General features: G+C 37.8%; 1 long non-coding RNA gene across 4 annotated transcripts; it reads right to left on the reverse strand.

The window, feature by feature from the left end:
* Window positions 1-30,021: 30,021 nt before the first annotated feature.
* LOC138098830 (uncharacterized) lies at window positions 30,022-55,485 on the reverse strand. 4 transcript variants are annotated; one of them, XR_011146650.1, is made up of 7 exons: window positions 55,375-55,485; window positions 53,801-53,896; window positions 50,557-50,626; window positions 42,694-42,798; window positions 41,898-41,979; window positions 35,476-35,731; window positions 30,022-30,728 (listed from the first exon to the last, which is right to left on the reverse strand). It is a non-coding gene; the product is annotated as an uncharacterized lncRNA (long non-coding RNA). The 4 variants fall into 4 exon arrangements; XR_011146651.1 differs by lacking the exon at window positions 35,476-35,731; XR_011146648.1 differs by lacking the exons at window positions 30,022-30,728; window positions 35,476-35,731 and adding an exon at window positions 38,413-40,758.
* Between the last annotated feature and the right edge of the window lie 16,604 nt (window positions 55,486-72,089).

Genomic DNA, 72,089 nt, shown 5'->3' on the forward strand with positions numbered 1-72,089 from the left:
GCTAGAGCACTGTCCCCAGTTTTGGGTCTCCCAGCACAAAACAGACATTGATAAAGAAGTTCAGCACAGAGCCACCATGGTGACTGGAGGCTGTAGTACACACCCTGTGAGGAGACATTGAGGGAAAAAGGCTGGTTCAGCCTGAAGCAGAGGTGACCTCAGGCAGGAAAAGCAGCTGCGCCCTTGCATCTAGAAGGGGACACCAAGGCAGAGTCAAACTCTTCACAAACATGTATTGTGGGAGAACGGCAAGGAATAGACATCAACTGAACCAGGAGAGGTTCTGACTGCTTATAAGAAAAAACCTGTATAAATAAAAGGAACATTTCTAACAGATATAGGAAATTGACAGTAAAGTAATATGTGTGAATGACTTTCTATGACTAATTATTCTTTACATTCTCTCAAGAAAATTAAGTCCGGGGCTCTTAGAAGCAAAATAGACTTATAGAAACCAAAGCTATAAATTTAACTTCAAAGAAAATCTCAAGGGCTAACACTATCATGTAGAGAAACCTCCATTAATAAAGCAGTAAGCAAAGTAATGGAGTAAAATATGTAATTGTCACTTGAAACTATTAGAAGACATGGTGGAGAATAGACTTAGTTACTGTATATAACCTAAGAACACAGCGTTAATATTATCAGCATCACATATATATCAGTGTGATGCAAATATAGTCAATCAGGAGCTGAGTCACATGCTGCATCTATATGAATGGCTGATGGACTTATAGTGTTTTTTTAGGATTGGAATCACCTGTTTCTCTTTCAAAGGACTACCACAGCAAGCTGTTTAAAGCCCCAGCACAAACATTGCTCGTTTTCACACAATAAATTGCTTCAGTGAATCACAAAGAGCAGTGAGAGAGATATTTAATGAGTAGAAGGAAGGAGATTGATAATGGGGAGAGAAATATTCGTTTCCAGCATCTAAGTGGATAGTTAATAACCCATTTTTTAGAAGCATTTTGTATTGTCATACCAAAACTATACAAATGAGACATGCTGATTTCAATTCCTTGCTAAAGTAGTGCCCATTTGTAATTTTTTGTTTGCTTTTGTAGCATGCATACAGTTCCAAAGCATGCAGATGCATTAATTATTTCTGATAACACAGAAGTGTTCAACTTTTCCAGATATTTTCCAAATACCTGACATGGCAGATTCCCAGAAGCTAAGAGCTTCAAATGGGCAAAAGAGATTATATAGGGAAAAAGGATGGAAGATAGTCACTGACAGACCAGGTGGAAAGGCAGGCAGGCATCCTGTTATTTTCAATTATTTCTTCTACCCTGCAGTTTGTTTCATGAATCCAAATTGACTCAATTTATAAAGTAAAAATAATAAAACATTCTCCCTTCCCTATTAAGTTTCCAGCAAATTTGAATTATAACAGGGTAAGATATGCAGAAAAAAATCCCAGATAAACAAAAAAAACCAAAACATAGCTTCCTCATTCAAAGATTTTTGTGAGTATTTTTGTTTGGGTTGATGTGGAGCATGTTCTTCTGTTTTACATATAACTTTCTACAGAGGGGACATGCACAAAGATAAGTTCTGCATTTCTAGAGATGAAAAGAGTTTAAAGAAAAAAGAGAGAAAATATGATTGTTCAGGCTGGTTTTTGATAAAGGAGTAGTGGAGATAATGCAGTCACTAGGGGATGCAGTATAACTAGATACTCATAAAAGTTTTCTGTAGCACATTGCAAGCTGCAACACACTTCATATAATTAGTGAGAGCCATTGTTATGCTGAAAGTGTTCTGAGACCAAAACAACCTGGCCAGGAAGTTACCAGTCAAGAAACAAAAAAAGCTGACTTGGAACAAGGGCTGCTTTACTTGCGAATGATGCAAAGAGACAAAACTGAGGTATTCTCAGTTGAGAATTTTACAGCTGGAAGAAAATAAAAAGTGGGGATCAACTGTTCATGGAAGATACTATAAAGTCCCTACTGGATAGAATAAATGAATTTTGCATAGCAGAGGTGGAACATAGTAGTCTGTATTGAGTAAGGCCAGAGAGTAGGGAGGAACCAACAGAAACAGCCTTGTGGCCCTGGCCAAAGCACACTCTTGTAAGGCAGTGGGGGCCTGTGAAAAAATCACAAGGTTCCAGGCTGCTCCACAGTGAATCTTAGTCTCACAGCACAGCACTAGCTTTGCCCATCTGTAGTAAGTACATGCTGATGTAATTTAATTCATCCTTTAACTGAGAAAATATTATGTTTTTATATTTGTGTTTCGAAGCATCAGTTTAAGCCTAATAATTATTTACTCACACTGGGCTTGCCTTATTTAAAAACCAGCTGGCAAACAGACTGAGCACCTGGGTTGTGGCAGGTTTCACTGATGAGCAGCAGTTTCTCCAGCCAGTCAGCCTCACCTCTGTGCTTGATAAGTTCATGAAGTAGAATTTCCTGGAAGATGTGACAAAATATATGGAAGACATGGAGCTGAACAGAGACAGACACATGGCTTCATCACCTGATTGACTTAGTGGCCTTTTATGGTGAAGCAACTACATCAGTGGACAAGGGAAGATTTATGGATGTCACCTATCTAAACTTCTATAAGGCCTTTGATGCAGACCTTCCCAACACTCTTACCTTTAAATTGCAATGATATGGGTTTTCCGTTAGATGGGTTGGGAACTGGCTGGATGGCATGTCCAAAGAGTTACAGTCAATGGCTCAGATTCAAGTGGAACCCAGTAATGAGTGGTGTCCCTCAAGGGTTCATAATGGGACCAATATTAATTAATGTCTTCATCAATGACAGACATAGTAGGATACATCCTATGACTAAGAGCAGCATTACCCACGTAGAAAATAAAAAGGCCGTAATGTGATTTTGTAGGTCTTCTTGAGCCTTGGGAGTTCAGAGGTTTGACCAGCAGGAACAGTAACCGCCTGGGTACGCAGGTGGTCCTAGGAAAGGGCAGTGAGCTGGCCTTGGCTCGTCCAGCTGTTACTTCACAGTCAAAGTCAGTAACTGCCCATCAGTCTCCCATGCCAGAACACCACCAAAATCAAATGTGATGCCAGCCCATGAAAATGTCACTCCTAGGGGCAATTTTTCAAAGCATGAAATTTAATTGGCTGGAATGGAGAACCCAACCAGAATGCTTCCTCGAAGCAAGATAGCAAAAGACAATTTATGGAAAAGAAATTGTTCCTTCACTAGCTCTATATTAGTCTTCCTAAAGTGAAACAGTAAAAATAGATATTGGGAAGTCTAAAAAGAAAAATAAGATAATCATAACCAATATCATCCCCAGAAGATATGTTTGAAGATTGCCTGAAACCAAGAAATTGTTTCCAGATTTTCTACTTGGTTAGAAAATAGATATTAACTTTCAACCATGATGTAAGATCATGCAGTATAGTTAAGCAAATTAACAGACTTCTGCTTTATTCTAAGCATTGGGAAAATTTGTTGGATTTTTTTTGTTTGGTTGCTTCTGCTTTTCTTTTTCTTTGTTTTAAACTGAAATCCATCTTCCAACTAGAACATGTCTTTGCTATTCAGTTCTTCCTGACTCAGTTGTCCTGAAAAATAGAATTCTGAGAAGTTGTTTTTTGCTTTGGCATTAACTTGTGCTGACTCACCTCAGCAAAGACAGCCTGGCAGGACTGGTAGAAGGACCTGAAAATTACTTGGCAGCTTGAAGAAAGTCCTCTGTAAGTCACACTTGGCTATCAGTTGTATGTCTGACCGGTGGTACAGGTCTAGACAAGGTTATTATGTGCTGACATTCCAATTCTGAGGTCATAACATCTCTGCTCCTTATACTGGATGTATTATTTCTTATTGCTCAATAAGACTAGTCTAAAACTGATTCTTAAGCAAACCTCTGTGTTTATGCCATGAAATCTTGTTTTAGGACTGTGAGAATGACCATATAATGGAAAATACACCTTCACAATGTTATTTGTATTTTTATAAAGTGAGACAGACTAATCATTGCTTTTATAACTGTGAATCATTGTACAGAATTCTAAGACAAACTCAGTGTGCCACGCTGAAAGTGTTGAGTTTGTATTCACTGTGGAGAGGAATGAGCTGAATCTCTCCTGCCTGGGAGAAAATCTGTTTGGGAAAGTTGCATATAATATCCTTTATGTGACATGCCGCAAGACAATAAATCTAAGCTAGCTTCCTTAGCATCATTGATAATCTACCTAAAATCTACACTGTGGTGACCAACATATCTGTGTTGCAGTAGTGGCCAGAAAAATTTCTGACTTTTTTGAAAATGTCCACAGGACTTGAACCATCCTTATCTCTTACAGTAGAATCCAAGACATTACAGCATCTGGTTTTATATTACAATGGAATCTCAGGATGGGTTAACTTCCTAACCCAAAGCACAGCTAACTTTGATTCTCTTTCACTTCAGTACAAAGTAAACTAACTTAAATTGTTAATATCACACCTGTTGGAAGTTGCCAGATTTTTTTCCAGTTCACTGTCATACTACATACACCCTAGAGGCTGTTACATCCTCACAGGGTCCATATTAGAGGGATAATTAGTTAAAAACTTCTAGTTAAAATTCATTCAGTTTGATTTCAAACAGATTAGCTAAAAGTTAGACCAATGTACTTTTATGGTTTTCTGACTTTACATATTACATTTCTCCTAATGACTTGTATATAATTTGATTTGTACTCGGTCAAAAGTGCTTAACAGATATCTCTTTCTCCACATAGCCTTTGCAAACATCAAGTTAATCAAAACTGAAAACATCTTCTGTTCATATAATACTCTCTTTCAAGGCATTGAAACAATCAAGCTGCTACTGTGTTCTAACAAAACCTGGTACATTTTCAAGTAGGTATGTGAGGATTTAAATGTTCTACTGACTTAAGCAGGGCTAATGTAGCTAAATTCATATGTTGTGTTTTAAATATTATCCCTTTTAGCTTAAGGAAACCTATACACTGAATTAACAATGGTGGCAATACGGGTGTAATAACAAACAGCATTAAAACCTCCTAGAATTTTCCAAGGAACTTATGAGTACCCTTCATATTACTTTTTTCATAGTTGAGGGGGGAAGCCTGAAGTAACTATAAGAAAATCAAATTCCTTTTTACAATGAAAAGTAGGGAGGAGTTTATTGTAATTTGAAATGAAACAAATGTTTGTCTAAAGAAAGAAATATATCAACACACATCATGCTGACTTGAGGTAGCAAAGGGTTTTATTACACTTCATTTATCCATTTCCTCAGTGACTCTCTAGTTCTTTTATTTTATTATCTGTCAAACTCTGCTTTTGATGGGGTTTGGAGACTTTAAAATGTGCAAGAATCATTCCTTCACAGGGAAAAATATTCTTGCAAAGGCAGTTGCCGTCACTTATCAAGTTTTGGTAGGCTGCAGCTTAGGTACTGAAACAAATCTGTGAAGAGTACATCTGTAAATTTATATCCACGATGCAAAAGCATTTGGAAAAAGAAGAGAAAAAAAGTTATACACAGCTGGATATCATTGCTGACAGCTGCAAAAAGGGAAAGTGAGAAGACTTTCTGAACATCTGCAAATTACCTTTATCCAGCTACAAAGTGCTCCAGAACACAATCTATCTGAAGAACACAAACACGTGCCTGTCACTTTAGCGTTTCATCTGGCTATGCTTATTCATTTCATATGCAGTGGTGTGCTCAGATGGAAGCATCTTGCATTAAACTCAAGCCCCTGAAGAACTGAGTGTAAGGTTTTGGGAAAAGGTACATTTAAGGTGGCAGGAAAATGGAGCAGACAGCCTTAATTATAAAGTCTAGAGCAGCTGGGCTGTGACGTCTTGTTTCTGGGAAGAAATCATAAACGTGCAACCTGAGGCCAGGAAATTTATTGGACGGGCACAGAACAGGGAGGGAGGGATGGCTCAGAGTACCTGGCTCAGCAGACTTGGAAGCAACACAGCAACCTAGTGGATGGTGTGCAGAGGGAGTGTAAACGGGCTCACAAAGATCCTCTTTCATTTTCCTTCTAGCTTGGCCAAGTTTTATCCCTAGCTCTGTTACCAAAAAAAGATTGGCCTAGTTATTCATCATTAAAACTCAGCTGAGTATTGGTTAGATGACTTTGGAAGCTTCAGAGCTCATTATTTCTGAATACTTGGTGGCCTTTCAACATTAATACATTTCATGTTATTAAGAAAAGGAAAGCTAAATTAGGCATTTGAGTAAGCATGTAAATCCTTAATACTTCTATGAACATAATACAAATGCAAATTTTTTTCTGCTGTTTGGCTTGTGCTACCGAACAATAAAGAATAAATTTATTTTAGCAACCAGAATTATACCCTCCCCTCATCTTCACTTTCTCACTCATTCAAATAAACAAAAAAAAAACCTTCTTTTATTTAGTGTTAAAAAATTTTTCCTACTGATACAGTAGGCAAATATTTCCTTTGTTGGCTGTATGCTTGACAATATATAAAATATATATTAATTGTATATATTACAAGACATATAATAATATATAATGGATTAATAGATATGTAATATGTTCAAAATAGAAACTTGAAAAATTAGCAAAAGGCAAGTAATTTTCAGTCATTATAAGATTAATATTCATTATAAGATTATAAGATTCAGTCATAATAAGATTACTATTTGCATTTTGCATATTGCAGTTTTTAATGCTCTGCTAGCTGGTATTAGAGTACTATTTTGCCACTTCACTGGAGTTAGTGTTTTGTCAATATTCCAGTATAAAACTCATCTTTTCACTGTTTTCTAGCTCTGACATAAAAATTGGCTATGGGATGAAACTTGGTATCCTAGGTCTGTTTATAATAGTGAAAATATATTTTCACTACATTTCATTTGGATGTTATAATTTGAAGATATAGAAATATATAACAAAATGTGTTTGTGGCTTAAAATTTTTACTTCATTGGAAATAAAAAAGTTCAGTACTTAAGGAAAAGATTTCTTAACAGAAAATAATTGTTTCCCCTGGAATCCTAACAGTTGCTGCTAATAATTTACTTGGATTTTAAAAACTCTCCTAAGTATTTAATTGTTAATAGTTCTGACTCTTCAATAGTCCTTTTTTCCACACAAATGTTTTCCTTGCTTGCTTCTTCCCAAAGTGCAAGCATTAAGAACCATGAATTCTACAGTGTAAGTGGACAAAGTATACGATAGAAAAATGTTTCTTTTCTTTAGTTTTGTTTTGTGCTTTCCTGTCTGTGCAATAGTTCCTCCCATTGAAGACAGCCTAAAGTCTTTCCCAATTGCTATTTCCTGAATGGCACTCCATCATCTTTGCTTGTTCACAAACAATCAAAAACCCAAACTATAAACAAATACTGTCTTTTTGGTATGAAGCACTGAAGGAACATACATAATTTATGCTTTTCTTGCCAGCAGTCACAGAAGAATCAGAATCTCTTGCATTGGTATAGCTAGAAGAGCACAGAGAAAATTCAGTTTTAAACTGAATTTAAAAATTAAAATTTGCCTGTGACTTTACCATGAAAACATCGTGTCATCTTCCTAGAGTGCCTATAGCTTTCTGTTACTACATTTCTGTAAATACAGTGTTTCAGTGGAGAACTGAGGCAAAAAAATAGTTGTTTGTTTTTGTTTTTTTTTTACAAAATCTTCATCATTCTAAGGGACATTTGACCACAGGACATTTATTTTAGATAGTGAGGCCAGAGACACAAGCTGGTTCATGCAATATGGGTGTATACACACCTACTCCAGTGAAAGAATGATCTTTGTCTCTAGAAAAAAATATTCTTTATGTGTCAATTACATTTTTGCTGTTCAATCAACATAATTTTACTGCAGGCTGTGCAAGCATGTTCTTAACAGTCATTCAGACACAGTCTTTTTTTTCCTCTGTTTCATGACACTATTGCAAGCTCCAAGATTGTCACAAGACATAAATTACTGGTGAGAAATAGAGTTTGTACCATTAAAGCTCTTAAGTACTTTAAAAGGGAGTTCCTCCATCATAGGCTTGTTGAACTGTTTCTTTGACAGTGTGGCTGGTAGCAGCTGGTGTGGATTACTGCTGGCAAGCCCACAGTCAGGCACGCCTGACTGGGGCACCAACACATGGCAGAAGAGAAATGGCTGTAGACACATCTGCAGATTAGCAGAGAGTAGCAATGGTCCATCAAGAGAGAGGCAGGAGGTGGGAAAGCCCCGGAACTGCCAGGAGTGATTCATTCATGGAGCCTGAAGCTTTTAGCTTTGTTCCTGCCATGTAAGCAAGCCAAATGCACTCATAAGGAGAACAGTAGCATCTAGGCCTTGGTTTTGGAAACCCATAAGCACCACTAATATTGTTTTGTGTGGGCCTTTTGAAGCTATTGTTTTAGCCAGGCCTGTTGCTGTGATGAAGAAATCTATTGAAGGCGCAATAATTTTGATTTTTATTGATTCATCCAGTACATTTATAGATTTTCTTTTCCAGTCTTGCTGTTCTGAGTTGACTCTATAATAGGATTTAGTTCACAAAATCATTCAGCTATCACAAATTGTTTTTAAAAATGCTATTGTACCTTTTTTATTTTTTTTTTCACAGAAAGTTACATACTGAAGGCATAAGAAGATCTCACATGGCACATCATGGTTTCGCAAGCAAAATGGATTGCTCTGTCAGTTCACTCTGAGGCTGAGTTAGGTCTCCTACACCAATTCTCATATTTGAATTTGATTTTTTTTTTTTAAAGCCTTAATGTTGGGCTCTATAAAAAGTTGCCTAATCGACTGATTGTAATAAAGAAAAAACCCTTCACCATTATTGAATACTGGCTGTCCTAAACAAAAACTAGAATCATTAATTTTATTGAATTGGTAGGTTACTGAGATTCTCAAATACAGTGAAGCTTTGCATTTCAAGCAGGTTTTTATTTTTTTAACTCATATCCCTATATCTCTGATTAATACATATTTATTCAAGTCAAAGATATGCCACAAATATTCCTTATATTACACAAAGTTGTCAGGCATTCACATTGCAGCTAATGTTGTTATTTCTATACAAAGTTACAGCTGTACATCATAAAAATTTCCTTCCTCCAGGTCATTAGTTCTCCTCTATTATAAATGCTAATTACCTGAAATATTATAAAGAGAGAACTTCTCCACTCTCAATCCCCATTTTTTCTTGGAATAATATCCAGTTTGTTTTCTAATTCACAACAATTAGGTAAAATCACACCCTACTCATTCAGTGCAAAATTATTGCAACATCAAGGTTTTAACAACCAATTTAGGACACATTAAAATTAATATGGTGGAACTCACTTTGATGATAACCACTGCAATGCAATATCTAATGAACCACGATGTCAATGCAGACTTGAAATTTGAATAGTTGTTTTTACTTGACTTTACCAAAAAAAAAGAAGAGGAAAATAATGACATTTCTAAAACAAATATTCTTTGATTAGTGTCACTGAAAACTCAGAATAATGTGTTACTGCAGAAATGGCTGTATTAAAATGCATAGGCAGTAAGAAAAAACCCCTTCAATTTAAGAAAAAAGCATTAACTCAAACATTTTATTGTGAATTACTTTGATGTTTTGCAATTGCTTCAAATCTGTAATACACTGAAAAAAAGCTTCTCAAGTTTACAGGGAAATTTTCCCTTCTTTCCTTCTTTGTGTTTGTGTATCTGTACAACTTTAAAATATAGCAGAAATGGGAACTAACAAGCCTCTTAAAATGCAATTCTACCATACTTCAGCTTCCCTTAACTACAAATTCCAAAGATTCAGTTAAAATGCTGACAGAACGTCTGTGTTTTTTTCTACCACATGGATGTCACCAGCACAGGAGAATCTGAAAGTAACATCTGGATCCATCTTGCTGGTTAATGGATTTTTTCCTTGAGGAATAATCTGAAAACGATAGAAGTGCAAAGGTTTGCTCTATCCTCCAGAATGTCCATTATCAGGGAAGTAGCATTAGGGAAGAAAAGTAATTGGTAAACTGAGCACATTCAATATGGGATTTATTCAGAATACAGATCTCACCTGCTATTTCACTGTTGCTGTTTAGGGTAAATAGCATAGCATTTGTAAATTCTGAATCTTCTTACATTTGATGTACCGTATCAACTAAGATCTTGGTACTGCATTCTTTCTTTTTGAGTCTACTATGCTTAACAAGGTTTCCTAATGAGATTGCAGTTCTCCAGAATGTCTGTCACTGAGGCTTCTGTACAACATACATGCCCTCATACATTATGCAAACATCAACAGAAGTTTTGCCTATGGTTTTTATAGGCAAAATTTAGGAAAATGAAAATAAATAAACCAAACATACTTTTTTAAAACTGTTTTAGAAACGGGTTATATTTTAAATGGTAAGTTATTCTATAATATATGTGGGGGCCTTGTAGAAGGTCTTTCATTTATCCTTTTGTTCTAAATCCAAGTGTATCTGTGAGCACTCTCCTGGACACAGGTTTCTGTTTGTCACAGTAGAGAACTGGCAGTAGATGTTTGCTGACGTGCTTAGATGATCATTTCCAGACTGATGATTCTGCAGGTGAGTGACAGCAAAAAGGATTTCCTCCTTGGTTGCTTTATTTCATATTGGCGATCCTAATGACTGATTAGAATCCCAATTCTAAAAATTGTGGTGAAGTGAAAATGTCCATAACACTTTGGCTGACCATGTATTTAATATAAAAGTTTCTAAGTCATATTCTTTTTGGAGAACAGAAAAGTCTTTCTTTCCATATTCTATTCATTTCTTGAAAAATTGGGCAGATAATCTTCCCAAAACTTAAATAAATAAAACCAGTCTTACTGTTCTATTCCACAACATCAATTAAATTAAAAAAAAAAAAAAAATCATCTTTCAAAGCATCTGCTAAGCATAATTCTTTGGTTTTAATATATTTTTTGTAGAAGAATTCCAAAGAAATGTGAGGCTTCAAAAAGCTCTCTGGTCTCACATGAGGCTACTGGAAGCAATTTTCCATCCATTACAAGTAACAGGCAGTAAAACACCACAAACAATGGACTCTTTAAATTTAAAATAACACATTATTTTAACAAAGATTTTGCTTGTCCAGGCTGTAAAATGAACACTTAAAGGCTTTTATTAAACTCTGAGGAGATAAAAATGACCTATATAAATAAAGTAGCAATAATCAAAACCAAAGACACAACAAAGATAAAAATGACATTTTAATTTTAGGTATGCACTTAATTTATGGATCTTCATGAAATCAAATCAGACACCCCTACAATGAAACATAGGAATATGTTAAATGAACACAAAGTTTTTCAGCCTATTTCTTTCAGATCTGTAACTTCCCTGGAAGTTAACAATCAAACAATCTAGAAGACAGGGGCAAAGTATTTCCAAATAGCACAGCAAATGTGTTTGTAAATAGTGTACTGTCCCTGTGTGAAATGGGTTTTTCTGCTTCAGCTTGGATTTTTTTGCAGGAATTTCTAAGTCCTTACTACTTCACATTTTGCTACGGGAAATGTAGAAAAGATCCTTCTTTCCCCACCTTTTACATGTTTAAAGTGACACTTTACACAAAAGGTGAAACTTCAATATAATGCACATCTGTACCTAGTTCCTAGAGGATCATAAAAAGTTTCATACTTGAAATTTAATACCAGTAAATATGTTTTATAATCTCTGAAATACATCTGAGAAAAAAAAAGGTTCCATAAAAATTGGTATTTACCAACCTTTTGACAGAGAGAACCATTACTAGATATTAACAACAGGAATTATGTGGGGTTGCAGAGGTCTCAGCAATTGTGTTATCTTGTGTTAATCCTCACTGAATTAATGAACTTATCTGTGTTGTGACCACCACAGCTCAGAATTAGAAAAAGCAACCCTTTGTGGTTGTTAGGGCAAACTGAATATGACAGTTCAAGGTAAAGTAAAACTCACAAGATACCAAGGAAGCTTGTGCTTTATGCATAAAACCTAGCAGTTGTTGATCATATATATTATGTGTACACTGATTCTATGTTTCTCCTCAAAGATAAACTGCTGAGTGAGAATAATCATCTAACAAATCAAAACTTCAGCCAAATCTGAATATGTATTTTTAAAATTCTTTTTTTAATAAAATTATTTCACTGTGTGATAAAATGAATATTATACATTCTGTTAAAACACCACAAAACAACATAACACAAAAGCCCTCTGCCACAAGCAAAATAGTGTTTTCCAAATAATTCTAGAGGATTAAGTTGCTAACTCTTGAAATAATCTCACCTAAGAGTTCAAGCTTTTGCTCTAATCTAACAATAAAGGAAAAGTCATACATTTATGATTTTGTAATGCATGGTGTGCTCCAATGCTGCTTTTGTATTTTATGTGGATGGTCTGCAAATCCATCTGTCCCTTCATAGCTGTAGTCTGGCACCAGCAGAATTATCTCTGAAAAGAATGTAAATTCCATAACGCAGCTGCAAGCACAAAGGCACATGACTACTGTCAGGAAAAATGAAAAATGTTCACATTTTATGGTCTTCATTTCTGCATTAAGTAGTTCTTACCTTTCATTTTTCTGGCCTGAAGAATGGCAGTGATTGTCTATCATTTCAAACCTCCAAGATTTAGATATCTGAGGGAGAATGAAATATTGAAGTTGCATGTCTTTCCTTTGCATGCAGGCACAGACACTGACATGCTTTTTTGTTAGTTTTGTTTTTCTGGTTTGTTTTTTTTTTACTTTGTAGCATAGATTGGCTGTGTTAATTTGGCTGTGGGCAACTCCTTTCCATGAAGAGGGCTGATACCATCATCATGAAAAAACAAATGTAAATATTAACTTATTTAATTTTTTTTTTTTTTATACAAGGTGAAAGCAAGATTTCAAAATATTTACTGCTCATCAACAAAAAAAGCAAGATCTCACTAATTAGAGCTCCTGTCGGGTTGGGAGGTATACAGGAAATTGCTATTTCTGTTCAAAATACTTAGTTTTTCCATATGCAGATGGAAAAAATTTTGAGCCACTCCTACAATCTTTTTTATCATATATAAACATGTGAGTACAGCAGACTCTAGCCTATTTAATGGAAAACTCTTTCAGAAGAATGGGACCTCCATGTCCCTGCACATAATCTATAACAGCGAGAGGAAGATGCTGAGCGATGCCTCCAGCACTTAGGTGAGTATCTTTATAAGTAAGGTCTGAGACAAAACATGACTAACACACACAGCTGTGCCTCCCACGTCTGTAAAACAAGAAGGGAAAGGCATTTAAAACACCTTAAAGTAAGCATTTAAGGACTTCATTCAGTTGCCTAAAGGCAAGTATCTGCCGGCATCTGAAAAGCCCTGCAGTCCCTGAAACACCCAGGTGAAGCTGACCGCTGTGATGCAGGACTTACGGCACATCTGGGGCATAAGGAACAGGCATTTGAAGAAAAGAGAGAATATTCTAGGGCAAATTAAAAGGCATTAGATGCCTGTCCCTTGGCAACTGAACCACACTAGGTTAATAGCATGAAACCCTTTTGAGAAAATGAAAGTCACCTATCCTAGCTCTTCACAACCAATTAAGGTATTACATTAGCTCAAATTTTAAAGCAGGAGTTAGTGTGTTCAGAGAAAATCTCTCAGTCATCTGCACTGACTGTACACTGCATGGCAGAACAGATTTTGAGAGTGCTACCTGGATTCTGTGTGGAGGAAATTAAGACAAATGACACATTCCTGGAGTGCAGCCCAATGCAACCCAGCTGTTAATGAGCATCCAGTCTGTGGAATCAGAGTAGAGCTTTGCCTAAGCAAGAAATCCTGAAACACATAGGATTGGATGTGGAACCTTTATCACCACCTGTTTCACTGCTCAAATACAATTGCTTTGAATTATACTGTTTGCTAAAGTAGATGTAATCAGCCTATAGTCTGTTTCCAGTGACTATGTAGAGACAATATACCTTCTGCATACCAGTCTGTTTCTGTCAAAGTGATGTAAGCATTTCCAGGAAAAGTAGATTCTACATCTCAGCTACTGAGACCATCCTCCCTGCAATCAGTACCAAAGAGCTCTGAGAGGAACAGGCTCTTAACTAAAAAACTCAAACATGGGAATCCAGATGCTACCACAGCTCTTATACTGGATTGAATATATGGTCATCTATAACACCCCTAGAGAGTGTCCATTTCCTTTCTTAGCCTCCCCATGCTCTACAAATTATCCAGGCTTCTGAGGATGAGTAATCTGACTGCTGTCCAGCCATCATTTCTCATTTCTATGTCTCCAACAGTCAGTAGATACAGAGGGGGTCTTTAAATTAATTTAACTAAAGCATTAAGAAACCTTCAAAAGAATTGAATTTGATTTGACCTAGAATATACTAATAGGAATAAACAAGCTGTAAAGCTTGTATAATCTAGTTCTCTTCCATATTCTGCATGTGTCCTAATTAAGGACATTCTAGAAAATATAGGCAGAAAGTACATAATAAAACTTTTTTTTCAAGGTAATTAGGCAGACTACAGACAATGTTGTACTTCAAACTGTATCATTGCAAAGGTATATTAGAGATAGGGATAATATTTCTGTGCTTTCTTAAGCACCTAAATTTAGGCATTTAGGAAAATTGCTGGAAAGTCTTAGGGACTTAAGCAAATCTGAAATCAAGTCAGTCTATATTGGTGTGTGATACTTTGTGGATTATAAACTTCTGTGGGATTTAGGAGGAGTAGATCTGGCCTAGGAGATTACTACCATGAGATATTTTTTGCTAGACCTTGCTAATATTTTTTAGAAACATTTCTTGTGAAGACATTTCCCTATTTGATAGATTTCTGTGTTATTTTCATCAGTTTTGCTAAAAAGCCACAAACAGCAATGAATGTAACAGACACGCATGAAAAAAGCTTTGAGAGCTAAAGAAAGAGATGTAGTTCATGAGCATTCTGAGAAATGCTTTCAGTGCATGTTGGTCTTGAACCGTATTAGTGTCACTGACAGCCTGCCACTGCCTTTGTGCAGGGCACTGGTAGACTATTGCATATTACAAATATGATAATTTTACACCGATTCAGCAGTGGTTTAGAAGAATGAGGTGATTATGGCTGCAACCTTTGAACCCAAGTATCCAAAGCACAAAGGATAATTTCATTGATATGTGTAATTGCTCTCTTCAACTATCCTAATGTCTTTTTTATCCCAGATTCCAGTGCCATGCTGTTCTTTTGCATCTCTGCTCTGGGAGAGGCTCAAATGGCAGACTGTGAATCATATTCCATTAAGCTCTGAATGGAACTGCATCTACTTGGAAAGGTTTACAGCTGCTGTTTGATCCAACCCCAAAACTTACATTTGTGTGACACTGCATTTGCTCACCAAATTAAATCTTAAAAAAAAAAAAAAAAAAAATCATTATTGTATTATGAATGCCACACTTCCAATTACTTCAAAGAGATGTCACTGTTCTAAATGTATGTCTAAGCTTTAATGGCATATTAAACTAATGAGAAATTGCATGCAACTCAGGAACTTCTTTTTTTTTCTCATCCAAAAGTTCATTACATTTTTCAAAGGTTTGGCACACAATTTTACAAAATGTTGCATGAATATATTGCAATATTGATACAAATTTAATGTTTGGACACTCTCTTGTTTTGTGCTCCACAGATCTTGCTTTTCCAAAGTATAATATTCATTCATGTTGAATAAATTTTATGTATTTTGACCCTTAGAAACTGAAGGGATAAAATATTTAGACTCCCCAGAATGCTGATACTTCTAATTTCTGTCCAAACACCTCTGAGAGGTATTATAACTTTTTGACATTTAAGATGAAATAAAACTGAGGAGATAAAAGGCTAAGATATGTAAATAAAACCAAAGTATCAGTCTTCATCTATGGCTGGAACTGAAATTATGAGGGTTTTAAGCAAACATTTTAAAGTATGTGTTGAGCACAGCACCCCTGACTTCCACTCTGCAGAAAGCAAAATCTGTTAAGTGTTTATCACCCACTTCTGCTTTCTTTGTTTTAGGAAGGTTTCAGAACCTCTGTGTGACTATGGGGAAGTATGTAAGTAGCTGAGAGAGATACTGCAAACACCTCTAAAGCTGTGCTGAGAACATGCTCCATTTGTAAACCCACACAGTGAAGAGCCCAGAGAAACTTTCCTTCAGAGAGACCTGGCACAGACATCACTAAAGGTTCCTAGAAAAAAACAGGTCCCATTAATCTCTTGAGGATGCATTAAAGTAGCTTAAATCAGATCAACCTCGGCTGCTGCAAGTTATGTGAAGCTGCAGCTGATGTTTTTTTCAGCACCTTTTTGAATGACATTTCTGGTTCATGCTTCCCTGTGTGTGTACTGAGTGCCAGTGTCCAGGCACTGTTGTGGGGCTCTGGGGTGAGCTCTGTGATGAGGGGCCAGGGCTTACCCAGGCCAAACACACCCAGTCCTCGATGGCTCCAGACAGTTCCAGAACAGACCTACTGCAGGACATGACTGAGGTCGTCAGCCAAGATGACGATATTGGGGAGAAATTGTACTTAAGAAAGGGTAAAAAATGCTGCATGGCAGTTTTGAAAGACAAGTGAGAAAAAAACTGTGATCAACAGACCTGCAGACATGAAGGTGAGAAAAGGAAGTGGAGGAGTCAAGCTGGACCTGGGAAGCAGGGTGGGGGAGGTGTTTTCAATTTTTATTTCATTTATCCCTATCTAAATCTGTTTTAATTGGCAATCTTTTTTTCTTTTCCTCAAATTGAGCCTGTTGTGGTCATGACAGTAACTCGGTAAGGGACCTCCCTGTGCTTATCTCACCCCATGAGCTTTGATCTTATTTCCTCCCATCCTCTTAATGAGGGGGGAAGAGCGTGGCTGAAGGGGGCAGCTGGGAGCCAGGTGAGGTCAGCCTATCACAATGTACATTGAACCATGAATATTCAAGTTAAGTCCTAGATCTTGCAACTGTCTTCCCAACAATTTTATTACAATTCATCTTCACTAATTAGAGGGTAAACATTGTTTAGTTATAGCAACATGTTAGGGATGGATTCCAGCACACAATAAGCAAAGTACAGACACTGACTATGGTTATTCTCAGTGGTGGTCTGCCTAACGCTGAGAGATGGGGGCAAATCTAAAAAGCTCAGAGGGTAGTCTCTGTTAAACTTTCCATAACTCTCTTCTACTCTTTGATATCTACAGCTGGCTATGACTTCTTTTTTTTTTTTTTTTTTTTTTTTTTTTTAGAAAACAAGGGGAAATACAAATAAATTTAAAATGATAACAGGGTGTTATGTTTTCTGTGGTACTAGCAATGTCATATTACAAAAACAGGTATTCTAATGCTACTCTACCTGTCAGTATATCCCTCATTCCATTGCATCTTGTTATACATGCTTGCAAACCCTCAACATTTAAAAAATGTAAATTTCAACACTGTGGTTCCTATTTCTATCTAATAGAAACCAAAGAAAACTACATACGTGGGTATAAAAAAAGGCCTTCCCATCTCCAACAAGCAAGCTAGTTTACTACTAGTCTATAAAGACTAAATCTAAAATATTTAGGAAGAGTGAGAGTATTACAATAGCATTACAGCATAAAAATGTACATTAGAAGTCTTTTATGAGAGGTGAAAACATGTATTGCCTTTAACTGTACCCTGGAAATTATTCAGAAAATAAAAGACTTAATGGAAAGAAAATTAATAAATGTAGAACAGCTGCAAGCATTGATTCCTTTGTCTATCAACAGATGTCTATCATTTTGCATATTTTACAACTGCCTCAAAATTTCTTCCTTCATTTAAAAAAAACCCATATATATAGTTATATATGTGAATGACATATATGCTGGACCATAGTTCCAGGGGCTAAATTGAACAGCTGGTCTTGAAGAGTGCCTATTGCACTATTGATTAGTGTCCTGAAGCAGTCTCATAAATTGCTGAATATAGACAAGAAAGCAAATTGCACTTTAGCTTGCACAAACACAACTCAGTGATTCTAAATCAGTGTTGAACTAATTTGCCTTGCTCACGATGCATGTTTGAGAATATCTCTTAGTCTCACTGTTTTGAAAGAAAATGTATTAAAATAGCATTATGAATACATCAGCTCATTCTAACAAACAGAAATAAGCTCAACTTATTAATAAGCTTATTGACTATCTGTTTTATGCAAAAAAAAACAAACAAAAAACAAGAAACAAAACAAACAAACAAAGAAAACAAAACAAAACAAAAAAATTAAAAATAAAAACCACCATACCTAGAGAAAAATCTCTGAGCCATCCAAGCTGCAGTGCTTGGAACCATAGCTGATCAGAATTACTGGGTTTTTGTGTTTTTCTGCTGGGTCTATGAGTCCTGCATGCCAACCTACATTGCCCATGTTACAACAGCTAGGTTAGTCATCTGCTCAGGTGTAGGAGCTATGGGGCAAATTGCCTCAGGCTAAGTTTGGCTAAGAACTTTGCACTTTCTGACAGACTGGAATGGCTTTAGAGGAAGACAAGGGAGCTTTATGAGTGATACAGACATCTGAAAAGTTCACAGGGGAGCTCAAAATCTATTGAAGAATTTTCAAACATCTGTTTTTTAAAGAACTTTCTTTACTGTGCAGTCAGGATCCACTCTCTGATTTACAGTCACTCCATCCAAGACTTTAACTGTGGGTCTGAAGCCCCTTTATAGTGGGACGCTCCAGTGAGTAAATGGGTGTCGTGCTTGACTCCCTACACAACCCACCCTCACACAATCAGACCAGGTTTCCCTACTGCTTCAGCGCGAGGTTTCCTGCAGCAGTCTCAGAGTCTCTCATCTGTTTCCCTCAAGTAATGGAATCATGGTGCAGCAATATAACAACTCAAGCTGGTGTCTCCAGGGAGGAAACCACAAAAAGTTATCTCTAGGCTTTTATACCCTTACAGTCTATGCACACACTCTTCATGTGCCTTGCATTAGCCTCTTGGTCCAATTGCACATTTTGGTCTGGGCTCTTCTCATTTTCAGTTGGGCCCTGCAGAGTCTCTGGTGACCAGTCCCCTGTCCAGCCAGTGATGCAGTTCTGTTTGCCCTTTGTTACGCCAAAGATCAGCACCAGTTCACAGCTCATTTCAGGGGCCTCAGGCATTTCTCACCACCCAGGGCACAAAGTGCAGCTTGGATACCGAGCTACCTGCACTGGGGGTATTCCTCAACATGACAAAAGGTACATGGTTATAATGAAGACATATACAAGTAAGACAGTTGTCTAAAGTCCTTTCATACCATCTGTCACTTTTACAATGTAATTTATCTCATCTTGGGAGATACATAAACAGTCAGGTCAAGCCCTACAAGTGTCTCCTTTTCCCCACTGACTGTGAGAAAAGCTTAAAATCACCAGCTTGGACTTTGTCCTCAAGCACAGGAATCGGCTCTTAATTGAAACACCAAATACATTAAGCTACCCCATGGGGTATTCCTTGTTCCATAAAGGCAAGGACCTCCCATACATCCTGTTTCAGATCTCCAAACCCCATGTAGATATCTCTTATATCCTGGGATATTTCAAAAGTCACTAGCCATTTATGTGAGAAGCTGAATTGTCCTTACTTGTGGTCAGCCAAAGAGTTCTCTATGCTTTAGATTTCCTCATTGACTCAGAGACTTCCTTTGACTGCAATTATAGACTAAAACTAGATAGCCATGTCACAAGCTGACACATGCAGTTCAGTGTTAATCTGCACACTAACCATAGGGTATCCACATTTTGGGCTTGACCTAGCTACTTGAACATAAGCAGCCAATGCTATTTGAGATACAGGCTGTCCAAGACAGCCTCACTGGTCTGATGCTGTGACATGGGACTTGGGAAAAACCCATGCCCTCCTCAAATGGTGGATAGAGGCCTGGTAGAACACCCTATGGTACAGTAAATAGCATTAGATGCCCATCTTTTAGGAAATTATGGTAGTATTCATTTGTTTAAACATAAGGTTCTAGCTCCATGTTAGCTAATGCGAGGTCTCTAAGCTGGCTTTCATCCAGTGATTCAGAGACTGCAAATCACCCATAAGATCCGAACAAAATGCAGCATCTGCACGTTATTCTACATGTAAGTGTGTTTTTTAAGCCCTAAAACATCATTCCTGATTTCCCTATACTGTTCCAAAAAGGGGGAAGCATCCCTCTAGTACTGCATGGGTGCCTTGGATACCTCAGGACTCTTCAGATGACACTAAGCACACATGAGCCAGCAGCCAAGCACTGAGTTAGAGTAATAGGAGGATTGCAGTTATGTGAGGAAGAGTCCAGCCTGTCCTTTCCACCAAGGCTCAGATATGAATGAATGCTGTAAGCTTCAGACTCTTCTGTGCCTCTATGAAATGCAGTATCAAGTCCTGAAGAAATTAGAGGATCACCACAGTAAAAGACAACTGAGCAACAACTTTTAGAACCATGATTGTGATTTTAGCAATTCATGTGCGGTTTCTGCATCATTTTAGGCCTAATTGGCCTTTAGTGTGCATTACCTTCAGAGCCAAACCGTATTGAAATCCTTAGTTTTTATTTTTAATTAAAAATGAAATTGTCTTAAATTGTCTTAAATTAAACTAAATTAAATTAAATTGTGGGTAGGAGGAAACCTAAGGCACACAGAAAAATCATGTTATTTCTAAAAAGATATGTTAATATTTAGTCCTAAAAAAAAACCAAAGTGACTTCTTAATTCCCTCCTTTTGCATATAAATAAGAATATAGGTAAGTTAATGGTGAAAATTTCAAATAATGTATAAGTAGTTGCAAGTCCTTATTATTTTTAGTGTCACCTCAGGTTGTTTTTCTTTTTTTCCTTCTTAAACCTATGTTCTATTTCATCTTAATAAAATATAAAATTGTGAAAAAAAATCTAAACTTTACATATAGGAAGCATATCTAATGTGAGTGCTGTAGGATTATAATCATTACAATTTCCATTTGAATCCTTTGTTGTTGGACATACTAATATGAGTCTAGATATGCTGACACACTTGAACACTGTAAGCTATTATTTTCTCCAGAATGCCTTGCAAATCCCCGGATTTTGAGAATTTTTAAGGAAAACTGTAATATTGAAGGGGAACACTGATAATTTTATTCATGCAATTAACTGGATAAGGCTGTTGCCATTATAGCCAATCGCCATTGTAAATCCCAGTTTTCATCAGGTCAGCAAATTGATCTCAGCTTGGATCTTTTAATTCCTGTTGATGGAATACTTTAACGCTATTCAACTAAATACCAGGGTCATCCTAATCTCAAATTATGTGGTTATTTCCAAAGTACAAGCTGTTTCAAGGGAAGCCTAGCCTGTTTATTTACTGGTGCATGTCTAGATGTGCTTTTCAGACTTTAAAGAATTGAATCAGAAGCAATTCACAAAAGTTCAACATGAATAATTTATCCAGTTCTTACACATTTTTAAGAGGAGAAGGGACTCTATATGTTAGCATTTTGCCAATGGAATAAAAAACATTGCTAACTGGGATTTGTGTCATAAGTGTTTTGGTCACTGGGTTTGTCATGCTTGCACAATAGATGTTTCATTATTTAAAGGTATTCAAGATTGTCAAAACTCACTGAGGAGGCCAGAAAATCTGGATGCCTGCTGATTTGTGAGTGCCTTCAGTAATTTTCTTTCCCAGCCACTGCTGGCTTTGGAGAAAGTCTAGTATTTTCAATACCGATGAAAATGTTCCAAATAGAAACTGCTCTGTTGTGAGATGACACATTTACAAGATAGCTTATTTCTTTTGTGAGTTCATATACTGAACATGTAAATATTGGTGCACCCAAATTCACAGTTTGGGACAGGCCCTAAGGCTCCACATACTCAAGCACTCTCTTGTTAGCGCAGCACACAAGGCTAAGCAAGGAGGCAGGACAGGGGAGCCAAAATCTGATTAGTTTCACCCAGCATTATGCAATGTCTGTACAAAACTGTAAGCCACTGTTCAAGGAGGAAGAGATTGTCTGTCTGAGAGGGTAGCATGTGTCATCCTGTACTACTAAAATCTTTTTGGGACCACAGACCAGCACCAAATCCTGGCTGCATGTTCAGGAAAAATGAATGGGGCAGGTACTGAAATAAGCAGCTAGCATGAAGAAGGGAATGGAGAACATTTCTCCTGAGAGGGATATATAATAGTCTCCTTTATGTAGCCTAACAAAATCAAAAGTAACATCACTGCTGCCTATAAAGGCACTAAGCAGGCAAATGCCTGGGAGGAACAAAAGTCACTTAAGTCTAAGCATTAAGTTGGCACAAAAACAAAACACAAAAAGCATTCAAATATTTTGGCTACAAATTAGAAAGAGATTTCTAACAATTAAAGCACAGATGTTCAGCATTAACAGCCTTTTAATAAGAGAATTAGCACCTTTTTAAGTAGAACCTGATAAACTTACATACCCTGACAAATTCATGATGTGCCTAAGTAGGGATTAATGAACTAAAAATTTGACCACAAGCTATAGCTCTTTTTCTGACCATGTATATACAGAAAAGGATACTTCTTACGGGATTATTCACATTATAAAGAACCTCAGGAAGTCCAACATGAAGTTGAGTCTTGAAGACCCTTAAAGAGGAAAAGAGACTGCATCATCTCTCTGAGTAACTTTTTCCAATGTTTGGCTGTATTCTTGAGAAAAAAGTTTCTCCTTACATCCATCTGGATCTCCCTGGGTTCAGTTTATGTCATTCTCTCACTATATAATTTTGGGCAGGCTTCACTAGCTGACTCTACTTCAGCAGACATGCTGGACTATATAATTGAGGTGTGTCTCTTCCAATTTTAATGATTTTCAGATTCTCTGATTCTACACAGTTCTAGAAAAGCTTGGCTCCATCTTTTTAATAGCCTCCCCATAGGTATTTAGTGATGTGATTCTGTTCCCTCAAAGTTAGCTATTCTTCAGGGTGGACAACCCCTCAGCCTCTCTTCACAGGGAAAGTGCCCTAGGCCTGAGCCATCATGGTGGCCAGGAGCTGAACTGACTCCAGATATTGATGACTATCTTGACTGGGGGACTAAAACCGATGAGAACTAAGCAGAGGGGGTAATCCCTCCTGTTTATGTACTGTTTTTGATCCTGTTAATGCAGTCCAAGAGGCTGTTGTGCCAGGGTACTGCTGGCTCATGCTCACCTTGCTGTCCAGCAGACCATAAGTTCCACAGAGCTTCTCCCCAGCTCTCTGTCCTTAACCTGTATCATCTTCCTCCCTACGTACAGGAATTTGCATGTGTCCTCTATGAATTTCATAAGATTCCATCAGTCCATTGCTCCAGCCTATCTAGGTCCCTTGGAGAGTGCTCCTGCACTTGAGCATCTTGACTGGTCCTCCACAGTTTGGTGTCATCTACAGACTTAATAAAATTGCACATTGATGCTTCCTCCAGGTCACTGATAAAGATTACAGTGGACTCTTTGAGATCCCCCACTTGTTACCAAACTCCAGGTAGATAATCAACCATTAACCACTGTCCTCTGAGCCCAATCATGGAAAGACTTTTGGTTGTCCACACATCAATACCGTAACATCTGAACTTGATATAATGTCGTGACTTGATTTATGGCTCTACCTTCCTAGTCCTCATTTCAGTTCTCTTGTTCCACACTGATAATTTGTAACTTATTGAAATTTCTAAGAAATATTTTAAGTAATGATGGGTCTAGGGATTAGAGTTAGTTCCAATTTCAGAGCTGAAATAAAAACACAACCTTACTGCTAAGGTAATTTGACTAGGAAAGAGTCCCAAGGTATGGGTTTCTCTCACCTCATACTAGGTGTTTAAGGAGCAACCAGGCATCCTGGACTCCTGTGATAGTCAATGAAGAGAAATAGGTTCCATGAGAGAGTGATAAGTTTGATCTCTTTCAGACTTAGGAAGAAATGAATCATTGGCTCTATATTTCTCTCCACAGACCAAAGAGTGAGTTCTCTAAATGCCTGAATTAGGACAGATTTATTTACTTTCCCATTTCCTATATAGCCCAGGTATTCCTGATAAGATGATCCCAATATTCTATCCCTCGCTCATGATCTATATGTGCACATAATGTGTATAAAAGGCCCAAGCCATGGTAGAGAGCAATAATTTAATTGCGATAAATAGAATTTAAAGTTTGAAAATTTATAAACTGGTTGTAACAGTTAAGATGCAGGAGTGGAGATATAAATGAAGTGAACCATATTCATAATTGTTCTATATTTTCTGCCTGTTATAATGACAAGTTACCAAGACACTCTTTTTCCCCAGTGCATATGGTATGATCATCTGAAGTTTCCACAGAGTAATTAATTAAGATACTCTGTTTCATTATTAATTTTTATAAATATTCCTGTTAGCAATTCTTTGACCAAAATAAATGCTTGTCCTTCCCGTAGTCTCCAAGATGACGCTGGTTTAGATTAATTGCTTATTTTGTTAAAAAGGATTTACCAATTAAGAAATGCAGTAGAAAAAAGTTGCTGACTTCATTAAAATATTCTGCAATGTTTATGTAGCAGGGAGAATGGTATCAATATTACTGTCATATAAAGATCAGTGTAATCTATACATTGATTTCTGAACTTACAACCTTCTTGGACTGTTGTGAAGTGCTGAGATTTTTGTTTATGTCTTGAACTTTGCTTAAAAACTTATTCCTCTTGATGGTTTATCTAAAGATTTTCATGGTTTTTCAGCGTGTTTCATTCGTATCTTGCTTTGATTTTGGTCTCAGCCAGAAGTAAAGCTACGGTTACCTTACAGAATTAAGCCCATTACCTTTTCATGAACAAAACTCAAGATGCATAAACATAACTTCTGTACATGTAGGCCAATACTTTCAGTGTACAGGGGGATAATAGCAAAACATTAGCATATCAGATCTAATGTCTAAATGCATATTATTTTGCTGAATTTTAGTATGTTATATTGCTTACAGATTTTGACAGAACATTTGAGCAGAAATATGTTGCACATCTGTCTAACAGGGTGGAAATTGGGAATGAAAAACTTGCCAGCACAAAGAAATTGCCAGGCACCAGTAGTAACCATAGGGAATACATCTGAGGCACATCTTGCAAAGAGAAAGCTGTTTATGTCTCATTATCAATGATGCCCCAGAATAGCCACTTTTCTTCTATGAGAAGCTCAATATATAACAGAAAAATTACATTAATCCAATTTTTTATACTTTCTGGGTTATTTCTTCCTACTGAACTGGCATGGCCCCACCTGGACATGCATGTTTTTCTGACTATGAGAAAAAAATGCTTCAGCTGTGACACCAAACACACAGTGGGAAGGAGTCTATTATCATTACAGATTATACCACATGAAATCTTGAGGGAGTCATATGAACTTCATAGCCACCCTTTTAAATATCTCACAGTAATGCCATTTGAGTTGGCATTTCTTTAATGACAAAGTTTGTGCATGCAGTGAAATATACTCAGAAAGTAGTTTTGGAAGCCATAGTTACCTCTTGAAGTGTTGTGCTCATTAGCTTGGTGATTCAACCAGAAGGAAACAGCACAAATGTCCAGCATTTGTATTTCAGAAAATGTCATGAAATATAGAAAAACATTTGCAAAAGAAAGTATGGCTAAACTTAATTATTATAAGTATTATTAGTAATGTATTATAGAATGTCATTTTAGAGACTGCCACTGAAGATCATAAGCTAAATAAAAATTTACATTAAGATCTTTTTGTAGTCCTTACCTCCTCATTACGGCTAAACACTGGAGGCTTTCCTATCCTTTTGGGCAACTAAACATGTCAAATTCGGTTCCTTATTTTGTGGCTTGATTACTCTGTCACTGATGCATGCAATCTTACCATGTACACAGCCATCCATGAAGCAGCTATCAAAAACATTCTTACAGCCTTCAGTTTAGACTGCACATCTGGTGCAAATTCTTCACAACTTCTCTGCTGCATTGAAGAAAGGGTACTTACTTGTTTCCACTCTTTGTAATGTCTCCTGTTGTTCTTACCATTTATTCTTTTTGTGGGAGTCCACCATCATTTTTCTTGTTTGAGCTTTCTTCCATACTCCCTGCAAGCCTCCACAAACATTCTTTTTTTTTGTTTTCCCTCTTTATACTCTCTATAACTGTAATACATATAAAAACCCTATAACTGCTAAACTCCAAATATGCCAAGGACAAGACTGGATCACTGTTTTTTTCTGCTTCTCTGTTAACTTGTATTTCCATTTTTCTGTTATAGGTAATAGGCTGTAAAGCCAGGGACCCTAAAAGTGCTTTAGAGACCATTTATCTGCTCTGTATTTCTGCACTGACAAACACCATAGGGTCATAATGTGCCTCGGGTTCTGAACAGTGTCATGATCGTAAAAAATTATAGCCAGAAACACTATTAGGAATTAAATGCAAAGCAATCTCAGTTTAGGTAGTTTTAAACCTAAAAACAAACAAATCAGGGGGATAGGAAAATAGCCCCTAAATCTCTCCCTTCTGATTTTTTTTGCCTATAAATGTAGGGGAATTTTGTCTGTCTAGGAAAATTTTGCCTCTCAGGCAAAATACCTATACAATATAATATTTCCATATAATAGGATAGTGAGAGTTATTTGGTTTGGATTGTTTACAAACATAAGTTTCTATGTGTTCTTGAATGAATAAAGGGGAAAACTCCACAGCATTATCAGGATACCAAGAAATAATAATAAGCAGAGAAATCAGTGAAGAAGAACAATTTCTGAGTGCATTGGGTAGGTGTGTCTAATTGCCCACACAACAGGATAAAAGTGTTCCCCTTCTACACATTTTTGAGATTATACATTGTAATATTTATATCAGCCTTTTTTTTACATTTGTGATTGCAGGCTTCCAGAAATAGTCATTCAACAAGGAATATTATTAAACATTTAATTTTTTCTTTTTCACTTGCACAATAATATTCTTCCCAAAGAGGGAATTCTCTTTCTTCTCTGATACAGTGTTGTTAATAATTATTTGCTTTCCTTTTCAGAGCTGCAGACTCATTATAAAAATGTGAGTAGCTAGTACTTAGACTTCTAAATGAAAGCCATTTATAGGCATTAGATCTATGAACCCTGAACTCCTGTGCACTCTCAGCACTGTCAATCTACAAAGAAACTGTCTTATGGTGTTGGTAGGGATATCCACAAAGCTTCTTCGTGCCACTACAGAACCCATTTTATACATAATTACATGTTATGAGAGACAGAGAACATGAAATTATTTTAGACAACTGGGCATCCAATATTTATAAATTCTGAAAGAGCAAGCGATAAAATTTTGCCCAGTAAATTCTAATGTCTTAAATGCCAATAATAATAAGTGCTTCTTCCTGTGATCAATAAAGATTGACAGCAAGAATAAACTAAACCAATACATAAGGGAAAGAAAGGAAAATTGTCACCATGAACTATATTGGTGAAGTTGAGAGTAAACCTGTTATCTTCTAGGTTCTTAGGCAAAAAAAAAAAAAAATTCACCAGGTGAAACTGGGAGACAAGAATTTTACAGGGCATTGTTCCAGAATACTTGTTGTTTCTGCAGAATTTACACTATCTTGGCATAGAAGAAGATATTAAGTGGGGAGTGTAGGGACCCAGCCTTTAAGCAACTAAACCAAATTAAGACCAATATAAGATTTTTCATTGAGATTTCTTTTCCATTTAGAGGAAGTAAACAAAATCTGTCTTGTATTCAAGTGTAACAGATAAAATCATTGGTTTTTACAAGCATTTCATTCTGTCAAGTGCATACAATTATTTCCCTCTCTGATACTGTGGATAAGACACTCATAATGAATCCCTAGAATATTTCAGTCAAATTATCACCTAGGGATTACATGAAACTACATGTTATCCAGATTAAGTTAATGTATTGCACTGGATAGAAATATACCATGGATAATTTGATGCTCATTGAAGAATTTTATTTTAAGCCAAGTAGGCAAGACAGAAATGCTTTTTGCACTCTGGAAGAACTGAGCAAAAGGTCTCGTGATGAACAGGTTGAAGTAACAAGGCAGTGCAGCGCTGCTGATCACTCAAAGGATTCCTTTTGGGTGGATCCCTCATCCTGTTACAAACTTGTTCTTTTCTGTTAAAGGGCAGGCATCATAAGGTTCATGCAGCCATCTCAGAGCACGGTCAGAGGGCATGAACTCCCTCCCACTTCCATCTGCCATTGCAGTGGCAGAGGTGTAGTTGCCCTAAATAATTTCAAGGGGGAAAAAGTTAACTTGTCATTTATGAATTCAGTAATGTTATATACAATAATTAATAGACCTCCTTCCATAACCTTTATGCTTTTCCCCCTCCAAAAAAAGCAACCAACCAAAAGCAAACCCTATGTTACGATCATTCCTGGCTACTCTGACAAAAAAAATAATTTAAATACTTTGTGAAAATCAATGAAAGTGTATAATACTGAAATCTCACTACTGCATTTCCACAAGATACTTTTGGCCTATTCATTGTCAGCACTCCATGCAGCTCAATCTTTCCCTACCCAGTGCAGTGGTGAGTGCACATGTAATGGCTGTGCTACTGAAGCCTGTCGATTAGAATTTATCTGAGCAGTCCAAACAAATGCAGAGCAGAGAACATTTTTTCTGCTGAGCTACACAGGAACACTGCAGCTCCACTTAGTTCTTCCTGCTGATTGCTGCATAAATGCTAACCAGCTGGAGAGCAAACTACACTCCCCAAGGACAGACAGCAGAGACCTGCACCTATGGTGTGTGGATGTCTGAAATAAAGGATCACTCTTGCAAGCACTCTTTTGAACACAGTGCCCTGCTGCTTAGGGAAAGGAGTATGCTGGTTCCTGACTTTTCCTCAGCAAAGGAACAGTTCAGCACAGGATTGGGATTTTTGGTCCGAAGAATTTCAGAGTTCTCCAATCCCAGTGCATTCATGTAGTCTCTTCTGGTTCCCAGACTGGCTCTGGTCACAGAGATGCAGTATCTATCAATAATAAGACAGAAAAAATTTTACTGCCGACATTTTTCAGAGGAAAGGACAAAATTAGGCTTTTGAATGCACTCATTAGGATAATAAGATTGGCTCCTTACCTACCACCACCTCAAGGGCTGATTTGTGCATACGCACTTGTAGAGTAAATGGTTAATACTTCTGCAGATAGTTCTAAAATCATAGTAGAAAACAAAAAAGGAAGTAAAACCAAACTGATGGTGACTTGAGATGTGAAAGCAATCAGTTAATCAGAGGATGAGCACAGTATAGAGCCAGATAAGTAAACTAGATGGAGCAAAAGCTGGATCAGACAGCATAGAGAGAAAATAAAGAATATAAATTAGCAGTCTGACCCAGTGGATGGAAAAATCACAAAATATTGTGACTATGCTAGTGAATAGTCATGCAATTTTAAGGCTGCTCTGTAATACACAAGTGCACAGGGATAGAATTCAAGTAGTGACATTCTTCTGTTTCAGAAATTACGTTTTTTAATTTTCATGTTTTTTTAATGTGGCAGGATTTCTTTGGAGATTTTGTATATAATTTATATGAGTCTCAGTAACTTATCAATTTATAATCTTGGTGCAGAGAGATCAGAATAATAAAATGCAAATCACTTCCAAACTAGTGCCACTGTCATTCAGCCATTTTTCTTCCAAATCCCTCCTCAAACATCATTTCTCACATAAAAATTATATATTCTAACTTATTCAACTCTTTCTTTCAAAGAATGACTTGGCTACCTCTAATAGAATGAGGCTTTTATGACCCTAATGTTCTTTGTCTTGAAAATGGCAATATGCAGTCACAAAATTCTTTAAAATTTGATGCAAATATATCTGCAATTGTTATTCAATCAGATGAAATTTTAACAGAGTATGAATCTGGATCTTGGCTAGCTGATTTTAACAGTTCTGGATTTTCAGATCCATTCATGATAACCCGTAACTTCAAAATAATCTATTATTATATATCTTAATAATTTTTAGTGAAAGCACCTGAGCCTGGAAAATTCATCTGGAAATATTACCAAAGAAAAAAGTCCAGTATATCCTGGTGTCTTCCTGGTACATTTTATTCTGTGCAGGTCCAAAGATGCCAAAAGGTACAGCAATGACATTTTAATTCCAAGATGAAGGATCATATAATAAGGTCCCCAAATAGTAAGGAATTAAAAAATAAAGCAACCCCAAACAAACTGCTATAAACATAAAATGTTAGACTTTATGTTTAAGGTTGGAACATTTGAGTGATGTCTTGGCTTCCATCAGTTTGCCTGTTTCAACTTGGAAACTTCTGTTAAGAGTTGAACAAGCAATAACTTTTATGAAGGGAAATGTAGGCATAAAATCAGTTGCAAGCATGACTTCAAGACTCAGCACATTCCCCTTCTCACAAAATGCTGCACCTTTGCAGCAAGCCATAGAGTCTAGAGGGTAATCCTCAGCTCTTAGCAATATTTTTTCACAACAAGAGGCATTCAGCATTCAGTCAGAAAGTGTCTATTTCAGATTAGAAAATAGCAAGAATAAAAGTTAAGCTTAGTTGTATTTCTCTCTCCTGTAATGATTTCTTGATATTAAAATTGAAACAAAATCCTGCAGACATTATGAAATCTTCATATTAAAGGGATGATCCTCTAGTGATCTCTGAATGCTGTAGCAAAAAAATACTAAATTGTAGATCCGGAAGACAATAGGGTCTAATAGAGGGGACTCTAGAATGTAGTCCAATTTTCTCTCCTTTCTTGCAGGGAGTGTCAGGAACTAAAAAAAAAAAAAAAAAAAAAACTAAATTGACCAATGCTCTAAAAATATATAATAGCAATTAGTGGAAGGACTATAATTAAGATTTTTTATTGCAATACCTTTGTGTCATAAGACATTAATATGACAATCCTATCATTATATTAAATCATAAGACATTAATATGATAATCCCATCATTAAAGTTTTTGTTTGCAGTAATATAACTTGCAGAAGCACTATCATGTGGCTACTTTCTTTAATTTCTTTTATCTGTGTTATAACACTGCTTTTATTCATAGTGAAAGGGACCATATAATTTGAAGAGTCCTTGATGTGCTCATAGAAACAGAAAGATGTGTTCAGAAGCAGTCTCACTGATTCACTGGCCACTCAAGACCGAAATAATTAGCCAATTGAAATATATTTTACAGTTTTATCTAGAGGAGATATTTCTTCTATATTAACATTTACTTGGCCTCTCTTACAAAGATGAGAACTATTTGGAGGGAACTGAATTGAGGGAACCAAACATGATCAGAGGTTAATGAACCCACGATCCGCAATGAAGAAGAGAGAAAGCAAATCATAAGGTAGCTTCATATATTTCTATTCTTTCAGCTGTTATGCTGATCATCTGGACTATTTGAATTCCCTCTCTGGTAAGGGGCTAGTTACAACATGCTTTTAACAATCCTCATTACTGGATTTCTCAAAAAGACGTTATCAGGCTTAACATAAAATTGTGCATAATATTATAATGTTTACATGCCCTTATGTAAACAGGAATTTGGGGGTACTTAAAATATGTTCTCAAAGGTCTAGCAAAGTAATACAGATCTTCTGTATTCACTAGATAATCATTGATAAAGCCCTCTAATATTTTCATCAAGTTCAACATTCTTAACTATTCTGCAGCATGGACAATTGATGAATTTCAAAATACTTCAAATATAATTAAGCAATACAGCATCCCATGAGTAAAGGAATGTATCTCTCTCTCTCTCTTTCATAGATAAGAAAGATCACATGTATTGATTAAGAAGAAATCCTACAAGAAAATACCAGGTTGGTTTCTATTATCTTGGTAAATAGTAAAACAAGAGAGGAGGTTGTTACAGAGATACTTTAAGAAATTAAGGAAGATGAAAACACACACTAAAAGTCATAGATGATATTCATAGCAGAAGTAGGACATTTTGTTTTTTAAAAAAGGGCTTTTTTTCCTAAGGTTGGGGGTAATAAGTCAGCTTTTATTTAGCAACATACTTTGGAAAATGTTTCTCTAGAATAAAGGATTTGTGTGGTAACAACATACTAATCTGGCGGATAAATATATTACTTAAACTGCAATATTTTTAGAAAGTATAAAACTCCAAATACAAATGCTGAATCTAGTGCTGTAAAGAGAGAACCACAAATGTCAAAGACAAAATGAGAAAAAGGTATTTTCAAACTTCAACACCCTGAAAAAACCAAAGTCCCTATTCCTCCAAATATATCTGTATACATACATATATGTTCATGCATGTTCCTCCAAATATATGTTTTTATCTTCACTGTGGTAAAACTAATGACTAAAATGTCACACCTTGTAGCACAACAACATGGATTTGGGATATGACAAAAGACTATATCAATCTTCTCCATTGCTTCACAGTGTGTGCAGTAAACTATCCACAGTGATATCCACTGCGGATAAAACAAATGCACCCAACACTTTTCAGATATGCAGTGGAGTAAGTAAGTAAGTGTGTAGTAAGTGGAAAGTAATGCCAAAGAGCAGTGCAGAGCTTGTGTCTCCCTCATCTCCTACTTCCCCTTCCTTTTAACACTGGCTGAGATTCACTTCTTCCCTGTCAGCTCAGCACAGCCCTTGGGTGCTGTACTGATCCTTGTAAATTCTCTCATAATTTGGAGCTTTGAATAAATACGTGGAACAGCCTCTGGCATACAGTCATTTTTATTTGCTTATTTATTTATTGGTAGTAATATAAAGAACCTCCTTTCAATCACCATGCAGACTCAGTGAAGCACAACCAATGCTCCATTTATAATCAGTAGGAAAATAGGTGACAAACGTGTATGAATAAAGCAGAAAAAAACTCTTATATTTCTCATGATCTTATTATGAAAAAAACAAAAAATATGAACTCAACCAAGGAAAATGTGAGACACGGAAATTTCATTACAGTGATGTGGGTATCTTTGTTATATTGCATTCCTTGTACAGAAGCATTTCTACTCAGTCACACACTATTTTAAGAATCTGCTACATTAATGGTATCATTTCCTTTCCCTTCGGTTTTTAGAAGTTTCATAGAAGTCTTTACTTATGATTCTTTTCCTTTTGACTCTGGAGTTTTATTGTGAATTTCACAGGGAATCCTTAGTCAGGAATAATAATTATTTTGATAAATATTTACTAAGATACCACATTTGATTCTTTAGTAGCATCAGTCCAAAACACTTCCATGCTGCAAATTGAATGAATGTTCTGTTGCTACTGCTGGTTGTTTAATAGCTCTTCCACAAAAATTCATGCCAGTGGTTTCTTCCCCTGCTCAGAATCAAAAAATATTCTCTCATCTTGTTTCCCCATTCCTGAGTCAAAATTCTGACGAGGTTCATTCTGCAGTTAACTTTGTCAAATCACTTCTAACAAGATTGGGCTTTGTAGCATGAACTCACAGACACCATTTGAAAACATCTAGTCCCAGATTAGACAGATATTGACTGAATCACATTAGTTCAAAATTGAGAAAACTTTAAAAACCCTTACAAGTAAAATCAAGCAATCTCTCAAATCTGTCTATAAATCAGCCAATCTCCTAACATTCAGGAGGAAACTATGGACTAAGGGAAAAATTAACCCTAGAGTTTTCACAGGCAGAAGCTGACCACCTTACCACCAAAAGATTTTGAAGTAAGATCTCTACAGAGTTGTATTTCTAGTGGACCCTCTATCCTGCAAGCTGTACAGTTAGAGAGGCTCTTATACCTTACAATTTACTTTTATTCTTGTCCTCCCAGTTGCTGCTACTGACACAGACTGAAGAAATTTTTTTTGTCTACAGTAATTTCATAATAAATGCATTATAGGAGACACAGGCTTGTATCAAGCTTTACACCATATTTTGTATTCTTTTTTTAACTATTTTTTTCAGTTCCATCAGAGCTCCACCTCTTTTTTCCTATTTTTCTCTCCCTGTGAATTCCTACATGGCACACATTTAATGTAAAGAATAGTGGAACACTGATGTTCCTGTGAGGATGAAGCAACAGTGGATAATATTCTGCACAGTGTGTATTTTCTGTTAACAGTTTGAGAACTAAACATAAAGTTCTCTAAATTCAGCAGCTCCTTATAGCACATAGAGTTAAAGGCTCTGTGCATCTGCAGTGTCAGTGATGAACTAGGACCCATGAATGCTTTCTTTGTGCTAGTCATAAATCTGCTACATAAGCTGCTGCAAAGCTCAATTAAGACAGAATATTCTTTTAAGACCTGAAACTTGTCCATCCTTCCCCTCCCCCAATTTTAATCTGACAAGAAACCCGTAAGTTTTATGATATACATCTGAGATCATTGAGTGATTACTGCCACCTAGTTAATTCTCAAAGCAATGAATTACATACAATTAGTATAAATGAAGGGCCAAGCCCTCAGCTGATGTATCTCACAGGAGATAATAAAAAATGTTTAGAACATCCAGTCACTTTTCCCATAGGAAAAACTTGCTTTCTGACACAAATTTTTTGTGTTTATCTAATCTTCTTTTACAGGCCCCAGAAGGCATATTGACAGGGAGGGTTTTCCCTCAAATCAACGTATGCTCCTGCCTAGCATGCACTCCCATGTATGCTGAGCTTTCCCTCTGTATTGCAGCACTTTACAAAGCATTTTGCCTCCCTGTTATGTGCACAGGCTTTGAATTCATGAAGAAAATAAAGGAAAAAGCACTCTGTTGCATGCTGAGGATAGGGACAGATTGTACCAGCATGGCCCTCATGCCAAAGGAAATCATAAGGAGTAAGACAATGATATCTCACGATTACAGTGTGGTTGCTCTGTGACTTTATCCTTCTGATAAGAGTAAAAGCAAAACTTTGTCATTAGTGTCACATCCCACCACTCATATCTTACTTTTAATACTCACATGTTTCTTTCTACCCCAGTTTTTAACAACTTCAGTGCATGTATCCTTCTGAGAAGCCACAGTAGTAAGAGAAGAGAGCAAGCCTGTGATGCCTCTCTCAACTTTGTGAGGTCTTCAATGACAGTAAACTGAAATTCCATGCAAAGTGATCAGTCCATGAACTCTGCTTCTCTCTGTCTCAGCAGTATAGCCCAAGGCATCTGAAAGGGACTAAGTATTATTTGGCCAAGGTCCTAAACTTCTAAAGAGTACTTCGAACACAGAGCATAACTGGGGAGGAACAAGCTCTTTCCCACCAGAATTCAGCTTGTTTGGAACAGTGCCTCTTTTATCCCATTAAAAATAAATAAATTATGCAGACTATCTGCCTTGCCCCCAGATCTTTTAGTCATGCCAAAAACTGCTTGTGTGCAACCAGCTCTACTTTGTCAGTCCTAGAAAGGAGAGAAAGCTCTCAGAAGGAGCGATGAGAACTCTGTATGTTAATTGCCTTTCTGACTGGAGAAAAATGTAGCAAAAAAATGCTTATAAAAAGAGAACAATGAAAAATTAGTTGCTTTGTCTAAATGCTTCCAGTTGTTGATAAATGCTCACTGTTTAGAGACTCACCGATTTTTTTTTAGCCTGCAGCTGCAGAGCCAGTGTTCCTCATTCCTTGCCATGACTGTTGATCTGACTGTCTGCCAGATAATCACCAATTCCTGCTCTGCTGTCTGCTTCAGCTATTTTTTTAAGGACATTTTTTCTCCTTTTCTTGAACCTGATGATCTCACACCGGAAATTCAGCTTTTTTTTTTTTCCCAAAGAAGAGGGTCTTTTGTAATGGCAACAGAGCACTCTTACAATCAGCTGGGAGTTTTCCTTACTTAGGCAAGAAAAAAAATAAGGTCAAGAATTGACAGAGTTCCAGCAGTGCTTAAACTCTAGCAGCACAAAAAAGCTATTTAAGGAGCAACAAAAAACTAAAGACACATTTACTCTGAGGTAATGGTGACATAATTTTTTGGAGAATAATTCACAGTTATTTTAACCTATTTTTTCTTGCTGTATTCGGGACCAAAATGTGAATAGGATATAGATGTAAACTTTACATGGAGACAGTGTGTCTCACAAATCACTGTAGAAATGTTCAGCACAAAAATGTCTCTTTACCTTGACAATAAAGGCCAGTTTGATAGTTTATTTTCTTTATTCCTACAATGAGCCCATTGAAAAACCTTCATCATTTTTATCCTGCTTCAATGCCTTACAGTTTTCTATCCCTTGTAAAGGAAATAAAGTTACTGAAGGCAATTTGGAGACTCTGAATGAGATCTTGTTTTGAAGTTTCATAATGATTTCATGAATTTATTTTGTACTGCAAATTACAGTCTCTTGATTGCTAACATGAGACTTTCAGGTTTTTATTAGCATGTCTGTGGCCAAGAGACTGGTCAAATTTACTTTAGCCTCGATTCAAGTTTCAGCAGTGCCCTTACTTTATAAGTAAAAGATCCCTTTGTGATCAGAATATCTTTACCTTGCAAATCTAATTCTGTACTCCCATTTTTCATTTCCCAGTTGACTGCTCCATGTCCTCCTGCACAGATATTCTTGGAGAGGAGCTAGTGCATATAATATTGTGGGAAAGCAAACCTGCCTTTCACCACCATTTTGCCCTTTAGAAAGCCTTTTCAATGCAGTTCCTAGAAACCAAGGGTTGCATAAAGCAGTGGAAATGGTCCAGTTTCTTAAGTCTGCCACTCCCTCTGGAGTTGTATGCCTGAAAGACTGTGTGACCCTTTTCCCAGATGTCGCAGACAAAAGGTAAACCAGGACTTCCAAACTCCTTACCAGAATTTCTTAATTACCATTTTGCCCCATTTGTTGTTAGAGTGATCTCAAATTATCCTATGTGGAATGCAGAATATGCAAATGAAGCTCAAATTTACCTCAGGGATCTTTAACTTTTGGAAAACTTTTTGTATCATCTAATTCACCTATAGAGATGATAAAGATACAAGGTGGAGGACTGTGAGGGAGGGAGAGGGAGATGGTGGAGATGGAGAGAGAGATGGATATAATAGCTGGATATAGATGGATATCTGTAGAGATATAGATCTTCTACACTTAGTGAAGCAGAGCTGTTCACAAACTGAGAACATTTCACTGCATTTAAATACCTACTATCAAATGTGATGAATGGTCCCCCTGCTGGCTTCTGTATCCTTAGGGATCATAGTGTCAGACAGAATGATTCACTTTAGTTGCCTGACATGTGGACAGAGAAAACTGGGTGACAGGTATCACAAGATCCTGCACATGGACAGTTGTTACAGAGCAATGATACTGGGGTTAATTTGCTGTTAAGTAAGAAAGCAGCTTTTGTGAGCCCATCACCTGTGCAAGCTTTGCAGTTCCTGCCAGGACCTGCTCGGCAAGTGAGGACATAAGGACAAGGAGCCTTAGGGAGCTGGGGGCAGGAGCATTCTACAAGGTTTGTTGCAATATGGAGGGTAAAGAAACATCAGCTGAACATGGCTTTAGATGGGATAGAGCTCTTATATCACTATTAAAAACTTTCCATTGGAGAGCCTGGGCAGCTCAGTTCTTCAATGGTGAAACCATTTAAATTATAAAGAAAGGTTTGTCAATAATGAAACCCTCCTCCTCAGGTTCAGGATCAGCTGCTGATTACACATGCCAGATTCCACTACTTATTCCGGAATTTGTTCTTTAGAGTCTTCCTGCCCTGTCTCCACCTTTGAAGGATATAGTGTACATAAACAGAAATGTCTCACTTCCACTCTTCTTCTTTCCTTCTTTTCACATGAAAATAAATGAAGCCTTGAATGGAGAAACATCTGCATTACCCTTCAAAAACATCAAAAATTTCCGACAGATTTTCAAAGAATGTAGTACTTTATGACAATTGTCATAATTGGGAGCATCTCTGCCTCTTTAAAAGAAACACAACGACTCCAGACATTCTCAGTTACAGTAGACTACTCTGATTTGAATTGTAACAGTTGCAAGCACCGACTGGGTAGATCATCTTGTCCTTTTTGCTGATACATTATTGTTCCCTTTGATATTTTCCTTGGTGTTTCATCCAGATTAATTTTGCTGCTCTTCAAGACAGAATATTTCGTTACCAAATAGGACTATTGTTAGTAAATATGACATTTACTCCCCATTTCCCTTTGTTCTGTGGAATCCTGTTTTTTTCAAAAGCAGTTATATTTCTCAATACCACCTTCATTAAGTGTTCCTTCTCAGGAAACCAACAGCATTTTGCATGTTTTTAGAACTTGAGACAAATAATTGTCCGTTTGGCAAATTTGGGTTAGAACTGTCATGCAATGTTCTTGTAAAGGTTCAGGCTTGAACACCATCCCCTCATCATGTCAAATATCATCCCTCATTATTTCAGCACTTTTGGTATTGAGATAAATTCCAGACATTCAAGAAAAAATAAAAGTGAAAGAACTGAAGAAAATATTTGGTCCATAATTTGGCAAAATTTCACATTTATTTTTAAATTAATAAGCAGAAAACTGAGATAAAAGTTCTTGGTTATTTAATGATACAATTAGGACATTGGCTCTAAAAAATAACATTATTAAGTTCTCTCATTTTTTTCAATAATCATGAGTTAATTACACTTCAGTGCTTTGTATAATCTAGCAGCTGAATTTGAATCACCCCAGATATTTGTTGGAAAAACCAAAGCCACATTGATCTCCCAGAGCATGAAGATGAAACCGAAGTCTCCCATGAGAACAATAACCACCACCCATTTATGATTCACATTTGCAAAATGAAACTAAGAAATAAATTGTGAAAATGCAAAAATAAACCAAGATCTGCTATATTTATTTTCTGCTATTTTTTTCCTAAAGAAACAATCTTGATGTGATTTGTGTTGTTTGTGCAGATATCTGTCCAATTGTCTCCCATGACTTTGGAACCCACTGGACAATTTTAGTCAAGTTTGACAGAGGGATAAAGGTAACAAAGTCACACTTCAACAAATTTTGTGGAAATTGTTAACTAAGCATGGGAAATAAAGACCAATTTCAGCTCTTACTGAGAAAAGGTAAATTCAGCTTGCTTATCACACTTTTTTTTTTGCCACCAACCAGCTGTTTAATCAGCTAATGCACAGCTTAGATGAGCCTGGAGAAAGAGGAGCTAAGAAAGGATAATATAGGAACATAATAGGATTTTGAGTAGTTCAGTGCCAGTACAGAAATTTAAAGCATACAGGTCAATAGGAAACCACAGTTCTTTAGGTTGACTTCTTACACAATTTATTTCTCCCTAAATCAGCAAGTCACTTAATCTTTTGTTGTTGCTCCCTCTTTTCTCTTTCATTTACAAATGCATTCCCCTAATAAAGCAGAGAGAGGTGGACATCAGAGTCCAGAAACCTACCTAAGAAATACCTAAGACCTCTACGAATGCAATCTTTGATCTAGCCAGCTGATAACTGCCCTTAGCAGGTTTTTTTTTTATTTTCAGTGCTTCAACTACTACAGAATCAAGGTTTGAACATTAAGCAGATGAATTGTTCTTTTTTACATTTAGAGTACGTAGCAATTAGGCAAAAATGCATGCATGATTTGCTAATGGTAATCCTACAGATGCTAATTTAATATGCATTCTATTAGTTCATTTTAACAATTTTATGCTATTTTTATGATGGAAAATATGAAAAGTCTGTAAGAAAGAAGACTGGCTATCTTATTATCTTATTCTTGTCTTGTGCCACTCGTTTGTTTTGTAATCATGAACACCTTGTTTTACCTTTGTTTCCCTTTCTAATCTTTGTCAATCTTGTTTGCTTATGAAAGTTCCTAAAAAGAGTAATGTTTCACTAAACATTTGGATCCAATATAACTAAAGGAATAGGGCTTTTGTTTCTGTTGTAATGCTGTTTATGGTATCTTTGTTGCTATTATTACACAACTAATGCAATTACTGTAAAGAATCTCCTACAGCTCTATTTTGCTACCTTGGCAATGTACATACAGGTAATTCCCTTCTGATGAAAAATTACCATTGACTTCTGCCTCAACTGTCTTTCATATCACAGAAAGACAGTGACAAAGTTTGGTGTCTTTTTATATAGATGAAAGACCCTATCATTTTAGATTTTTTTTATATCAGGGGAAGCTTGCCCTTCTTGACAAAGCTTTCCATGATTGAAAATCTATGATTAGACTTATATAGGAGCTAAGTAACTCTAAAAATCATACAAACTACTGAAACATTTTAAGTTCTGATTTGTAACTGATGTAAGTGATTATAAGCTGCAAAATAATTCATTGTAAAAATTTGTTAAAAATCAGTTATCCCAATCACTGGTCTTGAATCCCTTGCCACTTAATTTTAACTTTTTTTACCAATTTGGCTCCATCAATAATTTTATTAAAGATATAATTATACCCAGTAGCTGAAAATATCACAACTGTCTAAGACATCAAACACAAATGTTCCTTTATAACAAAACACTGCATAACTTTGGATTAATATCACTGTTGCACAAAGAATGTAGATAAGCATATTGAACTGGTTGGTAAATAATCTTTAACTAAGGTTTTTATTTGTTTGTTTGTTTTATTATGTGGGTTTCAAAGATCCAAACTAAACCTAAGTACAACATTGCTGAAGTGAATTAGACACTTTGCATGATTTTCTAAGACATTTTAGATATGATCCACAAAGGGACTTTGTGCACCCTGCTAGGACTTCAGAGCATATCCCCGGATTTTAAATCCACAGACCACTGGTCAGGTGCTGTTAAACTTGGAAGGCATTTAATTTTCACAGCTGTTTAAATGCCAGGTGTTGTCTCATTCCCATTCTGCCTGGGCCCCTGACACAGGCCAAGTGCTACCAAACTTTTTCCTGTCCACAAAAAAACGTGAGAAAAGAGAATCAGCATCTTTCCAAACTGAGCTGCCAATGGACTTGCAGTGACCTGACAAGAGTTCAGCCACCCTTAACCTCTGTTACATCGTGCCCAAGCATGGTGTTTAGACACACGTGTTCTTGTTAGCATGGCTACCCCAAAAGATATACATTTTTGAAAATCACACTGCTCTTTATGGTAAGCAGATGCATCAAGGTGCCTTTGAAAGTCCTTCCCTGTGAGCTCACTCTCTCTACCCCTTCTCTCCTTCTTGTTCTCTCAGTTATGATACTTTTTTTCTACTTTTTTTCCTTTGTTGCAGCCATTTGGCAATTTTCTTTCCCTTATTGCAGAGGCCTTTCCGAATCTTCCAACTCATCCTGTTAGCTAAGGAGCGAAACAACATCTAGACATTCATTGCCATCAAAGATGAAGTGAAGTACCCACTTAGTGGTGTTCTTTTGGGCTTCACTATCAAAACTAAAGGTAATTAGTCCTTGATCTAAAATGGCATGATACCATTGACTTCAATGAAGTTTTATATCTTTACACCAGCTGAAAACATACTTCAAATTTCAATGGCTCGTTACAAGGACCCATGACACAAAGGCATATTTTAGATTTAGGATTTTAAATTAACACTTTTTTTTTAAGGCAGCTGATCAGTGATTTGCAACAATGGAATTAATTGGTCTCATTCTTTTCACTTATGTAAGTACCAAACAATTTGTATTATTGATCCAGGAAGTGTTATGGTGATTTCTTCAGTGATTTGTTAGATTACGTGCTCCAGTGGCTGTCTATTCCAGTGATTATTGGTAGCACAGCCTTTTTCCTCAATGTTCATTTCACAGTAGAATGACTACAGTTATTATCACTAGTACAATTATTATTGTGAGCATCAGATTGGTTAACAGGTTCTATAAACACAATTCAAAGAAATTTTTCAAATGAGACAACATAAAATCACACTTTTTCTATATAAACTACTCTTATGTTTTATTAGTTGTACTCTCATTCATTCTCTTTCATAAAGAGGGAAAAAAAAAAGGATCCTGCACACTGATGACTTAAGAGGACATCTATGATGGTGAAGAAATCCCACTGCTGGGGTCACACCACCTGTCAGACTCACCTCCAGAGGCTTTCTCATGATGCAGGGTAGGATGGGTGCAGTTACATTCTTCTCACTGCTGGTTTTCTCATCTGATAGAGCACTGGACTTTGAAAAACATAATGTTAGCCCAAATGAAAGAAAGTAATTAGTGATTATAGTACTATCCTTAATGGTGGGGGTAAGGGTTAAGAGTAGGTTACTTACTATAGCATGACACTGACCAGGAAACAGATTCTTTCATTAGTAAGAAACTAAAGAAAAATTTATTTTGTGTATGAATTTTAAAGATTGTGGCCCTAGTAGCAAAAGCACCACAGAAGGTTTTTAATGCTTTTGCTGTGTCTGTTCATCTTCCCCCAAGCCATGAGAATTCTGATACATCTGCAGTATGTTTTCATGGCTGGTTTTAGTCTGAGCTTCCAGGTCTGTGGGAAATTTAATAAACTGCTTTGTGTATGTTTATATTTTGAAATGTGCCTAACTAACAATGACATCCATGTAATTTAGCAATGTAATAACTTCCTTGCTGCATTGATTTTGAAGGTCAAAGAGCCACTGGAGCCAGTTGGAACTATTCTGATTCAGCTTGAGTTTTAGGGTTGGGTACAGATCAGGTTTTATTTTATCTGATCCAATTCACCTACTATCCCTGCTGAAGATACAATTTCAGGAAGACAGGACTGTGTCTTTACAGATCAGAGACAGCCAGAAGAAAATCAGAGAACCAGGGAATGGAAAGTACAGGAAAGAATAGACTCTTCTTGCTGACACAATTAAATAGAAGACAGTTATTGAACCATTCAAAGTATCTCACCTCTCTGCATGAAAAAGCCATAAATAATGTAAGGAGAAGGACTACTTTTCTTCACAGAGCCTGCACAATGGTTAAGTATTGAAAATCACATGCACAAGTCCCTGTCTGTGAATGAAGGTTTAGTTAGATGTTAAGTTCATGAACAATAAGCAAAAAAAAAAAATTAAAAAGTGAAAGAAAAAAAAAACCAAAAATAGTAAACAAAGCTCATGTCTTTATGGGCTTATTTAAACACAGGAGACAATACTGATAGCTTTAGTATTTTTCAACTAAATATTAATGACAGAATTTTGTATTAATATGTTGGAGTTTAAAATCCGGTTCCCAATATTTTTGATTCCTCTGAACAGTACTCTTTCCAAGCTGTACTGGCATATGGTTAGTGTAAGCCAGAACTGGATGGCTGGTTCTGTAAGTTCTTCTACACAGCCATTTTTCATCAAAACTTTCAAAAATGTCTTTTGAAAACACATCCAGAACAATACGTACTTGAAAATAAGTTTATGCAAAAAAAGAGTTTTTAAAGTTTATGTTAGACAGTTGGATATAATATATTACCCCAAAAATTTGTTTTCTAGGGTGATGATGCTAACTAAGCTCACTCCTTCCTGCAACCATCATTTTCCATTTCAAATCTGGCAATGTAGGAGATAGGTCACCCACTCAACCAGTAAACTGAATCAAATGGCAAATACTGTTCTGTATTTTGGACAGTATGAAGATTTCTGCAGCAGAGAGTAGTTATGGGCACAGGACATCAAAGAGAAGCTCTCCTGGTTTTCCTATAACTTAACACAACTTCCTACCTTCACAGCTTCCTACTCCTTAGATACACAGCCCTGAGGAGCAGCTGAGTCTCTAGGAATTCTAGCAGAAATCTTCCTTACTAATATCTCAGTGACATCAGGATTTATGTCTTATGCATTATCAAAAGCACATCAAAATGGCATTTCTAACCTATTTACAACTTAAAATGGGCAAATTTGTCCATCACCCTGATCACCACTCCACAACATAAATACTAGGAGAATATGCTGGTGCCTGTCCACTGCATCCTAGAAGAATACTGAAGACAGCATGAGTGGATTTCTGTGCATGAAGCGTATGTCTCTTCAGTCGTGGTGAGGCCCCTCTGATCCTCATCACCCACATGCTTTTATTCACTCTGTGATCCAAAAATTCCAGATCCCAAACTCAAATCACCTCACAGACTTCTGTGTCCAGCTTTCAGATAGAAAAGGGAAAAAAGAATAAGAGCAGTTGTTTTTATTAGAATCTGCTACACACAGACAGAAAAGCAGGATCTGTGAGGCCTGTGGTTGCTCCCTGAGATTTGGGTGCCTTTATTATTGGAAGAGGCTAATTACAAGCTGCTGACTGGCTGAGTGTTGGCAGATGATGCTTGTGATGAAAAGAAAGCTCAAATCCCAAGAAGTGAGATGACTGTATTAGCTCAGAAAATGGGGAATCTTCCAAAGATGCTGGCAAAGGGGCATCTGACCTTGCAGACACCTACTACACTCATCCTGTAAGTCTGCCTTCAGCCAGTATAGCAAGTCCGTCACCACAAATTTGCTAATATTTGCAACATCTATTGACCTTCCCCAGCACCATGAGAGTCCTCAGAATAGAATTTATCCAGGATCTTTATAATCTCTTAACCTTTCAAGTCCATAAGAGACCTATTAAGCCACTCTGTGTACATTCCTGAATTTCCCCCTAGCACCATGGAGTGGATGATGCTACAGTACACAACAGTAAGCATGACACTCGAGTTCAAAGAGCTATTGACATCTGTAATACTCACAGTGGTACTGTTAGTGAATCCCTACACTATGGTGTCATATTTTAAAGCTTTCTAACTTTTTTTTCCACTCTGTGAAGTGCTTCTGCAAAACTGATGTATGATCTTGGGAAAACAGAAACTCAATCTGCACTGAGTTACACCATCAAGACAATGAAATCACTGTAAAAACAGAATACTGTTTTTTTAGTACTAGCTCTACTGGATTTTACTTGTAAAAATATTTTCCAAGGGATACCTAATGGTTTCACCTGACAACAGTAATTTTTAAAAGGCTGAACTGTATTAAAAGACCTCATGCCTCTCACTAATATACTTCTTGTATGTTTTATACCTGCCTCCACACAGTCAGTGGCTTCTGTGTTGAAAAGCATTTTAAGAACATTTAAAGAAACACTGACAGCATTTCTGATATTTTCAAAGCCATTTGAATAATTGAAACAACCTACCAAATATTTAATTTAATTTATTCTAAGTATCCCTCTGAGTCTTAGAAAAATCAGAACTATAAAAAGGATACATGTTATTGCGATCCCCTTGCTCTCCAGATGACCCCCCAGCTCGTTTCCCACACTAACTTTCATCACTTTGTTTTGTCTTTCCAAGCTCAGTTCCTGTTCTTTCCTAGCATATCTCAAGGATATATATCTTATGACTGAAGGATGGAGAGATTGATACTGCTTTTCATAGACAGGGGGAAAAAGCCAGCACCATGCAAAGGGCTACAGGGCTTTTAGCTCCAATAAGATTTATTGTCAGAAGCTCTGTTAGAGATCAGACAAGCCTTGAAATGAAGCAGAAAGTTTTGAGAAACAACTATAGGGCCTGTTCTGTATAGGGCCTAGAAATGGAAGAACATTGCCAAGAATCTCTACTCTGAAAAAAGTTCTTTGCTTATGTGTGAGAACTGATTTGTGAACAGTTTGAAATTACAATTGGGTTTTATGAACTGGCTGACTCTTCTAATACACAACAGGTTTAGCGTATTCTTGTCTCATATTTTCTGTCTGAGGAACTGGAGGGTCACACTTATGTCTGGAAGAAAGAGCTGCATACATGCTAGATGTCTGGTTGATACAGTGGCTGTGGTTTAACAGTATGAAAGTGGTGAAATTAAGAAAATGATTAGATGGTACTGGAGTGCACTCTCTTTGACAAAGAGAGCTGAAGAGTTCAGGGGCTTATTAGTGGGGTCCTGCCAGAAGGATATCATTCAGAGAGAGTATGCAGGTGAGAAAAAGACCATCCTGAGATTAGGAGTTCTGCCTTCCTCCAGCAGGCAAAACAGTGCTCCTATTCTATCTGCAGTCACCCAGTGACCAAAGCACTAGAGCAAGGATTTCTAGGAAGCCAGAGGGGAAAGAGTGTTGTCTTAGTGTGCAAGGGAAAGACAACTGAATATGAAAACCACGGAAGTTAAAGCGGCCACCTAAAAATGAACAAAATCAGCTATAGGTAACAAGGGAAGACTACAAACTCAGGGCAGAGAAGAGAGAAAGTGCAATCTTCCTTCAAGAATTACTTGTGGAAATTGCTAAATTTGATGAACTGGGGAGACAGTAAAATGTATTCCTTTCAAGGCACAGAATTGTTGACACCTCAGTGTCAGGGACAGCAATTTCTTGCTGAGCTATGTCTCTATTCCATCTGACCAGATGCAAAAAAGGCAGCAACAAATGTTGCTGCATTGAATCAGTCCCAAAGGACATCAAAGCCCAAGCACTGAGACCAAGGGAAAGCGAGGAGTCCAACTGTCTGACCTTGCAGGCAATTTACCAAATCAGAAGCTATAAACAGGCTAATTCTGATAAAATCGCATGCATAAACATATCCTCCCAAGCAGCTGACACACATCCCTCACTGATGTTTTTGTTCATCTCAGATGTTATTCACACAGTGCAATTTGATACCTGTTTGGGCAAGCAGCCGGCATAAAGCCAGTAGTCAGGGAAGAAAAGGACTCAGTATAATGTACAATTGATGTATACGCTGGGCAGTTATGTAATTTGAAGTATACATCTGCCTGTGTCTATTTGTAAGGTGTTTTTCTTTTCTTTAACTCTGTTACAATATCTATTAAGAGCAATGTACTTGATTACTGTAAAGTAAATGTGATAAGTACTGTGTTAAGTGTGAGATTCTCCCATTCAGAGGTCAAAATAAACAATAGTAATTTTATAGCCTGACCTCTTGTATGTTCACAGAAATGGAAGAATCAGGGACAATAAGAGCTGTTCTTGGCCCAGGTCAAACAACACTTTCTATTTCTGTTACTGGCCTTACCCTGGCATCCCTGCTCTTTTCCCCTTAGTTATTTTATCCCCATTTTGAGCTTTCTCACCTGTGTAAAAATAAAATAACCTGGCACAGAAATCACAGAGGGAGCCAACATGATTGTTAAGGGTGAGGGTGTAAAAGGGCACTGTAAGCAGTAGGGATACTAAAGAAAAGAACTCACTGGGACTTCAGTACCTTAAATAAACAACCTATGTTATTATTGTCTCCCTTCATCCCTGCAGTTCTTTACCACAATGTTGATGACTGCTGCCACACCTGAGCAAGTATCAGTGATGATTTATCTTTCGCAATTTAGATATTTGTAGCTAAATAAACTAAATTTTATTCTTTTCAGAGCTAAGTCCCTTTTCTTGGAAGAATACCCCTGTCTTCAGTAAAACTGCTCTCACGATAACCTTCCCTTAAGACTGTTTTCGAGCTAATATTAAGTCCATTTCACTCTTTAGCACACCACACAAAGAGACAGAAGAAATGTTCACTCCAATTCAAGAAATTGAAGAATTCTGAAATCTAACCTGCAAACAACCTTTCCACTCTCACAGCTAAATGTTACAACTACCCTTTATTTCTTGACAGCCTGCATTCTTGGGTCCCAGGTGTAAATACTCTGGAAATCTGAAATACAAGGCTTTCAACTGTATGCTGAAAGCTGTAAATATCAGGCACAATTTCCTTTTATTTTAATGAGTGTGTTGTCATGGAAACTTTGCAATGGACTCTGGGCTTCATACTCAAAACTCTTGAGGTTTCTGGCAGTTCCCTGATGGGTCCTGTCAACTGCTCTTTCACAGGAAGTGATAATAAAAATTCACTTTCCTGTTCAGTGAACCTTGAATGAACCGAAGGAGAACAACCTCAAATCCACTTGCTTCCTCTCACTCCGAATTTCATATGCATGACTGATAGTATGCTACTTAACCCTTTCAGTAACTTTGTAAACAGCTGGGATAAGTAAAGTTAAAACTTGCTCTTGTTTCAAGACCTTGAAATTAATTCTATTTTTACATGAAACAAGTCTTAAACCTGACTTCTTAAACATTTATAAATGCTGACCTCTAAGTGAAGGTGGAGAGTAAAAATGAAAAAGCCTCAACAGTTTTAAGCAGAATACTTTTTTCTTTCCAGATTTATTTTCTGTTTTAGAACATTTCAAAGTAATGGCATAATGAGGATAATATCCTGTTTTCTGATTTTTAGTATTTTTTGTAAATGTAATGTAAATGTCTTATACAGGTATGTCACATTAGTGAGTGAAAGACAATAAAAACCCTTAAGCATCATTTTCCAGTCCACAATTATGTATTTTTCAGCAAGGTTCATACATGCAGAAAGCTCTCCTGCTGTAAAATACCTTACCATTATGAAACTACCATTTGAGAACTATTCCCTCAAGTTCCCTTAAGAGTTCTGCTTTTGCTGCTGAGGGAAGATTCCCTCAAAGGAATTTGTCCTGAACATGATCATCAAAATGCCTGCAGTTAATCAGGCATTTATGCTTCTATGCTGCTGTTCATCCATTTGCTCTTGGTTTTCCTATTTCCCAATTTCACAGCTGTCACATTTCAATGCATTGACCCAAATACTGTATATTAAACTAACCTGTGCCTCCCATGGCTGACTTTAGGTGCATCTGCAAGGCAAAGAACTGTTTGAAGCAGGTGATACTAGGTGTTGGCTTGCATTATTGAGTTTCAGTAACAACTTCGGGAAAATATTGCAATTCTAGCATCTCAGGCATATGTCCAGCCTCCCTGGAAGGTGAGTGACACCAACACATAGCACATTAGCTGCTGTGCCCTCATTGTCAGGTCTCCACTTCAGTGTACAGTCAGTTTCTTAGGTTAAGAAATCATTAATCGTTTTACCCAAATGTTGGTTTCATTGAGAGGAACCTCAAAAACATGCCAGCAAGTAAACAAAATCCCCCAGCAGTTCTAGCTGCCTGTCCACCAATATAATAAACAGGACAGAAAGTAGAATTGTTCACTCATTGCTGTAAATTCTACAAAATACTACTTAATCCTGCTGGGAAGTTTTATGTGATTAAAAATTTAGAAACCACTGCTTCAACCATTTAGAAGGGATCAGATGACAAAAGGAGGAAGGAAAATGAAGAGGTATTAGTTGTCACTGACAACTCATAAGCAGTGCTTACAGGTCATGTTCACATAGGTAGAACATTAAATGGGCTCAGATCTAGTGCTGGTTTTGCTTGTTCATTTACATAAGAAATCAGGATGACCACATCTGTATACACTTACATGAAGTACATGTAAAACGGAAAAAAAACCCCATATACACATTATTTTAAGGAATTTCATTTTCAGAGAGATATAGCAGATTTGCTACCTGAAACATTGCTGATCAAGAGGAAGAAATAAAGTAGTGACACAAAATTATGAGTTACAGAAAGCTGATGTGGAGGTGCAGCAGAAGCCTCTAGTCTTGGTGAAGCCCACTGGAGGATTGAATACCAACAGAAAAAGATCTGGTAGAGAGAAGCTTAGGTAAGACTCCATCAATAGAAAGATGAAAGAAATATTTAAAATTAATAGTTCACCAGTAGATGTGTGCATTTTTCTCTATGCAAATTTTAAGTACCAAGATTGCCTGCGATTCCAAAAGGTGTTTGCTAGATGACCCATCACTATTATTCTTGAAGGCAGATTCAGAGGAAATACTATGGGTTTGTGTGGGCAGCAATGACTACATGAATTGGTCTCTTCTGATGTTAAAGTCCAAGGAAGTAATTATGATTGTGTGAATGGCAAAATCTCCAAATCCCTTCTCCAATCCACAGCACCGACACGGGGACAAAAATTCATGCTGAACTGGCCAATAAACTGCTGGATTAAGGTTCACCATTATCACTTCCTTTGAGCAAGTGTGATTTTGCAGCAGGTGCTTTTGTCTTTAGTATTGTCTCAAAATATATTAATGCCTAATTGATTTCAGTCCAGGCACAGTGACAGCCCACAGAATTGTTTCTCTAGATGTGTGTAGACCTTTCCTAGGTCAATAGCAAACACTAATTCAGTGCCTCACTTTGTCTAGGAAGAGTATGATATTGCCCTAAAAACACCTAACTAGAAAATACACAAAAGCACAAAAAGAAATTCAACCACAAAATTCAAATGATAAATATGCACACAGTTTAACATTTCTGCTTAGGATTTCCATACTGACCACTGGCAGAAATTCTTTTCACTTAGAAAAAACTATTCAAACAATGATCAGCTGCACTGAATGAATAATTTCTGGTTTCAGATACTCTCTTTCTAGAACACTACCATTTTAAAGCTTGTGTTTGCCATTTGACAGTGCAGCCCTTTCTTCGTGTGCAACTACTTTGAGATGGAGGAAGAATTTGCATTTTGCCTTTACATTGTGAGTATTTCCACTGACTTCAACTGGCCTTGAAATCAATGGAGCTGTCACATACATAAGTCATCACAGTGTCAGCCAGAACTTTAAACAGCAACCACCACGTCAAGCTACATCTGCAGAAGAATTCAGTCATTTACATATGGCACTTTTGAACCCACAGATGCCATACTCTCATCAGAGGCTTGAAGAAGGGTGGGAAGAGAAATTAAACCATCATATATGTCAGACTGGCCCACTATGAAATTTAGCCTGCTTTCTGTTTCTTCTAATGAACAGCATTATAATGAAGTTATTAATAAGCTTAAAGATGGTTCAAATTAGTATCAGTCTTGTAATAAAACAGCATAGAAAATATAGAAAACATGGACCCTTACTTCTTTGTGATCATACATCTCAGACACTTGTCCTTCAAAGTGTTTATATGGTCACAATGTCATCAGGATTCTGCCACATGCGTGAAAATAAAACAATTGTTATGGCAACATGCTGAGACAGTATTTATAGTGTTTCACACAAACAAACAGGTTGACAAACAATAGGAAGAAAACGGTCATTAAATTACCTGAAATCAACTGAAGAGAAAAGCCAAACATATAATGGAGTGGAAAATTATGCCACTAAAATTTGCTCATGATATGTTTCTCTGCCAGTTATTACTTAAGTGGCTCTATTTTCTGCATAAATATATGCAATATGCATTGTTTAAAAATTGTTTCAAACATCCAGTTTTATTTTCAATATTTACAGAGAGAGACTGAGAGAAGAATGGGTAGCTAAATTCATATAAGGCAAGACAAAGCTATTTCATTATGGTAAAGGGCATCATAACAGTAATACATAAAAACCAAGACAGGCAGGTAGAAGAATAGTTATAAAAATCATTCTGACACTAGTTAACATCACTCTGAAGAATTATGCGATTAAACCTTGCAAAGTAAAGGAAAAATATATTTATGTTCATTCACACACAAGTGTTTTGAGCAAATGAAAAGTAAAAAAACCCTCAGCAATTAACAGGGTGATTAGAGTATTATAAACTGGTGGCTATACCACCTACTAGATTAATTCCTTATCTCATTAGTTAGGTGATAGAAGGGAATAAAAACCTATTTTGCCACACACGTGTAATCTGATTACATGGAATTAGTATGGCATATTCTGGACAAGGATTTTACATTACTGAAATCTGAAAAAGAATTCAAAAAGCTGTCTAATTGGAAAACACATTATATAAAATTTGGATGCTTTGAAATAGGGATGGATAATTTGGATATGATCCAATATAAATTCTGAGCCTGGGGTTTTACGTTTTGAAATCTACATCATCATCTTTTAAACAAGCAAAAATAGACAGAAAACAGCAGAAATGGTGCATGCATATGTCCACTGGCCATACAAGTTATGTATCTTGGGGTAGTTTTTAGGCAAACACAAATAACTTTAGTTAAACGGAGAAGTTTTGCTTTTTACAGCTATACAGAAATTTAGAAAGATGGTATCAGATCTTGAATTATTTATATAAGCATTTTAAGCTACATTTATTCAATGCTGCCACATTCACTGCACTTAGAATTTACACTGCATGATGCTGTTTGGCGTGGAGGAATACCCTTGGTGCAGGAACTTCTGTGTGCAGCTGCAGTGAGAGATGCAGGCTGAGCTCTGGGGGCAGGAGCCTAGGCCTGAGCACAGACTTTCTCACCCTTGCACTGTACGGGTATAAAAGCCCACGAGGGTTCCTTTGTTCAGGGCCCCTTCTCAAAGTCACCCAGCTCAAGCTGTTATTTTGTTATTTAGTTATTGCACAACAACTAAATCATTTTAGATTCAATCATCTGAGACGCTGCTCTGGGAAACCTAGGGTGGAGCCAGTAAGGAGACCTGGTCTGAGTATGGGGTGTGTAGGTGCAAAGGGGGTTTGATCCCATACCACTGCCTTGAAGCAGTGCAAGAGTGACTACCAGAGTGGATGACTGGACAGGGAAGGTTCCTTTACATTAGAAAAATAGATCTCAGGATCCTTTATATGACCTGAATGATTTAAACAACACCTATGAATGGAAGACCTGTGCTGCCACTTTTCGTTGTCACGACTGGACACAAATGTATCGCATTCAGGCATAGCAGCTCATCTAAGATAGTAATTTAAACACAAAGTCCCCTCCCAGGAATTGAGGCAAATCTTGATCTTAAATGTCTGTACTTGACAGTTGGCCTGCTGCTGGCTGATAACTAACTTTAACTAAAACTCACACTACTTTAACATTGCCAGTTTTGTATAACCAGATTGGAAGAGCAAGAAGTTCCCTGTGTGCATCCCTGTCCCATCTTCTTGTGTGTGTGCACTCACACCACTTCCAGGCACAGTTGAGCTGACACAATTCTTTGTGGGGCTGCACTGTCACCAAGATCACTGAACTCACCTGGTTTGAAAATAAAATGGTTTTTTTATTATAATACCCCTTGGGGTATCTTTGACCTGCATTGCTTCATTGTTTCAGTCAAGACCCCAACATCATGAAAGCTCACACTAGCCCAGCAGAGATGAAGAGATGGAAATGCTTTATACTGCTGTCGTCATGGAAGCTGACATACTGTGAAACTACAATCTGAGGAGATCAGCATAGGGTATTTTCCCATATGAAACTGATGTTGTACCACATTAAATATTCTGAATCTCCAGCAAAACTACATTTTTTGCCATTGTAGCCAATGGGAACCAGATTTGCACTGCCCATAGCAAACAACTGGTAATAAACTGCAAAACAAAAAGCCCCTAATTTAAAAAAGTTAAGTGAAATACATTGAAGATCCCTTCTTACAAGGAAAAAAAAATGTTTAATATAAATTTTAATTTTTTCCAGGATTTCTTTTAAAAACTTCTAATTCAAATCATTAGCATATGACTGAAAGTGTCAATCATCCTATATATTTCTTTATACCAATGGGGATCAAAAAGTATACCAAGCATTGCAGAAAGTAAACATGAATTTAATCCTAATTTAGGGTCCCTAATTCTCATTTAAGGTGTTTTACTATATTCTATAAGACTAATGGAAAAATCTGACCTGGGAATCGACTAAAAAGTCAGGAAAGATAAGGATATACTTAAGGCTGGTCAGAATGCTTATTTCAAATGTCTTGTCAAACCAGCATGATTTCTCAGCTGTTCATTGTGAAGTGCCTGATGAAGGTTTTTTCCATTCAGTTTTTTATTTCCATCTGCCTCTGCATTGCATAACATAAGCTGTCAGGAGTATTGGGGTTTAACTTTGTACTGCATAACACACTTTTTCTTTAGGAAAAAAGGTCTATACTAAATAAGCAAGATGTACATTGAACAGATTATGAATTGGCCATGGGTAGCTTTCAGTGTGGGAACTCCGTTTAATGGTGATCATGTTATTGAGATGTTATTGAGCACCTCTGTCATTGATCAGGAATTAAACATAGTATTGATTCTAGCGTATTTTGCCAAGTCATTCAGAAAGAATGGATAATTAGTGGACCAAGACAATCACATAAAGCATTCCTGCATTGCTTAGTAAATTCACAGAATTAATTTAAACACCACTGAATGCAAAGTAAAAAATCTAGAAAGATTCAGACTATACTTACAGAATGATGGACTATATCCTGGAAAGCTGAGATTCGGCTGGGAACTGCTGGATGAGAAATTTGACATTCATTCTCAGTGGTTTGCATAACAGTCTACTGCAACGGCAAAAAAAAGCATACTTGTAACACTGCAGAATCAGTTAAGGCTAGCATTTTCTTATTGTTATGTTTTAAAAGTGACATTGACAAATCATTCAGAAAACAAGCCATAAATATATTTAAAGGTGGAAGGAAATGTCTTTCTGTGAGAGGCTGTAACAAGTCCTTCTGTTTACTTTATAAAAATGCAGACAGAAAGGGGATTTGAACGTATTGTATAAAACCTTCCTGTGGAGAAATTCGCTGAAGAGTGTCTAATCCAGAGGCAAAAAACTGAAACCAGACAAATTCAAACAAGAAATTATGAGCACTCTTCTGAAATTGGCAGGGATAAGTTAATGGAGGAAATTATCAAGAGAAAAGGTTTATTCCGTAACTGTTGTTGTGTCTGGATGGAAAGTTTGACTCAAAAAAAGCAAGTTATAGATCAGCATCATCCCTGATTCAGCCCAGAGCATGCCCTACCGGATGAAATCTCTCCATCTGACATATCAAGGTAAAATGCATGATCTAGTGTTTCCTTTTTGCTTTAAACTGTTAAAATGCCTGCTCTCAGTGCCTGAGGGCTTTTACATGCCATCACCCAACCACAAAAATCTATTGTCCTGTGGTAACTGAACTGCTATTTTTAACATTGTTTTCAGTGTCATGCTTAAAAAGGTACAGGTCTTAAATCATTTTTCAGTAAAAAGAAACATCTGAAGTTTTTTATATTGGAGATCAGAGGTTGTTGGTAGACAAAAGAAAGGCACTGGTCCATTATCAGGCTTATATTTTCATTATATTCTCCGATTTAGAAGACCTCTGCATATTATTCTTAAAAGGCATGACATTATAACCTCAGTTTTTCATTAATAAAACTGTATAGCTTCAAATAATAGCATGGTTTTCCCATGTAGTTGTCTGGAGCAGACTCCTCTTGCCTTAGTGGGAGGGAATTTTCACACATATATATATCTATGTAACTCTAATCTGTCATGCCCTTTCCAGTACAATTTTTTTCTAATGTTTAAGATTTTCCTAAAAGGAGAGTACTTCTAGAAAGTAACCTGTGTGTCATATTTAAAAATTTAAGTATGGTATACTTTAAATAGGACACGTACATAAATGTGTGGTTTAAAAGAGCTATATTGTAAAGCCAAAACCTTTAACACTTGTGCTCTAGATACCAACTGTCATTAAAATACCACTCAAACGGTACTCAAATTAGCCTCAGAAAGATTTTGGGCTGCACCATGACTCAAGACCGGAAGCCTTGCCATGTCTGAATTTGGGTTCGTGGCTCTGGTCCTGGAATCCACCTCACAAACACTCTACAACACACACTGGAAGGGTTTTCAGCCACTGGGAGCTGGCAGAAGGGGGCTTTTCCCCTCACATGCCAACACAAAGAAGCCCAGAGGTCAATGTTGAAACCCCTCTGGAAGGCGGCACTCAGTGCCCAGCACACAATGAAAAGGGGCACAGCTCCTCACCCAAAGGGGCTGCATCCTTCTGTCGCTGTTCTGCAGGAATGCAGGTGAAGGCAGAGAAGAAAAGAGAGGGGACTCTCCATATGTGTTCCACACAGACTTATTCCCAGGAAATGACAGAGACGAAGAGGCCAATTGGGGGGAGGGTCCAGGGATCTTATACTGGGTACAGAATAGGTGGGGAAAGGGATCTCAGCCAATGGGATAGAGACAAGCAGGTGGGATTGACAAGAAGGGAACCAATGGAAACAACACATAGGAGGGAAGGATCCAGTGGGGCGTCGAGGAACAAAGAACTTTCTAGAACTAATACATATTAAAGAAGAGAAATGAATATACATAACTTCATACATAAAACAAGAGGACAAAATATTAACCAATCAGGGGAAAACATGCAAAAGATAGAACAAGGGACTCATGGGTTCTCACCATGACTGAAAGTTACATGCTAAACTTGGGTTGCTGACCACCACAGCTGGTTGTCTGAGTTCTCCTCAGGAGACAGAGTAGCTGCAGCCACCTGCACTGCTACAACACACCATGAAGACTGGAGTGGGACACAAGCTGGGAACAGGACCACCACAACTAGTGCAAAGAGCAGAGGGTCAACTTGGTCAGAAAAATTACTGAAGAGTATCACCAATGCAATTCTGCCTGTCACCTGAAGTTTTCCTTACATACTAGACTGGGCTTTCTGTCTGACTGCCGTTCTTGAACATGAGTCTTCTAGCCCATCATCAGGCAGGGGATGACCAGCTCCCTTCTCGCTGTCAGGTGTCCAAGGGGAAGCTGGGGGAGGTGGCACTGCTTGCCTCTTGAACTGAAAGGTTCAATGCCACTCAGCACTGACATCACTGCAGAAAGAAATGCAAGAATTCAGATAGGATTCAGGGGCACAAAAGGAGATGACTGGCACCTCCTAATGCAGAATCCACCAGGCGGGAAAAGACCTTGATCAAGAGGGCTGAACTAGATGAACATATGTCTAGAAATATAAATCTTGGCATGAAGTACAAGATATTTTGGACAGGCACTACAGCAAATTCTTACTTGAGGGTTCTTAGACTACACAGCCCTTATGGTATCAAATTGGAGAGCTCATATATCTTGACTTAATGTGTTGTTATTATAGCTGTGTCCCAACTTGCCACATTCTCTCTTTTAGGTATATTGCTTAGTTTCAGCTGTAGTCTAAGCCTGAGCTCTTTCCAAAATCTAGTTACACCTCTCCACATTTTTCCAGTAAGAATTCAGACTGGGTAATGTGCCTTGACAGACAAGATTTCCGGCATTCTTGCCTCCCTTGTATTGTCAAAAAGGCAAATGAGATACAGGAGAAGGGCCAGGGCATGCCAAGGTCCATTCACACTTCAAATAATCATACCACAGAGTGTCTGTGATGTCCCTAAGGCCTTCCCTTCCTCTTTTTTCTCCTAGATGGTGATGAGGAAAACAGATTTTGAAAAAACCTGGAAGTGTGAATTCACACACGGGATAAATGCTTTTATATCCCTTTAAGCAAAGCAGATTGACAGCTTACTCAAAAAGAAGTGCTTCTAAACACAATGCTTCATTAACCAGCTAAAATGAAAACTTCTTTCTGCAAATAAAGTGGCATCTTCTTGAGAATTATATCCTAGGAAAATTCTGCAGCTGACATTGTGCAAAAGTGACAAAATATTTTGCCTGACAAAATCTTGATAACATTTCATTTTATGTTTCAGAGATTTATACTCATGGATTCATATTTTCAAGGCCAGAAGGCCCCATTAGATGCCTTGCATGACACACGTCTTTGAATTACAAATCCTTATTCTTGTACAGTTTTCAACAATTTCTGTTCTACCTAACACTTATCTTTCAAAGATGTGTCAAGTCTTGAGCTGAAGAACTGGGGATGTTATTTCATTTCTTTTATGTTTTAAAATTTACTTTGAAATACTTGCAACTAATTTCTTACCTTGAAACTTCAGTAATTTTTATGGATACTTGGAATATTTAAAATGCTTGAAAAAAAACTGCACAGATTAAATATTTATTGAAAGAGCAGCTAATTTTTAAAAGCTGAAGGGTTAGTGGCAAAGATGAAAATAGGAACATTTCATTTTTGCAAAGCAGAAACTGCATAAATATATATAGAGAGTATACTTGGATTAAAGCCATTTGCACATCCAGTCAGACTTGGGGAGTTTGCTTCACTTTTCTGCAGATATTTTTAAATGAAGACTAATAATTGATGAAGTAGTTTGTCAGACAGAGCCACCTTAATCCTATGGGTGTGCAAAATTACATAGCCCTTCAGATTCCCGGTTGCAGGTACACACCAAAGTCCAATACGTGCCTTCCTTGGTGATATCTTAAATTAGTCTAAGGTGACACTACAAACTCAATCCCTTAACAGCATAAAGAGTTTTACAGCTGCAAGTGCAGCACTGAGTTTGTTTCCTTCAAATTTTCATCTTTACATGGAAAATTAGTCAAGCATATGCTTGTTTTTGCCACGTAGGCATAAAACTTTATGTACATAAAACAAGGATGCAACTGAATAGCAACCAAACTAAACTTGTGAACTGAACCCAGATCATGAAGAAAACTGTAATGAAACTTCTACAGGCCAGCAGTTAGAGTAGATGTAGCTAAAGATTTTTTTTTAGCAGTTAAAATATGCAAGTATAATTTCGAGATTCTCTTTAATTTTTCCTCTGACATTAATCTGACGAAATACTCAAATGCTTAATTGATGTGATAATGTAATTCATATCTCTTTGTCTGTGGGTTAGGTTTAATGTAACAAAGGAATGCTAACAATTCCAGAAGTGTTTTGGATAACTTCCTTACTGGTCTTAATTGGTGGCTTTATATGGGACAATAAAGGAAAGGTTTACAATAGCTGCTTTCATATAACTTAAATACTTCATGGAATTCATCCAGGATATGTAATGCAAGGAATTTTTGTATTCTCCTCTAGTGTTCAGTGAAATGAACAAACAGAAAAATATTTACCAAGAAAAATGCATAATCACAGCCCACCAATATATTTTCACTAGTCCCTGCCTGATAGTAGATTTTTATCTTCTGCATGACAGATGAAATTAGGCTGCGAAAATTATTATTAAATACTTTCTTCCGTATGTTAATACACCAGCAGAATCAAATATAGCTTTGTTTTCTCTGTCTTTAGTATTAGTTTTCCATTCATTTAGGATTTTCCCACTTTAAGGATGTTATGAGTTTTCATTAAAAAGCCATTTTCCAGAAAGTTTTTTCTATTTGTGCCCATTATATTACCAGTAATATCAAAAGGAGGAGGGAGTGTGGTAATAATTTAAAATAAATGTGTCAAGATTTGATAGACAAGTGCTTTCTCACACCTAACACTGAGAACTTTCTTTTTAAAATTATTTAGAAGTAAATTAGTAGATTTGAATAAAGGTGGGAGTAATTCTATTTCTTGAGTGCAAAACAGTGGATTAACTACTTAGCAAATTATCTAATAATCCTTTAACCACACTTTCTAAACAATATAAAATGCACAAAATTTTACAGAGTAATGCACTTGGTCCTGTTTATACTTGAATGAGTTTGCAATGTCTGAGATATACATCAGAATAAAGACAGAAAAGAGGACAAACACAGAAAAATAGCAATTTTAACAAAAAATGTCATGCTGAAAATGCACTTAGTGACTCTGCAAATGTGCAAAGAAACAATGAGGCTTGTAGATATGATTTCAAATTTTTTGTCTATCAGAATGAAAGGTTTACCAGATTCTTATCTACTATCATAGGATGCACACAGGGAAAAAAAGTGATCTCAAAAAGCTTCCACCTGACATCCTACCACCACTAATTAATTGAAAATTGTTTATGCTTTCTTCCTCACTTTTGAATTCTTTTGAATTAAAATCAATAACAAAAAGACATTGGCAAAAATTATAATTGCCATTTATTTAGTAGGGAGACAAGGTTTAGGAAATTCATTTTTCTTAGTTTATGAGCCTAAATATTGTACAGGAGTGCCTTAGCAAACATCTGCCCAGGACAATACATTGCTTTGTCCAATAGATTGTCCAGTTGACAGAACAAGCAAAGTCTGCCATTGTTTATACATAATATTTTAACAATGGTCTCAAGTTAAGTATTATGTTTAGAACATGGAAAATACAATAATATGGAAAGGATTAGTATTTAACAATGCAAGATACTTTTATCACATATTCATTGTTTTACACACTGCTTGTTTTCATTAGATAATAAAATCAAAGGAAGTCACAAAATCCACATAAGGCTAAATTTCTCTGATAATTCAGACATAGCAATATATGCATATGCAATTATTGCAATTGCATGACCAAATCAGATAACTGTATACACAGACACAGCGAATTATGCACACTTGCAGATATGATTATGCTGTCTCTGTATCTGTTAAGGTAATTTCCTACATGTAGCAACTAGGCGTGCAATTGCATTTGCATTTTAAACAGGCATACATATGGCTAAATAGTTGTAAAATCAAGCTCAAAATCCTTAACCTGTCATTCACAAGGAATATTATTGACTTAATCAAAATATGAAGAATTAGAGTAATGGAAAACACATGAAAGTTTCCTTTATTATATTTGTAAATCTTTATAGGTCTGAAGAATCATTCCTTAATAATCTTTACCTGTGTGAAAACTATCTTTGTGTAGCAGACAAATTATTTTTCTATTTTGTCCAGACAAATATAATTTTTCATGCAACATTAAAGAGGTTGTTATGGTCAGAATTCACCATGGAGTTCCTCTGTCTTCTGCTTCTACTGCTGCAACATATCTTTTTATTTGGATATATTTTACTAGCTTCTGTGCTCAAGGACCAGGCTTCTGCTGGTGTAAACTGCAATAGGATGGCTAATTGTGCCAGTCTGTTTCTTTCCCAGGTTGTACTGGGTCAGGCCTGTTTCTTTTAAATTTAAAATCAAACCTTCTTGTCTTGGGTTGACACTGATCAGATGCCAGGTACTGTTGCTGCCTGTTCTGAACTTCCCCTCCCCCTCCCAAAGACACGTGCTCCGGCCACGTGCTCCGAGCTCCTTTGTTCGAAGCGCGGGCAAAAACCAAATGTAACTCAAACTCTTCAGCAGTGTCTGATTGGCCACTCACCCCAGGTCCTCCCCTTCCCTCTTCTCCGAATAAAGGATAGTCGAGGGGAGGCTCCGCCCTCTCTCAGCTCAGCTATCTTCCTGTGAACATCTGTGGTTGTCTCTCTCTTTCTTAAGGCTTCTAACTGCAGGAAATTGAGCGGGCAGGGAGCTATATTTCTCCCTCTTTGCTTCTGCTGATGGTATTTGCTCTGCAGCTGATACAGGTACCGATTTTAGAGCTATTAAAGTGCTAGATCGCCTGTGCTGCCTCTCTGGGCTGCTCGAGGCTTTCTAAGGCATTGAAATACAAGCGCTAGCCGGTATAAAGCTGAAAAGATACCATCCACATTTGGCGCCCAACGTGCTATCTCTGAACTCCGGTTCTGAGAGACTTTTAGGGTGTCCCGGCAGCTGTGTGTCTGCTGGAGTTAGCTCTGCACGTCGTGCTGTGCCAGCTCTGTGTAGCGAGCTGTTACTTTTTGCGTAACAGTGAGCCCAGAGGCTCAGCCTGTACCTCCCCCACACCACGTGGCGAGGGAACGGCTTGAAAGCAGAAGACCCTTCTCGCATGTTTTTTTTTCTCCGGACCTGCTTTCCTGTGGTAAAATCCAGATTTCTGGTGAGTATTTCCCTGCTGGTTTAGGGGCTCCTGTCTTAAGCTGGTGCCGGTTCAAACTTTCTCTTTTTTTTCTCCTTTGGGCGAGTTGGGTTGAGGTTTGTGGTGTTGCTTTCATAATGGGATCTGAAGTTTCTGCACACCATAGAGAAATATACCACCAAGTTCAAAGCTACCTTTCCTTAACTGGGCATAAATACCCTAAAAATCTAGTTCAATCTTTTGTAGGATGGCTTTTTCAGTACTTTCCTAATCTTACCTCCGAAGACATAAGGTCTCCTGAATTTTGGGATAAGGTGGGCAGAAAACTTTCCTCTCTTAGGCGTGCAGGAGATGAAACAGTTTCAAAATTCTTTCCTCTCCTGTTACTAAGTTATACTTTGCCTGAGAAAAACGCAGTACATGAAAAGCCTCTGCAAAATACCCCTGTTAATTCCCTTATACCCTCTTCCAACCCCTTTGTCCCGGACCCCTCTTCCCCTACGCTGGTAAACACAGCTCGAGCAGACTGCTTTTTAGCACAGGAGAGCTACCGTCCTCCTGGCTCACCCGTGTTTCCTCAGCACCCTGCCTCGGACGGGAATCCGGAGCCCGTCCCAGGACCTTCCCAACCCCTTTTCTCCACTCCCTTGTCCCCAGTTTCTAGCCCTCATGTTTCAAGCGCGCGAAAAAACCCCTTCTCCCCTGATCTCTTTGTTCCCAGGGAGAGCCATTGCCATGTGCTCGCAGCCCGGGGAAAAACCCCTCCCCCCAACCCCTTTTCTTCGAGTTTGTTCGTCTCCAATAATGGCGGCCGCGATGTTCCTTCCTCTCCAAACTACACCTCCCACAATCCCTTTCTCCCCCACCCCACAAACCCCTTCTTGTCCCCATCCCCTCCCACTCTCGCGTCACAATCTAACCCCGCCCCTAACCCCACCCCCACAGCGTCGTGTTTCACCCCTCCCTCTGTGCCCGCCCATGGCTCAAGTACCGCCCCTGCCTCCCACAACCCCGCCCCCAACCCCTCCCCTCCTCCGGCCGTGTCCGCGCCTCCACTCCCCGCCCCTGCGCCTCCACTCCCCGCCCCTGCTTCCTCTTGTCCCGTCCCTGGTTCCCACAATCCTGTAAATACCTCTTTAAATCCGGGAACCCATGGCTACCAGGAAGTAACTCCAACTGCTTCTACTACACTCTCTCCTACTAGCAATGTAGCAAACCCTGACTGGAAACCCTTACCTTGTTCTAATATTAAGGATTTGTGCAAGGCCATTAAGGAGTTTGGAATGCATAGTAATTATTTTAAGAGCCTTTTAAGTGCTACTTTTGCAACTCACTTACTAGTACCTCATGATTTACTAACATTGATGCAAACTCTTCTAACAGCTGGTGATTTTATGATGTGGAAAAAGCAATGGAAAATAATTTTATCTGATTTACTAAAAATTTTGTGGCAAACTCCAGATAATTACCTGGACCTTGAGAATAATTATATCACATTAGACCTTTTATCTGGTGACAATAATATGGCAAATCCTCAAAAACAAGCAATGCTTATCCCTCGTCCAGTTCTTACTGAAATCACACGTGCTGCTGAAAAGGCCTTAACATTATTACCATCTCAAACTCCTAACTCTCATTATACCGCCATCAAGCAATTGCCAAATGAAAATATTATTCACTTTTATAACCGTTTGTGCGAAGCTGTCTCTTCTCAGGTCCCTAATCCTGACCTCCGACAAGCGCTCCTACTCGAACTTCTCCAAGTGAATACCAATGATGCTTGCAAACAAGTCATCCTCACTCTCCCTCTTCATCCTCCTCCTACTGTTGAATCCATCCTCGAAGCCTGTACAAAGAAGGTGCAGCTGAACACAGCTGCTCCCTTTTTAGAAAAAGTGGGGATGGTTGGGGAAGTTGTGGAGAATGCTATGGGTACAGGAAAAACTCAATCGCGTGGTAACCTTATATGCTATCGTTGTCAGAAAAAGGGACATGTAGCTCGCAATTGCAGAGCCATTATAACTGCTGATAAAAACTCTCCAAAGACTGTTTCCCCAGGTCAACAGCGGGGAAACCAGCAACTCAACGCGTCCTAACAGCTCCGCGTTCAGACAAAAATAGAGCTGCAGACAATGCAACTTGGACTTCTGGACTAAGGTTTAAGGTAACCTGTGCCAAAACACACCATTTCAACAACAACAAACAGACTGCAATACCTATCTCATTCCAGAATGTGGACCACATGCAAGACTTTACATACCTTTTTGTTATTGGGGACACTCGGGTAACACCTGCTGGGATAGAGGTTACACCCACACTCATGAAAGTGGATCAGAATGGGTGTTCTAACGTAATGGTACAATGTATATATCCGCCGTACTTTATGCAAAAGGGTCAAGTCATTGCACAGGCCATTCCACTGCCCAAATACCTGCCCACAGATGGTCATATCCCAGCCATCTGTTGGACTGAGGTTTTGGGAAATGACAAACCTATAATAGAATGTAAGCTCCGTCATAAATCACATAAAATCAGTATAATGGGAATGATAGACACAGGTGCTGATGTGACTGTCATTCCATTTGATAAGTGGCCTGAGCAATGGGAATTGCAGTCTCAGGGCATCATACAAGGGATTGGAGGTACCCAAATTGCAAAGCAATCCAAATACACCATCCAAATTGAAGGTCCTGAAGGACAAATAGCAACTCTTCGTCCGTATGTCCTGGACACCAAATTCACCCTGTGGGGAAGGGATGCCATGTCTCAGGGGGGAACAAAAATTGATATCACCCCTAGATATCAAAATTTTCTCCTGCAGGCCACTGAAGCAGAGTGCCTTCCACAAAAATTAACTTGGAAAACAGATGAACCCGTGCAAGTTAGACAGTGGTCTTTAAAAAAAGAAAACTTAGAGGCACTCAAAACATTAGTAGCTGAACAATTGGCTAAAGGAAATATAGTTCCAACTAACAGCCCATGGAACACACCTGTGTTTGTAATAAAAAAAACGGGAAAGAACAAATATAGGCTACTCCAAGATCTTAGAGAAGTTAATAAAGTTATTGAAGACATGGGACCCCTTCAACCAGGTATGCCATCACCTTCAATGCTCCCACAACATTGGCATTTAGCTGTTCTTGACATTAAAGATTGCTTTTTTCATATTCCACTCCATCCTGCAGATGCCCCTCGATTTGCATTTTCTGTACCCTCTCTTAATCATGAAACCCCCATGGAACGTTACCATTGGCTTGTGCTTCCCCAAGGTATGAAAAATTCCCCAACTCTCTGCCAAGAGTACATTGCTAAAATTCTATCTCCCATCCGTGCCAAAGCAGAGAAAGCCATCATCCTACATTACATGGATGATGTGCTGGTGTGTGCTCCCAATAATCAGTATCTTGAGCAGACACTTAACATGGTGATTGAGGCCCTAGAGGCCAAGGGCTTTGAATTACAACCTGAAAAAATGCAGAGAACAAGCCCTTGGAAATACCTCGGACTCAAAATCACAGAAACCTCTATCACCCCAACACCCGTCACCATTAATAATAACCCAAAAACATTAGAGGAAGTGCAACAGATCTGTGGGACACTGAAGTATTTAAGGCGCTGGTTAGGACTCACCACAGAGGATGTAGCTCCTATTGCAAACCTAGTAAAAGGGGAAGGCGGTCCAGCATCCCCCAGATCCCTGACAGAAGAGGCAAGGCAGTCTCTCAGAAAGATACAAGAGCTCATTTCCACCAGGCAAGCACACAGGTATCAGCCCTCCCTACCCTTTAAGCTTGTCATTCTAGGGAAGGCACCACGCTTTCACGGCCTCATATTTCAGTGGGACAAAGAGCAGAAGGACCACCTCATCATAATTGAATGGGTTTTCCTTCCACTCCAGCCTCCTAAAACCATCACACAGCCACAAGAATTAATAGCAAAAATTATCATGAAGGGTAGAGCAAGGCTCCGCACCCTGGCAGGATGTGACTTTGCATGCATCTACTTACCGGTAACAACAGACACATTAGATCACCTACTCCAAAATAATATAAATTTACAATTTGCATTAGATAGTTACTCAGGCCAAATCTCAAATCATTACCCAAAACATGAAATGTTTAATCTGGCATTCTCTTTCATCCCTCGAGAGATACAAAGCAGAAAACCCCTCGATGCGATTACTGTTTTTACTGATGCATCAGGGAAAAGTAAGAAGTCCGTGGTCATGTGGAGAAATTCAAAGACACAAAAGTGGGAATCTGACATAAAGGTAATCCAAGGATCACCACAAGTAGCTGAATTAGCAGCTGTCATTAGAGCATTTGAGAGGTTCAAAGAACCCTTTAATTTGGTCACAGACTCAGCATATGTAGCTGGAGTAACTGTTAGAGCTGAGCATGCTCTCCTAAAAGAAATCTCAAACAAAAAAATTTATGATTTACTCTCAAAATTAATTTATCTGGTTTCCCACAGAGAGCATCCCTATTTTGTCATGCATGTGAGGTCACATACAAACCTGCCAGGATTTATTGCGGAAGGTAATCGTAGAGCTGATGCTCTGGCTATGCCAGCAGACATAGTTCTATCAGCCGACTTACCAAAGCTCCCCCAAGTTTTCGAACAGGCAAAACTGAGCCATGCTATGTACCATCAAAATATTCCTGCTCTCATCCGCATGTTCCATCTGTCGCGGACGCAGGCAAAAGCAATAGTGGCAACATGTCCCAACTGCCAGAAGCTACAGCTTCCATCACTGGGCATGGGAGTCAATCCCAGAGGCATTAATAGCGGTGAAGTGTGGCAGATGGACGTCACACATTTCCCTGAATTTGGGAGATTAAAATACGTTCATGTTTCTATTGATACCTTCTCTGGTGCTATGTATGCCTCTGCACATGCAGGCGAAAAAGCTAGGGACGTTGAAAAACATCTTGTCCAAGCTTTTGCTGTGCTCGGTATACCTGAGGAGATAAAAACTGATAATGGACCTGCCTACACCTCTCAGGAGTTTAAAAACTTCCGTCAGCAGTGGGGATTTCGACATGTTACAGGTATTCCTCACTCCCCAACCGGACAAGGCATTGTTGAACGTGCCCATCAAACCCTCAAGCGAATGCTGCTACAACAATCAGGGACCACCAAACTCAATTCACCTGTCCTCAGACTCAGCAAAGCACTGTTTACCATAAACTTCCTGAATGGCACCTTTGAGGATCCAAACCCTCCCATCTATCGTCATTTCCAGAACACCGGGAGACAGAAACTGAAGGAGAATCCAGAAGTCCTGATCCGGGACCCAGAGACTCAGAAAATCCAAGGACCATACAAACTTGTAACTTGGGGACGTGGGTATGCCAGTGTATCTACCCCTCAAGGACTGAGATGGATCCCAGGGAAATGGGTAAAGCCTTATGTCACTTCCTCAAAAATTAAGGAGGTTAAAACTGCCTCCTGGAAGAGACGCCGTAAAAAGGATCCTAATTTTGCACCTTCATGTAAACCCTTTGCTGCAGATTTTGATGTTAATCCCTTGAGTTAAGTTGCACTGTTTTGCACTCAGGTTTTTGCACTGTACTCTGTAAGTCTTCGTCCTGATACTCCATACCATAGATGTCCTAACTAACCCCCTGAGTTTTGCTGGGGAACTAGTTTAAAGGCATCCTAGGTACTATCGAAGTTGTAGGGACGATAGATTCCAGTTATGTTTTGCACTGTTGTTCTGTTACTGTTCTATGCACTTTAAGTTACTAAGAGTTACAACCCAGCTTTAAAAAAAAAAAAATAGGGAATTGTTGCTGCCTGTTCTGAACTTCCCCTCCCCCTCCCAAAGACACGTGCTCCGGCCACGTGCTCCGAGCTCCTTTGTTCGAAGCGCGGGCAAAACCAAATGTAACTCAAACTCTTCAGCAGTGTCTGATTGGCCACTCACCCCAGGTCCTCCCCTTCCCTCTTCTCCGAATAAAGGATAGTCGAGGGGAGGCTCCGCCCTCTCTCAGCTCAGCTATCTTCCTGTGAACATCTGTGGTTGTCTCTCTCTTTCTTAAGGCTTCTAACTGCAGGAAATTGAGCGGGCAGGGAGCTATATTTCTCCCTCTTTGCTTCTGCTGATGGTATTTGCTCTGCAGCTGATACAGGTACCGATTTTAGAGCTATTAAGGTGCTAGATCGCCTGTGCTGCCTCTCTGGGCTGCTCGAGGCTTTCTAAGGCATTGAAATACAAGCGCTAGCCGGTATAAAGCTGAAAAGATACCATCCACAAGGTACCCACAAAAACCACCCACTCACTCTTCTGCTGCAGCCAGACAGAGAAAATTTAACAAAGGGTACAGGAGTTGAGATCAGGACTGGGAGAAGACAGAAGGGCAAAGAAGTCTCAATATGAAGTGATTTATTGCTAGCAGGTTCAGAGCAGGATAATGAGAAGTAAAATAAGCACTTAAAACCACCTTCTCCCCATCCCTCCCTCCTTCCCAGCTCTACTGCCTACCCCAGCAACACAGGGAGATGGGAATGGGGGTTATGGTCAGTTCATCACCCATTGCTTCTCCTGCTGCTCAGGGAAAGTAGTTGTTCCCCTGCTGCACCATGGGGTCCCTCCCATGGGAGACAGTTCCCCGTGGACTTCTCGGACATGAGTCCATCTTATATGCAATACCTCTCTGCAAACTGCTGCAATGTGAATCCATCCCACAGGCAACAGTACCCCTCAAACTGCTGCAATGTGGGTCACTCTGACAAGGGCGTAGTCCTCCAAGGACAGGCTGTTCCAGCCTGGAAGCAGGGCCCTCTCTCTCCACTGGGTCTCCCACTGGATCACAGCCTCCGCCAGGCATCCACCTGCTCCAGCATAGGCACCTCCCCTACAGGCTGCGGGTGGATCTCTGCATCCCCTGTGGATCCCCATGGGCTGCAGGGGCACAGCTGCCTCTCCATGTCTGCACCATGGCCTGCAGAGGAATCTCAGCTTCGGCGCCTGGCGCACCTCCTGCCCCTCCTTCTCCACTGACCTTGGTGTCTCCATGTTGTTCTCTTCATATATTTTCACTCCCCTCTTCCCTAGTCACAATTAAAACTCTGCCACAAGTTTTGTTTTGATTTCTTCTTAAATTTCTTATCACAGAGGCGTTACCACCATTTCTAATTGGCCCGGCCTTGGCCAGCAGCATGTCCATCTTTAGAGCCACCAGGGATTTGCTCTGCCGGACATAGTAGAAGCTTCCAGCAGCTTCTCACCTTTTCTGTGCGCCCCCCCCACCAAAACAAAGGCCATGCAAAACCAATACACTTCTAAATTTCTTACTCCCATGGTTTTCTGCGAAAATTTTGCAAAGTGTAAGAGGCAAATATGCACTTCTTCTGCACTGTCAAAAGGTTAGGGAATCTTACCACTTTCCTTAATTGAAACAAGCATGATGTTCTAGTCCTCACTGTCCTAGAAGATTTCTCAGCTAAAAGTTTCCATCCATTTATATATTCAGAGATCACTTCGGTAAACGAGAGCGTAACAAAATAACCAGGTCACTAACAGATAAACACAGAGCAGCACAAGAAACAAGTAATTTTGGAGGGGTAGCACTGTGTGGGCTGGGAATGAATGGCTTGTAATGAGGAAAAACTGGGACAGGTATCTTAATGTTTGAGTCTTCTTGTGTGTAAGGAACTGGACTTTTGACATTCCTCCCTCTAATACATTGATGTGCACTTTAGAAAGTTTGGCACTAGGAGTATTTTCTCCTCTTCGTGAGAATAATCTGGGGTATCCCAAATACCTGCCAACCACTCTGCCCAAAACAGTTATTTCTTCTAGTGTGTCAGTACCTGGAAGCCTACCACAAGTCAGGTCTCTGTTGTGTCAATGAAAAACAAACAGAGAACTCACCCAAAATACAACCAAACAAAATTTGCCTCCAAAAGTCAGTTTTGTTGTATTCCAAAATACACTGAAACAGCTGTAGCAACAACAAACCCTCAGCTTTTACTACGCTTCAATATGGGGTTGATCAGCTTAAACAGCTGCATTAATAAACAGCTCGGAAACAGCATTCTCTCATGTTACACCATCTTTTATTAAAAATTAGGACACAACGTTCTCAAGTGTCCCTGAACAGAGCATTCTCAATATTCATGTAGCATGTTTATTATGTCAGTACAATTAATACTTTCATGCATATACTGTTAGTATACTAGATCATTAAGTGCTTTTAAGCATTGTTCCAAATCCTTTCCTAGAGCTGAGGAATCTTCTCACATTCCCGCGAAAAGCATTCTGTCCAGAGTCTTCATCTTGACTGAATTCAGAAGTATTCCCAGTTTATATAAAGGGCAGTGTTTCTGCCAGTATAACCCTTTGGCTTAATAGTGCAGAGCACAAGTATCACTATACATCTACACAGCTCAAGGTGAGAATTTCCTCTGTAGCTTAAGTTTGCTTATGTTTACTTTTTTTACAAAATTATTTACTCAAAAAGTCCCATAATGCACAACACATTCATTTCATAGGATGGTGCATCCATTTATCAAACACATTTCAATTACACTATTGGTTGGATATCACTGAAAATTAATACCCTCTCTTACACCATGCACTATATTTTTTTATATTTCAATTATGAACACAATCTGCTGAAATGTAGACAGTGAGCTTGTACAGGAGAGAACAGTTAATTACTTATTCTACAAGGTTAATGAAAATTAGCACAAAAAATTCTCAGCTATTTGACACTTTGTTTTTTTCTGCAGGGAATGCATAAGCACAGTTCAGAGTGCACATTTTTGTCCAGTGTTAGGACTGAGCTTTACTAAAGGCTGTCTCCTTCAAAATTATTTTGGAAGGGTACTGAGAACAAATATGAAAAATAGCAGTATGTTTGTTTTTTAAAAAAAGGATTGCTCATCATTTAAAAAAATGATTGATCATAAATCAAGTCTTGTAAAACAAATTAGGATTTTTTCCTCCTATTCAGCACTTGTGATGAATTCAGACTTTTTGAGTTTGCAATCCTCTAGCTAGCAGATGATCTTTGTCCTTTTTAGTTCATGGCCTTTCAGGTAGTATGTTAACACCCTCTGAAGGCAATGTCTGCATCTCATTCACAGTGAAACCTCTGTGATCAGAATGTTGTCTCTGAGAAAATTACTGTACAGAGTTGGGAAAGTATGGAGTGTAAGTAAGAATAAAAAACTAGGCAGAACAGTGAATTTTGCATGTTTTCCTTTTGAAGATACTAATGTAAATCTCCTGAAAGATGAGACACATAACTCAGTTAATACTGTATTGTTAATTAAGAGTTTGTTCTGCATGAAAACAACTGTTTCAGATTTTCCTTCTCCCATCATCATTTCTCTTATATCTCTGAGGAGGGGAGAAGATGAATGAATTCTTTAGCATCCCCAAGCTAAGATTTCTTGAAACATTCAAAAAATTTGAAACATTTTTAAAACCTTTAAGTTGTTTTTAGTTGTGACTTTTACATGTGTTTATCTTAAAAAACGTGTATGTAAACATAGTTTTAGTATGTTTATCATGAAATGTAGAATGTTTTGCAATCTAGGTCATTACTTTCAGTAAACCATATATTACAATAAAATAAGGTAATGGGAATCATAAAAACAGCATCACTCAAAACTAAATGAATGGGATAGGAATGAAAGTAGAAGGGTGAAGATAAAAGAACATCTTAAATGCCTTGCATTTACCAGTGTTTGTGTAGTATCATAGTTCTGATTTTTTATTTTGCCAGCTCATAAAGATCAAGAGAGCACCAAAGGGTCAACGCATGTGTACCGACAGGCAGGTCAAGCCTTTTTCTTTGCTTTTCTTTTTTAAACATTGAATCAAAGTGAGGACAAAGGCTGGACATTTTTACATTTAACAGAGGAAATAAATTATTAAACTTCTACAGAAAAGGTCAATGTATGACTTGCAGAAAGTGTCCGATTGACAGTCTTGAAAACCAAAATCCTTCTTTAGCTGTAGAATAAATGTTGTTCAGCAGCAATTATGGATACTAGTCTTGATTTTTCTGCTAGTTTTAAGTGGCATAATATCACTAATTTCTACAGGAAAAAACTGCTTCATCCAGGTTTTTTAAAAAAAAGGGTTTATTACTTTCTATCCTTTTAAAATGCAAGGAACCTGATATACCAACAGTCCAGATACTGAATAGGCAAAGACACATAAAATCAGGGGGTTTTGTGATTTCCGTTTATTCTGACATTTTTCTGACTAAGAAAATATAAAAATCCAAAATGTTTTAATGTCCTCAGCCCATCCATAGAAGATAAGAGCCAACTTTTTTAACAGAGTTTTTGAGTTTGGGAGGGAGAAGTGGGCAAATAAGAAAGAGGATAAAGGATAAGTAGAACATAATGGACAAAATCCTAGACATGATACATTTTTTCTGAATGGGAAAAAGTAATTATTTAAAGTGCAAGATTGATTTACACTATTATATGCCCTCTGATATAATCTGTGTGTATTCTCAAATACAGGCATTATGCCCATAACTGACTGACTTCAATGAGGGGTTTTGCATCAAATTAAAATTCAGATTTTTTTTTTTTTCATTTATTTCCAGGTAATATTCTGCCTTGGTGCCCTCCTGCCTCTAGGGAAGTCCATGAACATGAAATTTAACACCATATGAAAAAAGCCGTGTACTTGTTTTCTATAGACAGGTTACACCTGGTGATGGTTGATCACTGTGTTCTCCCCTCTGTGAGCATATAGACAGAAATATCAACACTTGGTGAAGATGAGCTTGAGCATAAAACTCTCAGAGGCCTTCTGACTCACATGGTCTAGCTGTTTCCTATTACAGACAATCGTATCTTATGATTACTTTTATAAACTAAGTTGATTCTACTTCAATTAAGCTGATTCCATTACTTCTATCAGAAGGACATTCCTCATTCCACTGATAGTTCCTCTAATTTCTGACTTAAATTTTATAATGAATCTTTGGTTTTGTGCCAACAATATCCTTTAGATTAA

This window comes from Aphelocoma coerulescens, chromosome 1A, assembly GCF_041296385.1.
Source record: "Aphelocoma coerulescens isolate FSJ_1873_10779 chromosome 1A, UR_Acoe_1.0, whole genome shotgun sequence".
NCBI classification, from domain to species: Eukaryota; Metazoa; Chordata; class Aves; order Passeriformes; family Corvidae; genus Aphelocoma; species Aphelocoma coerulescens.